This window comes from Leguminivora glycinivorella, chromosome 10, assembly GCF_023078275.1.
Source record: "Leguminivora glycinivorella isolate SPB_JAAS2020 chromosome 10, LegGlyc_1.1, whole genome shotgun sequence".
In the NCBI taxonomy this organism is placed as follows: Eukaryota; Metazoa; Arthropoda; class Insecta; order Lepidoptera; family Tortricidae; genus Leguminivora; species Leguminivora glycinivorella.
In genome coordinates this window covers 15463899-15535987 of record NC_062980.1, presented here as the reverse complement: position 1 = coordinate 15535987, position 72089 = coordinate 15463899, and the positions used below count along the sequence as shown (strand labels likewise).

The 72089-nt window shown below is 36.1% G+C and overlaps 5 protein-coding genes across 5 annotated transcripts; 1 reads left to right on the top strand and 4 right to left on the bottom strand.

Moving 5' to 3' along the window:
- Window positions 1-11475: 11475 nt before the first annotated feature.
- On the bottom strand, window positions 11476-12723 carry LOC125230401 (lipase 1-like). Its single transcript, XM_048135539.1, has one exon. The coding sequence runs from the start codon at window positions 12721-12723 to the stop codon at window positions 11476-11478; it is 1248 nt and encodes a 415-aa protein (XP_047991496.1).
- Window positions 12724-16730: 4007 nt separating this feature from the next.
- LOC125230305 (lysosomal acid lipase/cholesteryl ester hydrolase-like) lies at window positions 16731-18595 on the bottom strand. The gene has a single exon (XM_048135436.1). The coding sequence runs from the start codon at window positions 18478-18480 to the stop codon at window positions 17167-17169; it is 1314 nt and encodes a 437-aa protein (XP_047991393.1). The 5' UTR covers window positions 18481-18595; the 3' UTR covers window positions 16731-17166.
- A 9251-nt stretch (window positions 18596-27846) lies between these two features.
- Window positions 27847-34805, bottom strand: LOC125230400 (degenerin-like protein asic-1). Its single transcript, XM_048135538.1, has 11 exons — window positions 34649-34805; window positions 34176-34286; window positions 32961-33092; window positions 32333-32480; window positions 31986-32047; window positions 31710-31848; window positions 31116-31264; window positions 30357-30484; window positions 29769-29922; window positions 29317-29412; window positions 27847-28065 (listed from the first exon to the last, which is right to left on the bottom strand). The coding sequence occupies exons 1-11, from the start codon at window positions 34667-34669 to the stop codon at window positions 27847-27849; spliced, it is 1359 nt and encodes a 452-aa protein (XP_047991495.1). The 5' UTR covers window positions 34670-34805.
- Window positions 34806-38592: 3787 nt separating this feature from the next.
- On the bottom strand, window positions 38593-62034 carry LOC125230287 (protein yellow). Its single transcript, XM_048135405.1, has 3 exons — window positions 61877-62034; window positions 43828-44095; window positions 38593-41015 (listed from the first exon to the last, which is right to left on the bottom strand). Exons 2-3 carry the CDS (start codon window positions 44084-44086, stop codon window positions 39904-39906), a joined length of 1371 nt encoding a protein of 456 aa, XP_047991362.1. The 5' UTR covers window positions 44087-44095; window positions 61877-62034; the 3' UTR covers window positions 38593-39903.
- A 2195-nt stretch (window positions 62035-64229) lies between these two features.
- On the top strand, window positions 64230-71270 carry LOC125230442 (phosphatidylinositol-glycan biosynthesis class X protein). Its single transcript, XM_048135578.1, has 5 exons — window positions 64230-64471; window positions 65129-65276; window positions 66421-66575; window positions 68066-68216; window positions 70007-71270. The coding sequence occupies exons 1-5, from the start codon at window positions 64305-64307 to the stop codon at window positions 70142-70144; spliced, it is 759 nt and encodes a 252-aa protein (XP_047991535.1). The 5' UTR covers window positions 64230-64304; the 3' UTR covers window positions 70145-71270.
- Window positions 71271-72089: the final 819 nt, after the last annotated feature.

Below are 72089 nucleotides of genomic sequence, written 5' to 3'. Positions count from 1 at the left end.
AAACCAATAAAGTTGTTAAAATATGGATTAAGACGGTAATATTCCATGTAAAAAACAGTCGCCAAACGGTCACCAAACGGTCAACAAACGGTCGCAAAATGGTCGCAGCGTACACGCGTGACCGAAAGCAGAATGGCTTCTTGTATTCATTTTTTTCAGGTATCCTCAAACTTTATAAACAATTAAATATGCCGTCGTACTCAGTTGCCCTCACTAAAGAAGATTAAAAAAAAATTGTAACGTGCGTACCGAGCTGCTGGGTTGTAAAGGATCGGGGATCATATTATTATGGTCTTCTATAGAGCAACTAGTATTGTGCGGCATTTCACAATTGACACTTGTTGAAGTAGTCTTCATTAATATTACTATCAACATTCATTTCAGCGATCTGTACTTCTTTTGTCAAGATTTTTGTATAGATAAGTGTCTACAAATTTGTAATGTTAAAGAGACATAAATAAAACGTAGTAGAGTAAATAATGTGTTTTTTTTGTAACCCAAACAAAATACTTGTAGATACTAGTGCGGAAAAGAGGAAAATCGATACGAGTAGCAATAAATTAATACACGAACGAAGGGAGTGTTTTAAATCGACACGAGTTGTGAATGTCTTTTTCGCACGTGTGTCGTACGACGATTTTCAGTACCTAAATCTAAGCTAAGAGTTTCGACCAGACAAGAAATGAATCATTGCTTGATTTGCTCGCACTACTGCGTTAAAAAAAGCAGCATCTGTACTGAAAAAAACTATCATTGCGCAACAGAAATTCTATTAATATCACAGTAAATACTCTATTTCATTTGATTCCTACTTTTATTGTGTAAAGCAACACTACACTTCATTTTTATCAATAAGAATTAAAAAATATATATTTAATACATTAAGTAACTATAAAGTGCTTATCTATTTGTATTATCATTCTGCACTTTTCTTAACTTTCCCACATTTCTATAAAATGTCGAAGAGTGCTTAAATGGTCGTCGTCGTTTATTATTATTTAATTCGCTCATATTTAAATGATTCAAAGCAACCAGTCCACAACTTCACAAGACAGTTTGAGAAACCTTCGTATTTCAGATTGTCATTTGCGGATACAGTGGTTTAGGAGCAGTTCGGTAATCAGACCTACACATGTGTGTACAAATTCTGTCAATGTCACTGTCAGAAACCGTTCTGACAGTGACAATGACAGCCACAAATTCGTCCACATGTTGTTACCGTTATGTGTGCAAACGTCGACTAATAAAGTGTCGTGAAAAGTCATTCTGACAGTGACATTGACAGCCACAAATTCGTACACATTTTGTTACCGTAACGAGTGCACACGACGACTACATTTTGTTATTGTATCAATACGGTCGCATTGTTTGCACGCCGTTACCACGCGTTATGTCACATTTGACAGTTAGTTACTGATTTGAAGATTTTGCGACTGAAATGGTTGTATGGGAACTAACTAAAACCATTTACTGTAACCCGTAAATGTCCAGGTGATACTGAGAAACTTTTACTATGGGACCAACACCCAAAACGCGAAATAAAAATTTACTCTCCCATATACTGGGGACGCTATTGCTATGTCTTGTATGGGAACCCTGCATTTTATGATTAAGCACTGAGACTTGGCACAGTTGTTCATTGGTTGGCCCTGAGTAGATAAAGATCGGGAGGCATCGAGAGCCCCCCTTAATTTAGGAGGGAGGAGGGGGGGAAGGCTGGCGCCTCCGCGCTTCCTTTGAAACCATATTTCTCTAAAACTATACAAAATAGGGCATGCGATATATCATTTTCGGATAAATGAAGGACGAGGAATTCATTTTTGGAACAAAAAAAATGTATTTTAGAACAAAAATACAAAATAAAATGGGAAAATCTGAAAACGATATTTTTTTTTATACATATTATTGCACATTTTATGAAAACTGTAATGGTTTTTTCTAAATAAAAAATAGTATTTTATAGCTACATTTATCTAGTTTTAGAAAATGTATAATTTGTTATAGAAATATATTATACGACGAGTGATAAAAAATAATTTACATCGCCCGATAGGGTGATTTGAATGCTCATTTCAATAAGTTTTGTCAATGATTTCAGGTATAATCAGTATTTTTAACACACGAAAGCCGTAATCATTGTATTTCATGGCTATTTTAGTGATTAATGTACTTAAAATAAAAAAAATACAAAAATTAAAAAAAATATTAAATGTGATAACTTTTTTATAACATTATCCTATTTTGTTCTTTCTATACAATATATATCTAAAAGCAATAAATATGAATGAAAAGCCACATTTACGTAGTTTATAAAAATATATAGTTTGTTATATAAATATATTACGAAACGCGAGATAAAAAATAATGAAAATGAAAATTTTAATGTACGGGTCAGCTTGCATTATTCGATGAGGTGAGGTAAAGGTACTACCCGCTATGCAGTGGAGTTCGTCTAGTAATACAGAAATATACTTATTCTAATAACGTTTACACATGTAGGTATATCACGACCCAGTACAGAAAATTGTAAAAGTCCTATAATATAGTTTATTTTGATTGTAAAATGAAAGTGACGTGGCAGGGCGATCTTGATGTACGGTACGGGTCAGCTTGTATGATTCGATGAGGTGAGGTAAAGGTACTCAAAGCTCTCAAAAAGTGTAGTTATTTAGAGTACTTCAAATTAAACAACATACTCCTATATAGTCTGAATTTAACTATTTATATTACATGAAATGATCGATTGATATGATAGGTCAGATATATACATCTGATCCTAATACATCTTGTGAAATAGTAGTTATCTATATGATTTGCATAATTTATGGATAATTCTTACTTGGCATATTTATTATTCCAGATCTGAGTCCTGTACTTTGGTTAACGAGTGCCGAAAATAGTTATTAACCAAAAAAGACCACCAAATTTACAGCATTTCACCGACAAAAGCTGCCTTGCACCATTTTTGTAAGGGTTCCCAATTCAAAATTTGCCATTATTTGCTACTTGTGGCTGGACGAAAGTCTGTAACAATTGGGATTTGGGAGCCTACTTGCCCGCAACGTTGCCTGTTGCTGCAGAAACATGCCTCGAAATTGTCGGATGCAGGTGTAAAAAACAGTGCCGTGTAAGGTACAATCGTAAAAAAAGACTTTTTAAATTAAATGTTCGGAGCTGATGTGCTTATGCAGTGGATGTTGTGATATAAATATACATAATTAAATCCAGACTATTCATGTTGTTTTATTTGAATAACTCAAAATAGCTACACTTTTTGAGAGCCTTGAGTACTAGCCCCGATACACATGTTTTCGTCTAGTCAGACCATTTTTTGAGGTTCTCCTTTGTACAAAAGCAATGTCTTCGTTCAAAAATCATTAATGTTTAATGCTAATACGAATCTAGTTTATTTTTTATGGCACTATTGCGCAATAACTAACTATCATTGATACTGAAAGGAAGAATATGACGATAAAACCGGTAAAACCGATTTAAGGGGGCCCAAAGGAAGTAACTAAATTCTGCTAGTAAACTAAAAAATCTTCAAGCCTATGCATGCAGAACTGCTTTAGGAGAGGAGAACGTTATTAAGACATTTTTTTTGCAATATAAGTCACATGCAATTTTATTTTACAATCTAAATAAACTATATTATAGGACTTTTACACTTTTCTGTACTGGGTCGTGATATACCTACATGTGTAAACGTTATTAGAATAAGTATATTTCTGTATTACTAGACGAACTCCACTGCATAGCGGGTAGTACCTTTACCTCACCTCATCGAATAATGCAAGCTGACCCGTACATTAAAATTTTCATTTTCATTATTTTTTATCTCGCGTTTCGTAATATATTTATATAACAAACTATATATTTTTATAAACTACGTAAATGTGGCTTTTCATTCATATTTATTGCTTTTAGATATATATTGTATAGAAAGAACAAAATAGGATAATGTTATAAAAAAGTTATCACATTTAATATTTTTTTTAATTTTTGTATTTTTTTTTATTTTAAGTACATTAATCACTAAAATAGCCATGAAATACAATGATTACGGCTTTCGTGTGTTAAAAATAGTGATTATACCTGAAATCATTGACAAAACTTATTGAAATGAGCATTCAAATCACCCTATCGGGCGATGTAAATTAATTTTTATGACTCGTCGTATAATATATTTCTATAACAAATTATACATTTTCTAAAACTAGATAAATGTAGCTATAAAATAATATTTTTTATTTAGAAAAAACCATTACAGTTTTCATAAAATGTGCAATAATATGTATAAAAAAAAATCTCGTTTTCAGAATTTCCCATTTTATTTTGTATTTTTGTTTTAAAATACATTTTTTTTGTTCCAAAAATGAATTCCTCGTCCTTCATTTATCCGAAAATGATATATCGCATGCCCTATTTTGTATAGTTTTAGAGAAATATGGTTTCAAAGTGAGCGCGGCGGCGCCAGCCTTCCCCCCCTCTTCCCTCCTAAATTAAGGGGGGCTCTCAATGCCTCCCGATCTTTATCTACTCAGGACCACCCAAGGAACAACCTGTGCCAAGTCTCAGTGCTTAATCATAAAATGCAGGGTGTTGTGCAATAGCGTCCCCAGTAATAGGAAATACTTACTATAAAATAAAACTACCTATGAAACTGTCAGAAGATATTTTCGTGATTTCGGGGTTGATCCCATAGTAAAAGTTTCTCAGTATCACCTGGACATTTACGGGTTACAGTAAATGGTTTTCGTTAGTTTACATACTGTATTTTTTCAACGTATTCATAATATTTTTTTTTCATATTCAGGATTATATAAGTAAGTAACCAAAAGCACCCGTACAATCAAACACACGAAATAATAAATCTTTATTATTTTTACATTGCAATCAATTTCATGTTTTTTTTACTGCATGTATTTTTTTTACTTTACTGCGATAATTAAATTACAGTAGGCTAAAGTAACACTGGATTCTACTGTCCAACAAGGAGCAAGTCGAAAATAATCAACTCCCCCCCCCTTCCCTTCCTTCCTTAGCCCCTGTGCTGGAGCACAATGCTGAGCTTGAGCCTTTTTGCTGACACACAAACATGGTCGGTTTTTTATTTTGTTTTATTGTTTTTTTTTTCGAACTGTTTGATGTGTGTTTGCAAATAAAATATGTTTCTTTCTTTCTTTCTTTATTGACTTTGGCATAATTGCAGAGTTTTAACCGCATATCTAGTTTTTGCAACTCGTCAGGTCAGGGTGTTCAGAAACTCAAATTTGTTCCTCAACTCGCTGTTCTTGTCAAGTAGTGCCACTTTTAAACTCTTTACATCAACGATGTATTATAATTTTTATTAAATTTCATTCATTCGATATACTTACCCTTTAGGTACATTTTTGTACACATTACATTTTTATTCCTATAATTAGTCAAAAAACAAACACAATTTATATTATCATCACTCTTTCTCTGTCACTCTCGCAGCCAAAACCCCTATGTAGATATTCCTGTAGAGTATAAACTTAACGAACAAGTACCTCTAACAATCTCAAACTTGTGTCACATACTTATATCCTGTCGTGATTTGTCGTGCGTGTCGTGCTTTAATTTGGTTATTATCATTATAAAGTTTTAAGTATTTCAAAATCTTCGGAAACAATGCTCTACTTATATTTTTATTAATAACCATATCTAAATGATTCCAATGAGGATCTTCCATTATGACCATCTCTTTAACATTGGGCAGTTTGCTCACAAGCCACTCCGTGTCAGTGGCGGATATCAAGCCATCGTTTTTCCCAAGGAAAACATAAGTTGGCATTCTAACGGTTGACAAATTAAAATCAGGTGGATCTCCACCGTACAACTTCATATTCTTCTCTGGACCATAATCAAATTTACTAAATCTGTCAACGTTTACGCTTTGTCCGTAGCGAACGATGTTTTTGATCGAAGTTCCTGCCGGGAAATGCGTTAATGCAGCCTTCAGGGTTTCCTGAGTTAATGCTGAGGGATGTGGCGCATCTACAACAGATATTACAGTATAAAACGCCTCAGGTATATATTGACAAAGTAAATTTATCGGATCCATACTCCCCTTCCCCAGAAACTCTACCATGCCTATACCTTGTAAAATATGCTGGTGGTCCCGTATCATTGTAGAGACTGTTCTGAAAAGTATGTGTTTTGTGTGGGTAATTTTGGCCGCTGGCGCCAATCCTATCAACACTTTCACTTTATCACTGTACTCTGGTCGTTCAGAACACATCGCCAAAAAACTCCCTGCGCCTTGCGAAACACCAATATAGTTAAGTTGAGGCTCTCCAGTATGGTTTAGCACTAAATCGATGGTAGCTGGTACATCATATTTTGCAATTTCATCGAATGAGAAATCCCAGAAGGCCGTATCACTGTCAGGATCCAGGGTTATATGCCTCCTGCCATCATAAGTTCCCCGATCGTTGCCGACCCATATGTCATAGCAAGCGTCTGCAAGTAAGTACGGTAGTCCATTGTCAACTCCAGCGTCCAAGAAGCAGTCCGCACTAGCCAATATGCCATTTATAAGTAATACTGGTGTTTTTGTTTTTGCATTAACACATTTTGGGCTGTATGTAATCCTGTATAAGCTTAGCAGGTATCCGTCCTCCGTCTGCACCGTGTAGTTTTCACTAAGGTAACCGTGTTGTGCTACCAATTGTGTGAAATTCAAATCGTCATGTTTCGCAGTGAATCGAAACATGGCCCACAGAGTTGAGAACGTGATTAAACATCCTAAAATTAATATGAACACGAACGTCCAGATCATTGTGGTGTCAGACACATACTAATATGGATACATTTTCGATATACAACTATTGACAAATCATGAGAGTGGTCATGGCCATGGACCAAAGGGTCGTAGCGTGGTTTAGGTAATAGAAAAGGTGCGTTCACAGCTAGAGATTAAGAACACAATGCAATACTCTTTTCATCACACTCGCACACTGAATGCAATTTAGCACGCAGACGGAGCGGGAGTTACAGAAAAATCGTTCTCTGAAGGGAGTTATGAAATTTCTAGTACCGCATTTTAGTTACTTTTTATATCTTACATATTTTTAGGGTTCCGTACCTCAAAGAGGAAAAACGGAACCCTTATAGGATCACTCGCGTGTCTGTCTGTCCCTCTGTCACAGCCGATTTCTCCGAAACTACTGGACCGATTTACTTGAAATTTGGCACACGTATGTAAACCTGTGGCCCAAAGACGGACATGTAATTTAATTAAATGAAATTTAATCACAGGGGTCACTTTTGGGGGGTAAAATTGAAAATTAAAAATCAAAGTTATTAAAACTATATTGTGTTACATATCAAATGAAAGAGCATTTTATCAGCATCTGAAATATATTTTTTTTATATTTTTTGTTTTGGTAATTTAGAAGTAATTTAAGAAAATAAGCAAAAAATGACCATTCCCCCCCTTATCTCCGAAACTACTTAGCGTAAAATTTTCAAAAAAATACACGAGATAGCCCTCTCCATGTAGATTACAGGAAAACCTATTAGAAATCTACAGTCAAGCGTAAGTCGGACTTAAGAGAAAAAACTCAGATTACGAATTTCACTCACTGCCGCTGCAAGTAGTTACTAAACGTCTTAAAATTGTGTAATCGAGTTGGACAGGTATAAAGAAATTCATTTCTGTCTTTTTCTTTTTAGAACTTGTTCAATTTTTTTTTATATTTGGTTCGCGATACGAGTCATTTGTACAAAATGACTTAAGTTCCTACTAAAAAGGAGGCGCTTAAGACCGTTTATAAATTGACTGAGCAAAATTTTATTCAAATCGGTCCAAAAAAAGGTGTCTGTTGACGAAAACATAGAATTTGTGCCACCGAAAGCCCAAATCTGAAGTCCATTTTGCTCTATCTCTTATCGTTTCCGAGATATATACGTAAAGTCTTGAAAGTTCGAAACGTTAACTTTGCCATCATAGTCGTTCAGGCGCTCATGAGTTCTTTGTATGGAAAAGTCGAAAACCGACTCGCACTTGACCAATGTTCATAGAACGTTGTGGTTTTTTTTTTATTAGCAAAAATGACTTAAGCGCCTTCAGAAGTGTAGGTGCTTAAGACCGTTTGTAAGTTAAAGTTAGCTGTGATGGCTCAACGAAGAAAGAAGATTTCAGTATCCTACTTATCAGGGCGAGCGGTAGCGAAGCTCTCCTAGTCGACAAAGTTCCGAACCTTGTGGTACATTTTTTGAAAAAACTATCACGCCTATGAAGTTGTGCTTAAACATAGTAATTTATATTCATATCTAGATTTCATATCTGTAAAAAAATATTATTTTATTGTCATTTAAAAAAAATCAAATCTCAGTTTTGTGTTCAATATTGTACTACTAACGCCATCTGTTAGGATTCTAAGGAGTAAGAAAACATCGTTTACTATTTTGTATAACTAACGCCATCTGTTAGAAAACTAAAGAGGTAACGTTGTATTTTTGACGTCTGTCAACTATGACGATCAATCGAAACTTGGCACTGGAAATGGCGCGTAATTCAATTTTTCTATGGGAATCAAAACTTAGCCCCTACATTTTTAATATTATGTTATGGCTCGTCAAAGTTTAGGAAGCCAGCCAGATGCCAAGGGAAGAAAGGGAGGGAGAGAGAGGTTATCAACACGGTGTTTTCAGTCAAAAGAAAAAGTAAATTTTATTTATTTATTTATTGTTGAGAAACCCAATGTACATAGGATATGTTTAGGAAACTCAACGATAGAGTTGTTCGCTGTCGTTCGCTAGATGTCACTGTTACCCCCGCAAACTGGGCAATGACTTGTTTTCGTAAAATGTATAAGTATTTTTTGATGTCCACATTTTTCGTTAGATGTCGCTGTACCACCTGCAAACTAGCGAACGGCATTCTATGGTTCAATAACATATATTTAAATTGTATTAATTTCATCTTTTTTAGGGTTCTGTAGTCAACTAGGAACCCTTATAGTTTCGCCATGTCTGTCTGTCTGTCTGTCCGTCCGTCCGTCCGTCCGTCCGTCCGTCCGCGGATAATCTCAGTAACCGTTAGCACTAGAATGCTGAAATTTGGTACCAATATGTATATCAATCACGCCAACAAAGTGCAAAAATAAAAAATGAAAAAAATGTTTTATTAGGGTACCCCCTACATGTAAAGTGGGGGCTGATGTTTTTTTTTTCATTCCAACCCCAACATGTGATATATTGTTGGATAGGTATTTAAAAATGAATAAGGGTTTACTAAGATCGTTTTTTGATAATATTAATATTTTCGGAAATAATCGCTCCTAAAGGTAAAAAAAGTGCGTCCCCCCCCTCTAACTTTTGAACCATATGTTTAAAAAATATGAAAAAAAATCACAAAAGTAGAACTTTATAAAGACTTTCTAGGAAAATTGTTTTGAACTTGATAGGTTCAGTAGTTTTTGAGAAATATACGAAAAACTACGGAACCCTACACTGAGCGTGGCCCGACACGCTCTTGGCCGGTTTTTTATATTGCAAGTGTGATGAAAAACATTGTGTGTAACTCGGGAAGTATAGATATTGCAAACTCGAGTCTTTAAATCGCTCCGGCAAGCCGTAGCGATTTAACTTACCTACTCTCGTTAGTAATATTCAACTTCCTCCCCTTTTTGCACAATTTACTATTATTGCACACCTCACATAGTTTACAAGTATTGCACAAGAAACACAAAAACAATAAAACAGATGTAACAACAACAGGCAGACAGAATAGCTTTAGTAATAGTTATTTGTTATATAAGGGGGCAAAGTTGTATTTTAACGCCGAGTGTGGAATTGAAAAACGAGCAAGTGAAAGGGTTCTATAGTTGAACCACGAGCGACGCGAGTGGTTCGAGAATAGAATCCTGAACTTGCGAGTTTTTTAACACACGAGAAGTAAAATACATTTGCACCCGAGTGTTACACAAAACTTTTGCCCTCACTATAGCGAGGAAACTACAACGCAAAGAATGCGTTTATCACTGCTTCCAGTAGTTCCACAGGTGGTAAATCATCTTTAAGACTAGATTCACCTACGTTTATCAATTTTAAAGCAGTTAATTTGACTTTATGCAAGGTCAAATTACTTTACCCACTAGTGGATAAAATGCGTTTTTACCCGCTGGTATTAAAGGACAAAACACGTGTTTCCGAGCTAGTGAGGGGAAAAGTTAATTATGTTAAGACGTCTTCACTAGGAAATCACGCAGAGTAGCAGAACTACAGAAAAAGTTATTGTAATTATATTATTGGTTTAAAAATGGAAACTTTTTACAAAAAAATAAAACCGGCATTGTCCAACCGACGGACTGAACAATAAGTAAAATCGTAAAGGCCCTCTTGATTCTTCAGAAACAGATAGCAAAATTACATTTTATTCACAAAAGGGCAAAGTCATTTCATACAAATTTTAACTGGATGTTTTTTTTTTATATTACGTCGGTGGCAAACAAGCATATGGTCCGCCTAGTGGAAAGCGGTCACCGTAATCTATGGACGCCTGCAACTCAAGGAGTGTCACATGCGCCTTGCCAACCTAGAAACTTGTAGGTACATTCCTTTTTGCTATGTTTAGCTGGCTGATACTATGTTTACCTATAAAACATGATTTTAAATCAGACACAAAATAAAAATTAAACAAATCTTTATTACTTCCACTTTACAATCTGTTTTATCTATTTTGCTTTGCAAATATTTTTTTTAGTTTATTGTGATAAATCACGATCACATATTTTTAATTTATTAAGAATCATATTTAACATCAGATCGAAGGTCAAATAATTTACAAGATTTTTATAGTAGTTAAGAAGGACCGATAAGATTAATAATATTGTGTATGGCTATGAGCCAGTACTTACATTTTATTGTATTGTACTAAATTAATACACATAATAAAACGCTAATACACTTTGAAGCATGTAATTCAAAAACAGCTTGTGGTAACACTATGGATCCAATTGACTTTGGAATGATTATATGTTCATTTATTTAACTATGGAGTTTCTACAATTTAATCGTCAGGGCGCTTAGAAACACAAACTTGGCCCTAAACTTGTTATTCTTGATTTTTAGCCTTCGCATCGTGTCACTTTGAGACTATTTACACTGTACGTTGTTTAATTTTTTTATATATCAACTTTGTTATTTGAAACACTCGATAGTACAGCATTTTACAATTTTGTATATTTTAGGAATTAGTATGGTATTCCTAAAAGCTCTTTAATAATATTTAAAAATTGTGCCTACCTAAATAATTCAATAAACTTAAAAAAAACTATTTACAATTATTATTACTCTCTCTCAAATCACTCCCGCACCCAAAACCCGGATGTATTATACCTTTCAATATTCCTGCTCGGAATTCAATCTTTGGATTGGACGACTTATGTAAACCCCTAAAACAGGCTTGTGGTGTATAAACTTCACAAAGAACCTATAACCTTCTCAAACTTGTGTCACATACTTATATCCTATCGTACTTGTAACAACACTTTGGTTATTATCATTATAAAGTTTTAAGTATTTCAAAATCTTCGGAAACAACGCTTTACTTATATTTTTATTAATAACCATATCTAAATGATTCCAATGAGGATCTTCCATTAAGACCATCTCTTTAACATTGGGCAGTTTGCTCACAAGCCACTCCGTGTCAGTGGTGGATATCAAGCCATCGTTTTCCCCAAGGAGAACATAAGTTGGCATTCTAACGGTTGACAAGTTAAAATCAGGTGGATCTCCACCGTACAACTTCATATTCTTCTCTGGACCATAATCAAATTTACAAAACCTGTCAACGTTTACATTTTGTCCGTAGCGAACTATGTTCTTGGTCGAAGTTCCTGCCGGGAAATGCGTCAGTATTTCCTTTGTGGTTTCCGTCGATACTGATGATGGATGTGGCGCATCTATAATAGATATTAAACTGTATAACGCCTCAGGCATATATTGACAAAGTAAATTTACCGGATCCATAATTCCCTTCCACAGGAACTCTACCATGCCTATCCCTTGTAAAATATTGTGGTGGTCCCGTACCATTGTAGAAACTGTCCTGAAAAATACGGATTTTGCGCGGTTAAGTTTGGCCGCTGGCGCCAACCCGATCAACACTTTCACTTTATCACTGTACTCTGGTCGTTCAGAACACATCGCCAAAAAACTCCCAGCGCCTTGAGAAACACCAATATAGTTAAGTTGAGGCTCTCGAGTATGGTTTAGCACTAAATCAATGGTAGCTGGTACGTCATATTTTGCAATTTCATCGAAGGAGAAATCCCAGAAGACCGCATCACTGTCAGGATCCAGGGCTATATGCCTCCTGCCATCATAAGTGCCCCGAGCGTTGCCGACCCATACATCAAAGCAAGAGTCTGCAAGTAAGTACGGTAGTCCATTGTGAACTCCAGCGTCCAAGAAGCAGTCCGCACTAGCCAATAGGCCATTTACAAGTAGCACTGGTGTTTTAGTTTTTTCACTATCACATTTCGGACTGTAAGTAATCCTGTACAAGCTGAGCAGGTATCCATCCTCCGTCTGCACGGTGTAGTTTTCACTAAGGTAACCGTGTTGTGCTACCAATTGTGTAAAATTCAAATCGTCATGTTTCGCAGTGAATCGAAACATGACCCGCAGGCTCGAGAACGTGGTTAAACATCCTAAAATGAATATGAACACGAACGTCCAGATCATTGTGGTGTCAGACACATACTAATATGGATACATTTTCGATAAACGACTATTCACAAATTGCGAGAGTGGTCATGGTCATGGACCAAAGGCTCGTAGCGTGGTTTAACACAAAAGGTGCGTTCACAGCTAGAGAATAAGAATAAGTTTTGTGTATTGATTACAATGAGATGTTAAGACGTTTTCACTCAAAGTACAGAAAGAGTTATTGTAATTATATTATTGGTTTAAAAATAAAAAAGTTTTACAAAAAAGAAAACTGATTTTGACGACTCGACGGACCGAACAATTTTTTTTTTTCTATTAATTATCAATCACAATTTGCACTGTACGTAATCCTGTTAAGTTGAGACCCTAGTATTTTACTACCTAAGATGTTATCAATTTTAAGTATAACTTGTCCAGTATGAATATTTCCTTATCAAGAACGTCAACAACCGAACAGGTTTTAAAGTCGCGACTCTTGATTCCAAGGCCTACCTAACTAACTAAGCGTAACGGTCATAAAATGTCATAATTAATAATTTATGCTTATTAGGCTTCCCATTGGGTATTTGCGCCCTGAAATTTTAATATAAGTACATATAAAGATCATTAACCATAGATGTTAAATGTCAGTCATACTGCTGTGAAGCTGTGATCTACTCCGGCTACCTGTAGTTAGGCAATTTAGGCATTATTGCTTAATTTTGTCATATTATCTGCTTTTTATCTGTCTGTTCGTATGTAACTCGGAAACCTCTTTTTCTTAATCTTCGTTACTTATCTTCATTAGGTTAACTGGAAGAGATCCCTATCAGGGATAAGTTCGCCTTTGCAATTCCTCCTTCTTCTTTCTTTTATATTTGATGTCTTGTATATTTTATGTTGGTGTTGGTTGGTGGTATAATAAAGAGTTTACTTACTTACTTACCATAAATGATGATAGTTTTTAAATTAAAAAAAAAATCAATAAAAAGTGAGTCAGTTTTTTTACATTACACTTTCCGCCAAACAGTAGAACAGTAACACATTAACAGAACACAGTAACAGATTAACTAAATACTCAGAGATGTTAACTATTTGAAATAAAAGCATTTCAAATAGAAATACAAAATACAAAATACCTATTTTGTAAATTTGTATTTGGTATTTTAAATAAGTACTTTTATCGAAAACTATTTTGTATTTTATTTGAAATACTTTTTAGTGCAAGTATTTTGCATTTTCTACCACTTCAAAATACAAAATGCTTTTTGTCACTTTTTGACGTAAGATAGATGGTAGGTACCGAGCGCGTATTCTATTTTTTCTTTGTCTGCTTAAGTTAATGTAGGTGACCGGGACAACACGTTCGGAAGTGCATAATTTGATGTTTTACAAAAACACACTTATTTTCAGTGCTGCCAACATAGTGGTTCCTATAATAATTAAGGTTCAATAAATAGTAAGCGATTTTTACAAGATCCCAAAGCACCCTGACCGTGAACATCGAAAAATCGGGGAAAATTCGTATACCTAATTAATATTAAGTACTATTATTTTAGGATTTTTTTTTTCATATTTCATACATGCAATGTAACTCTTTCATTCGATTTTTATAATATGTATTAGGTAAAGACATGGAGACAGTCCATTTTGGCTTCACTTTTTATCGTGTTAATTTTATAGAGCCAGCCGGCGTATCATGCTTCTAATTTTATCACTTATCCACGTGGATAAGACGTCTGTCACGCTTTAGCAAGTATGTCAGTGTGAGAGTGACAGATGTCTTATCCACGTGGATAAGTGATAAAATTGGAAGCATGGTAGGCCGGCTGGAAGGAGCCAGCCGGCGTATTATGCTTCCAATTTTATCACTTATCCACGTGGATAAAGCATCTGTCACGCTTTGGCAAGTGTGTCAGTGTGAGAGTGACAGATGTCTTATCTACGTGGATAAGTGATAAAATTGGAAGCATGATACGCCGGCAGGTTTCTGGGCTCTCTGGTGATTCTGTGTTTTAAACACATCTTAAAAATAAAAGTTTTACCTTATGTCAAAAAAGTATTTTATTTGAATAAAGGTATTTTGAAAATACCTATTTTGCATTTTGTATTTCAAATACCTTTTTGTAAAGCTATTTTGTATTTTTATTTGAAATAGGTAAAAACCCAAAGTATTTGAATTTTGTATTTAAATACATTGCACTACCTATTTTTTAACATCTCTGTAAATACTATCCTACAATGTGTCCATTGCATGTTTCATGTGCGGTATGAATTTTTTTTTTACGGCTTTATAGTAGGTCAGTGGAAAATATCCAGAAACCAGGATTACCTCTGTCCTGGGTGGCTAGCCGAATGGCACAATCGCTCACGAAACGCTCACGAAACGAAGCGCTAGTAGATATCTATCTCTATCGCGCTTGCGTATTGGCGCGACAGAGCCAGCGGCGTATCGCTTTCGTTTGGCGTCGGAGAAATGCCATTCGGCTACGGGGCCTGTGTTTTTTATCCGAAAGTAGTGTATCGAATTTATAGGCTTAACCACACTAAGAGTTAAAATGAATATCACTGGCATATTTGACATGCGTAGACAAAATATCCTTCACTCCACCAAAATTGGTTGTTTAGAATTCAATAAAAACTAGTAATACAACTATAAGATGTAACACATTAGCATTCACATAACAGCTATCAAAATATCGGTTTAAATAAAACAAAAAAAGTCTTGTAAATTGTATCTTAAATGCGATTGTATGAAACATTAGATTAATAAAGTAATTACTAGTAATTTATTACCTAGTACCTACTAGTACGTTAATAAAAGTTAATAATAGGAATATCGACGAATTTTAAATCATTTTTAGGGTTCCGTAGTCAACTAGGAACCCTTATAGTTTCGCCATGTCTGTCTGTCCGTCCGTCCGTCCGTCCGCGGATAATCTCAGTAACCGTTAGGACTAGAAAGCTGAAATTTGGTACCAATATGTATATTAATCACGCCCTACATGTAAAGTGGGGGCTGATATTTTTTTTCATTCCAACCCCAACGTGTGATATATTGTTGTATAGGTATTTAAAAATGAATACGAGTTTACTAAGATCGTTTTTTGATAATATTAATATTTTCGGAAATAATCGCTAATAAAGGAAAAAAGTGCGTCCCCCCCCCCTCTAACTTTTGAACCATATGTTTAAAAAAATGACAAAAAATATGAAAAAAATGACAAAAGTAGAACTTTATAAAGACTTTCTAGAAAAATTGTTTTGAAATTGATAGGTTCAGTAGTTTTTGAGAAAAATACGGAAAACTACAGAACCCTACACTGAGCGTGGCCCGACACGCTCTTGGCCGGTTTTTATACACTGTTACGACTATAAGGTGAGCTGCGAAATTGCATGGAGAAACTATGAATGAATTAATTGATAAATTCGCCATGAAATTTTGCAGCTCAATGTACACGAAATAAAGCACTTGTCTATTATTGAAAAAACATAGACAATATAGTATTTTGTGCAACAGGCGTTTAAAGGAGGTCAAAAAAGACGAGTGGCGTGGGTAACAATTTGAGGCGAAGCCGAAAATTGTTAATAGAGACGCCTCGAGTATTTTTTGACTCAGTTAAACACCGTTGCATACAAAACTTTTTCTACGACGATGCACTTGCTTTTTAATAGTTTTCTAGAAGAACTTTCGTGAAATTCACACTGTTTCCTGTATTTTGACGCAAAGGTTTGCACTGTCAGCGCAGCTGCCCAAAGCCATCCCGCGCACGCGCGCAGTATCGTTATAACAATGCGCTGCCATGGTTACAGAGTCAAAAAATACGTTTTCAATTTTTTCGTTGACCGCATGCGAGAATGCTGGCTTTGGGGAATAGACTTTTATGTAGGGTTTTAAAGATCTATGCACGACCCTGTAAAACAGTTCGGGAGTAGAAAAAGCATTTTTTTAAACTTAGGGTAATTATATAATTAAAATCGGGTAAAATCTGACCGTGAACTCACCATCCATCAATTCGGTGGTTCTAAAAAAATCCGCCGCAAACCATTTCCTTGTTAATTTTATTCATACATCCCGTGATCCCGACACTTCAACGCTAAAGGATTATGTTGTATCATATAGAATACACACAAAGTTCGACAGCTTTTTTATGAAAGCACATATATGTTTCTCCTACATTTTAACAGCAAATATATAATGTGATTACCTATTTACTTACTTGCATATTTATCTTACATAAAATTAAGTTCATTAAAAATACACAAATTATTTACCTAAATAAACCAATGTCCCTGGTTTTGATCATATCATAATTTTTGTGCAAAAAGATGACTTAAGAACGAACTCCTAGCTACTTAAAAGCATATGTTAATTATTCACATTTTAATGCCAACAGCCTCCGTATTATGCTTAGGTAATAAGGTACATGTACGTCAAAAACTGACAAAATCTGTCATATTTGTTTATCACTATTGGCGTCACTTATTCGGCAATTTCGGAATTATGAATTTTATATTACCGTTCAATGTCTGAAGTCTTAATTTAGCATCACTAAAAGCAGTGTTGTTACCATATTTTATTTCGTTTATACTGTGTCCGTTATTATCGTGAAGTCTTAAGTATTTTAAAATCTTTGGAAACAACGCGCTACCAATGTTCTTATGAACCACCATATTTAAGTGATTCCAGAGAGGATCTTCCATGAACACAAATTCTTTAACATTAGGTAGTTTACTAACAAGCCATTCAACGTCTACAGTGTCCACAATCCAATCGTTCTTACCCTGGATAACATAAGTTGGAACTGTGACTGCTGACAAGTTAAATTCAGGTGGTTCTCCTCCATATATCTCGATGTTTTTTTCAGGGCCATAATCAAATTTACAATATCTATCAACGTTTACACTTTGCCCAAATCGAGCTAAGTTTTTAGTAGAAGTTCCTGCTGGGAAATGCGTGAATGTCAATCTCATGATTTCAATCGACATTGATTCAGGATTTGGTGCATCTAGTAGATATATTATATAGGACAGAATCTCAGGTTTATACTGGCTCAGCCAAATTAGCGGGCGGAAAAATCCCTTCCACAAAAACTCAGCTAAACCAACTTTTTGTAAAATAAATTGGTAGTCTCGCGCATTCGTCATCAGGATCCTAAATATAGGAGATTTTGTGTGTACATGTTTAGAGGAAGGCGCTAGTGCAATCAGAACCTTAACTTTATCACTATACTCAGGTCTTTCGGAACACATTACGAAAAAACTCCCTGCGCCTTGCGAAACACCAATATAGCTGAGCTGCGGTTCCCCAGTATGGTTTAACACAAAGTCGATGGTGGCTGGTAAATCATATTTTCCGATTTCGTCGATTGAGAAATCCCAGAATGCCGTGTCCTTGTCAGGGTCCAAGGTTATGTGTTTCCTTCCGTCATATGTGCCCCGAGCGTTGCCGACCCACACATCATAGCAAGAGTCTGCGAGTAGGTACGGTAGTCCATTGTCAACTCCAGCGTCCAGGAAGCAGTCCGCAGTAGCCAATAGGCCATTCATAAGTAGCACTGGTGTTTTTGTTTTTTCACTGTCACATTTTGGACTGCATGTAATCCTGTATAAGTTAAGTAGGTATCCGTCTTCTGTCTGCACAGTATATTGTTCACTAATGTAACCGTGTTTTTCGGCAATTTGTATGAAATTCAAATCGTCACGTTTCGCGGAGAGTTTATAAATCAGCCAGATAATTGAAAGCGTTGTTAAACACCCCAAAAGGAATACGAATACGGCCGTCCAGCACATTGTCAAGTCTGAAACATACTAATATGGATATTTGCGATATACGATCACTTACGAACGCGAGTGTGGTCATGGTCATGGACTTAAGGCTCAAAGTGTTTTGTCGAAGAATGAGGTATGTTACAACAAGTGAACAAGAATGAAGTGTATTGTTAGCAATCGAAGCAGGCACTACCTACTTTTTCACTTAAGTATAGGAAAAAAAACACCGACTCATTGACAATTTGAATAATTTGTCAATGAGTTATTTTTGAAGATAATTTTAAGATACGTCAAATATTAGCACAAGAACTGGAATGGATCGGATATGTATATACATTTTTTTTTTAATTAAATGGCTTCCGTCCATTATTAGGACTATTTCGCCAGTGTCAAGGTGATATGAGCTAAATTAATATTAATTAGTAATATTAATTTAGCTCATAAATACGACAGTGTACGGTGAGCACTTGTAAATTGATAGCTAGATTTTACAAGAGCACGTGGACTACCGGCCGTTGATGACAAAAAAGAGGCTAAACGCGTTTCGAGATTAATTCTTCATCAGCTTCTCACTACAACATTAGTTTACTGCATAATAAGCTATCGATATTACACTATAGACAACATTAATGAGCAAAAGAAAAATAAATTATTCACGACACGAGACCGCTAAGATGGCGCTCGAACCGGAAGTCCCTGTATGTATATCTACATTATTGTTTAAAGGCATATTTGACATTGACATATCCGAACCATATTGTATCGTGCTAATATTTGACATATCTAAAAGTAACATTCCCTTAAAGTTTCAACCGTCTTTTGTTTTTTTTTTTTTTTTTCAAGATAATAGATTTATTCAAGTATGTAACCAATATTGGTACCGTGTCTTTTGTCTCACTGAGTGCCTGTGAAGTTACATTTCTCACTGCTTTTAAGTATTAAGGTACCTGGTGCATTAGGGTAATTCCGAATGACAGAAATGCTCGGGTAATTCCGAAAGGGGAATCTTGATATGATGGAAATAATGGTGATTTTTATGCGACTTTCGGAATTACCCTAATGCACCTTACGTACTCTTGTTCTAGCTGCTGAAGTCAACAAATTAGTGCTTATTTTAGTTTCTGGATGCTAAATGCTAACATGGAAAATTGCCTTAATAAACAGCACTCAGATAACATAAGTTGATACGTAATGATAAAATTATACCTAAATGACGTTCCAATGTGACTTGCATTGATTATATAAAAGGAAACTTTATCGTGTATAACATAAAATTCATATTTTTAAAAGACATCGATGCATTATGTGAGGTGTGTGTCTATTCTTCTGTACTGATAAACGTCGTACAATACACATGCGAAAACGTAACTTGTGTCTATTATTTCCAAAGCGGACCCCAGGCTCTCATGAGCCGTAACAAAATGGCGTGGCCCTTGTCGTTAGCACTGTTGGTGAGAAATTGCATTTCAAAACCACTAAAACATGCTTCTTCAAATTATATTAACTCTAGTCATAAAAATAATAAGTGTGTACCTTCATACAATACAAAAAACTGCACAAACGGAACTGTTTGCACTGAAACATAATGATGAGGAATCATAGAACTTTTATGACCTATTGACAAAGATTACTAATACGAGTATATAATATCACAGGTAATCATTTATTTCATATCAAAAACATACAAACTATCATCCAAACCCTCAGCGCAGGCTTCGTCAAAACGAATAATTACTAATATTACCTTTGAAAAGTAAATTTTTTAATTTTATGAATAAATGCATATGAATACGACCTTCAATGCAACTGCGTGCAACATCCACTTTTTTGTCTTGGCTACTTCGCTGTCTTCAACTCGCCCACATTTTCGGCAAGCGACTGGAATTCCTCTGGCTGTCAGGTGGAATTATTTTCAGGTGTCGACTCAGTAGGGCCGGTCCTACGCTGATTCAGGGCTATTTGGAGGTGATGACGTCATCCGTTTTACTATTTATATGCCTTGATTAGTCGCTTCTTATTATTGACTGAAGGGCTGGTAAAATGTAAACACCTGCAGACCTAATTTTCCGAAGATCATACTACATTTAGGTCCAAATTATATTAATTATCCGGTTACTTAATGAATGATAATTATTTGTCACCAAAACAAGTTTGTTTTTGTGAAGTACACATGAACTAGGTGCGTTGAATATTTATATGTATAAAGTTTTCAACATTTTGAATTTTAATATTATATTACGGTGTATTGGCACAGAATATATAATAGTACAAGTACAGAAGGCCCACTGCTTTGATGTTCACGACATGCCGCCTTTTTAAATGCCTACAAAATTCTAACAAAGAAACGAGCCGCACGTGCGGCGTTCGGCGATAGGGTTGCCTATGGATTAAAACGAATTAATACTCAGATAAAATGTTATACTATTATATTCAGGTCTTGGGTACTTTCTAGGTATATGTAAAGTATTTATATATTTCTGTTTAAGTTCCAACATCACAAGCCTTATTGAACCTTTCCGGGGGACTTAAACAATAGTAGATCTGTGTAAAAATGTCCTAATTTATTCAAGATATTTATTTAAGTAAACATTATTAACCATTCCAAACGCGGACAACGCATATGACCTTAAAAAAAATTCGTGACGTAAAGTAACAATAGAAAGTGCGAACGTGCGTTCCGCGAGAACGCGCACCCTGATTAGGCCGCGAACTCGCGGCCGCCAGCATGTACTTGTAGCGCGGCGATAGAATCGCGGAGTGAGCCGCCCCTGGTATTGGATCCAAGCATTTTAAATTTTTGCAAATCAATAAAACTAGACAGACGAGTTATAAAACGTCATCAAATGGTGAACCTGTTTTATATGAATTAGATTCACAATATTATTCAAAGTAACGCTGGATCAGCGTTCAAAACCTGCATTGTTTTTATATTGACTTTGTAAGTTGGCTTAAAAGAACGTTTAAAATAAATGTTTTCACTATTAATTAGGTAAACTGTACCAAGCACACAGACCCAACTCTATACCGATTAACCTTATCCATTACATCTATTACTATATTTATTTTTAGTTGCTGGCCTTTTAGGGTACCTTTACACTAGAGATGCGCTACGTGATAGTGTTTCATATCCACCAATCATGTTCACTGTTCACAAAGCGTAGCGCTAGTGGGAACGGGTTCGACTAAGCTGATTGTGGATATCAGACGCATCCATAATACATATCTGGTGGAAAGGCACCCTTAACAGTCCTCAGCTAGCTCGCAGACTAAGGAGCGTCCGCGGGAGAAAAATCCTCCTATTGCGATAACCGTATTTACTCGTACCATAAACTTGTTCAATGTAAGTACATAAATTGTCGCATCCCAAACAAAAACTGTCCATAAAGCATTATATCGAACACGAGAGAAAACCAAAACCTAATAATCATTGGTTTTCTTAGTCATAAATCTGCGCATCCACACACCCTGGACCCGTATATGGTCGCACACTGCGGCTTCTTCTTCAATCTAGCGTTTTCCCGGCCTAGCGCCAGGGTCCGCTTTCCTGCCCAGTCTTCTCCACTTTACCCGGTCTTCAGCATTCTTAGACATGAGATTGTTCTCTTGCATGTCCGCTCCCACGACGTCCAGCCAGCGCTTCTTTGGGCTACCGGGGCCGCGTGACTTAGAGCCTTGGACAGCGAGATTAAGGCATCTGTTTTCGATGTAGGCTTAGGAGGATTTTTCTCCCGCGGACGCGCCTTATCTTGCGAGCTAGCTTAGGACTGTTAAGGGTGCCTTTCCACCAGATATGTATTATGGATGCGTCTGATATCCACAATCAGCTTAGTCGAACCCGTTCCTACTAGCGCTACGCTTTGTGAACAGTGAACATGATTGGTGGGTATCAAACACTATCACGTAGCGCATCTCTAGTGGAAAGGTACCCTAACGGGCCAGCAACGCGCATGTGGAGGCTCTAGAGTGGCAGGCGTCATAGGCTACCGTGACTGCTTATCACCAGGCGGATCGTACCCGTATTTACCATGGTGTGGTACCTATGAAAAAAATTACTTTGCTGAAATGTATGTACTATTAGTGCTGCTTCTGGCCAATTAGTGAGAAAGGTGTCTAAGTAGGTCGTCCTTCCATCTCCATCTGGGACTGTGATAAATTACTCATAAGGTAATTCCTGTGGGTGCCCTCTATTTCGCCTATCATTAATTCGCATAATTTGAATTCGCAGAACAGATTTGGCATAACATAATTGTTCATAATATTGAATAAGCATAATATTAAAATGCATAATTCTTATTTCGCATAACAATGAATCTGCATAATTTAAAATTGCATATATATACTTACTAACTGTATGGAGCAAGCGATTGGATCAATCAGGGGCTGATTTTCCAATTTCGAGCGCTCGATTTTGAGTGTTTAATTTTATACTGTCTCACTTATTAAGCATGAAAAAAATAGGGGTAAGTAAGGTACAGCGGGGCAAATCTCGAGTGGGGGGCAAATGTAACTGTGGTCAATCTTCCATGTTTTACAATGTTTGTATTATTTAAAAAAACTGTTTATTTTTAAGAAACATACATGTATTTATGAACTTATCTGCTAATCTTAAATTAAAAAGATTATTTGAGTTAAGGAGTCTTTATTTTATTTATACATTACTATTAAGTTTTTTCGTTTTTCAGAAGAGTTTTTCAGAGAATACATAGAGTGTCTACCAGTTATGTAGTAAGCGTGTTCAGTGGGTACATGTAATAATGGAATAATGGAAATAGTGTAATAATGGAAAAAATGGATTAGTTACAATTGCTTTTTAGTCTAGATTTGCCCCGCTGTACCTTACTAAAGAAATTGAAAATGGATAGTATTTAAATAATATTATTTCATCGTTCAGATTTTCGCAGATCGCACGTGCCAATACTGATACCCGAGTAAGCGGAAGATTCCAATATTGAACCGCGAACGTAGCGAGTGGTTCAAAAAGTGGAATCTTGAGCGTTGCGAGGGTTTCAAGGCACATTAACCTTCGTACGGCACGTTAAACATTGCCACCGAGTTTGAAACACAAAATTTTTCATCACCCCAACACGAACAAAATACTGACTATAAAACATCAAACTAAATCAAATCCATCGATTTCTTCAATATTTATGATTCAAAATCATCATTTATAGGTAAAATTCTATCAGCTAGCTTAAGATTTCAAGTTAAAATTTGTATGAAATTACTTTGCACTCTTGTGGATAAAATGCAATTTTGCTATTTGTTTCCGAACAGAAAAGTAAGCCGTTACCCGTTAGTGTGGTGAAAATATAATTTTCTTGTATGCCATTTAAACATTCTACGAAACAAAGTTATGCTTATTATACTTATACCAATTCATCGTTATAACAATTTACATTATGCGCATTAGCATTATACAAAATCTGTTATGCGAAATAATGATATGCGTATTAAACGTTATGCGTAATAAACGGTATGCCAATTCATATTAGGAGTATTCAGTTATGCGAATTAATATTTCCTGTGCCTCATTTCCTTCTTCCTAAAAGTATTTGCCTCAACCTTTTTACAAACTTGAGTATACCATTGGCGTAGCGTCTATACAACTCGATTCCCAACGGGTTCCCTAAAATTCTCTAGTATCTGTAGAAGTCCATACAAAACAGATCCCGAAAACCCCTCCGGCTTTACCAATAAAAATGTTCACGCCACGCCACTGGTAAGTATATACTTCTTAAGTTAAGAAAAAGCATAGCAATGTTCCACCGTCATACTACACGACTGCTCATGCAAAACTTTTAAATCAAAATGTGCCGTTCATCCCAAATCTTCGCCTTTATATACGTGTCGCGATCTATTATTGCTTTTAATTCTTCTTCATTCGTGCGTTTACTACCGTTCTTATACTCAAGTTACAAAGGTTCAATTTCAGGAGATCCCAGTGTGTTTGACGTGTGTAATTTGTATGTCAGAATCAGGAAGCGAGCCGAGCCAACTCGGACACGCGGTGAATCAGTAACTAGTCTATTCTCGTTAGGTTAAAACTTCTTTGGAAAAAGAGCATTTATACCTTGTAAATTCTTGAAAGTTACATCGTTTTATTACGAGGTATCGTCATGTTTTGGAAGTTAAACTTTAACGCATCACGGAATCTGTCAGTGGGTGTTTTGATCTGCCGATATTGTTTTACACTCAATTTTGCACAAGCGCGATTTTGTTGCTCTGAAACGGTGCGGAAGATTGCTTTAGTAGTAACGGGACTTAAAATAGGTATTTTTTTGAATAAATTATTTTTACCAAGGCATCTTACGCAAATAAAATTAGGTTCACAGGTGGTTAATAGCATGCCATGCAAAAATAAAGATGTGGCATTTATTCTGGAAAGAAATATACCTCGGTACCTACAACCAATAATTAAAAACATGTGTTACCGAGTTCAGGTCACGGCAAACGAGATACCTATTGTTTTATCAGAGAAGTCAACTCTTCAATAAGCTAACCTAACCACAAAATTAAAATTTTGAAAAAACCCCCGACCGCGACCTAGTGGACCGTATTTCATGAAACATGGCTAAGAACACTCCCGACTAACTCAGCTTTCAGACAAAAAAACTAAATCAAAATCGGTTCATCCGTTCGAGAGCTACGATGCCACAGACAGACACACACACAGACAGACAGACAGACAAACAGACAGACAGACATACACACAGACAGACACGTCAAACTTATAACACCCCTTCGTTTTTGCGTCGGGGGTTAAAAAAATAGACAAAGCAATTTAGGTAACAATAATTTTTTTGAACTTAATAATTTAAAGTGTGACGTGGGGTAAATAGAATATAATGTATAAATTCCAGGAATTGAAAGTTACCTTGACCTCGGAAATAAAGAAATAACTAACTATTAGTTGAATTTCTTGTTACCTACATCCTGTATAGTTATTATGCACTTTGGGAGTCTTCTTGAACTTACTAACAATTAAAATATTTGTACTCGTCATACTAAATAATGCCATTTCCGGGATTTCAACCCTGAAGCATGGGTTTTTGCATACGATGTCACAACCACTATCACTCCCATTTCCCATCACTAGACCGGTCGCCAAAAATGTATGTAGGTATGTATTGTACCTATCACAAAATCGAAACGTCTGTCTGTTCAGTTTCAAACTGCGTTAACCCTGCTCTAGTCATTCAACCCTAAACTAATATACTACATTACAAAACGAATATATTATCATCGTCGTGATTAGCCAAATGATAATAAAGTCTTTTAAAATAGAATATAAGCATTATCCCTACATTTCGTCAACACAAATGAAACTCTAGTAAGATAAGTACAAGGTGCAGAGTTGGTCGTTTTGAATTTGCAATTATGCCTTTCGGCTTTGAAAAAGCATCGTCAACTGACTGTACGAGATGATGGCCAGTCATCGTCCGAACGCCAATGTTCGATGTATCGTATATGAAGATGTGTTCACACAGAACTTACTTGGTTAATGCTATATTATTTTTGGTTAATGCTATCATGAAAACAGCAGATATGTTAAATAGAGTTCAACAAATGTCAATCCGTCGCTAATTATAAACATAAATCTAACCTAATTGCTAAGAATAATTGCACCAATTTGTACAACTATTCGGTCTCACTGAGCTAATTTTCATATAATAAATAAAACATATTAAGTAGTCGCCACCTTCGGATGTTTTAAATTAATAATGAACAATTTACCACTGCAATGTCACAATTTAGATTTCTTTCAACCCCTTTTTGCCAAGAGTGGCACTGAAACTTAGTAGTTCATGTGCTCTGCTTACCCCTTTATGGGATACAGGCGTGATTATATGTATGTATGTATGTACAATTTACCAGAATAAAATGGATTCCGATAGTGGACTACTCAGTTGGCCTCCCGAGCGTCATAATGGTCAACCAAAGTAATGCCAATTATTAGCTTGCTTGTAAACCACCTTATTTATAATCTGACCATTGCTGGATATCCTAGAAAGCGCGGTAGTTCAAAAAATGCAACTTCAACTAGACGCTTTTTAAAACTGATATGTTATACGAGTTGTTTAGGTGACATTTTTGGCATGGCGTTGATGACAATTTAATATTGACGAGTCAGCAAAAATAATAATGTAGGAACATTTTTCATGGCAACAGGTTTCATTGCTCTTTCTCATTTGTAAACACAAACACCTCGTGGACATGCCTTAAAGACAACCGCCGCCAAAGCCACAGCCAACCGCTCAATCAAGACACGACGGTTAAATAGGTTGTCGCTAATTTGGGTTATCGACACGGGAGTGACTAATGCAGCTAATTCTGTAGGGAGCGGATATACTGCTCATCATCATCATCATCATCATCATAATCATATCAGGCCCCGTAGCCGAATGGCATTTCTACGACGCGAAACGAAAACGAAACGCCGCGAAAGGTCTGTCGCACCACTACGAAAGAGCGATAGAGATGTATCTACGAGCGTTTCGTTTCGTGAGCGTTTCGTGAGCGTTTGTGCATTCGGCTACACATGCAGATCTTCATCGCCCAATACTGAACATAGGCCCACCCAATGTCGTACACCCAATGAGCTAAACATCCGAAAATCTGATCCGACTCTAACCTATTAAGTACATATCATGTCATGTTGCCTCTTTGTCATCCAATTCAGCGACATTTTCATGAACAGCTTGGTAAATCGATTAATGTTTAGTATAAGTTCGTTTATACGCCACTTTTTAGTACTTTTAAAAATACTTACATGAATTTTGCAATAAGCTCTTATCCATTTATCAATACGAGTATGTACGACCAAGCTCCAATGTGAAGCTGAAAGCCCACGCCATTAAAGGAACTGGTGAATAACTGATAGGATGATATCAACCCGCGAAGGTATGAACTGTGTGCTATTTGACCACAGTGACATTTACAATTCTGTGCCTATCTCTGGGTTGATAAGTAAGTGAAATAGGCCACTGGTAACCTGTGGACCTCTTAACCCGCATCCACACTATTATAAATAACCTTACACTTGGGTCTTCAAAAACGCTTCTCGCTCCGCTTAAGCATACTCTTATTATTCTGCTGTGGATGTGCGTCACCGAACTATTTGTGTGCCAAGAAATGCAACATTAAATGTTGCAGTTCAAATGACTGTCCATGCCCTTTATTCTTCTGTGAACTTTTGTTAAAAAATGTGAGCAAATACTTATTAAACGTAGCTTTTGACAAAGTAGAAGTCTTCTAATGTCTAACTAATGTGTTAATAAGTCTCACTAATTGACAGTGTCTACAATACCACAGGTCAAGGATGATGTCTTAAAATACTAAAATTAACACCATAAATTGCTGATAAAAATCATAAATATAATAAATTTCTCATTTGTCATTACAGTCGTTCTTCATATTCCATTCTTGACATTTCTTCAAATAGTCCAGGTCCATGGCCAGGTCTTTAGAGACGGTCTTCACATCAGCTGTGGCGGTGGACCCGGGACTGTTCGCGTCCCTGGGTTTGATTAAAGGTTGCACTGTAATGCCCCACAACTTGCCAAACATTGACATGAGGCCGATAACGGAGAGGCCTAGAAGGAATCCCTGCAACGAGAACATTTTTATGTAAATAAACATTACAATCGTGATGTTTTCAGAAAAAAAGATAAGGAATAATTTTACCAAGACTACACAGTAATATTTTTTATAGAACGGCGGACATGACCATAAGATAGTCTCGGATGGTCACGTAGAACGTTCTCTAGAAGTCTCGCTTTTTCTGTCCACTTAACGATCCATAGTGCCATTAGTGCCGCGTCAAAATGGTAAATGGAATGTTGTTACCCATTATTGGTGTGAAACCATGATGAGACTACATGAAATAGCTACGTAGAATGATTTTGATACACCTATTCTAAAAGAAGTGCTAAAGGTTTCGTTGAAACATTTCTACAGCTGCATTAAACACTACTCGTAGCGTTGTGTTCCTGCCGATGAGTAAGGTTCAAAGTTCAAGTACGGTGCGGAGTGTTAAGGTCGGCATTCGTGTCACACATCTGGGGTTCCTGGTGTCCATAGACTATGTAGGCAGCTTACCTCCAGACAGGCCATATGCTTGTTTGCCACCTACGTAGTATAAAAAAATAAAAGCTGGGTTTGGGTAGACCATGATCCATGTTGTAACGCCAAACTATACAAGTATACACCTCCTACTCATGTTTAAATCCTAGTTTAAATGCCTAGGCATCTGATAAAACAAACAATCGAATACTCATATGATATACGACGAGAGTGTTCTCTAATTCATCTTCGCGATAAATATTTCTATAGCAGAGCATTGATGAGCGAATATAATTTGGACGAGAGCCAAGATTTGATGAAGTGGCGTCCGATAGGTTGATTTCGAAGGTGTTGCTTCGAGAAATCTGGAAGCTTCGAAAGTACGTTATAATTACCTTAAGGGCATGGTTATTTAGATTAATATGATCCAAATTTCCTCTTTGAAGTTTTTGTTAAGTGCAGTGGGGTAATTTCGAATCACAAAAATGCTCGAGTAGTTTCAGGTAATCACATCAGAATGAGAATTTGATTCGACAGCATGTTTTGAATATAGACTTATATTGACCGGGATATAGACCGTGATTACCTTTTTGATTTTTGTCGAGCTCCCGATATTTCGACGCAGTTGCATGCAAAATGCTCGACAAAAATCAAAAAGGTAATCACGGTCTATATCCCGGTCAATATAAGTCTAATGAAAATAACCGTGAATCATTCAAAACTCTTATGTTTTGAATATGTCAATTACTTAAGTAATATTCCTATTTATCATTTTTAATGATTTTTAAAACTTACAATACTTCCACCGAGGTCGGACAGGAATAAGTTCCAGTCATAGTTGTATCGCTCTTCGTAGACGGACACCATCATAGTGTTAAAGTTGATGTACAGCTGAAATCAAATTCCTAGACCTTGATAAGAATGAGATAATAGGGTTCAAACCCCGCTCTTAGATGAAGGAAAACAATGTAAGGAAACCGAACTCATTCCAATAGGGTCTAAACTATCTGCGTTGAAAGGTCTGATGGCAGTCGCTTTCCTAAAAAAGCGCATGTCTACGTCACTACTTCGAATCAGTTGACAAAGTGGACCCCAGGGAACGGTGGCGAAAATGTCTGGATAATTCTAAAAATAATAAAATATAAATTGATTATGTTAATTAAGTAAAAAGCTACCGGGACGCATTGAAAATTTATATTCTGTGACCCATATTTTCACAATATAAACCGTCATATAAATTGACTTACATGAGTCTCCAAAGTGGCAAGACCTGAGTTTAGAGCCCACACCTTCTGCATAGAATCCCATGTGTAGTCGCTCCTCCGGAACGATACGTAGGCGTTGTAGAGGTATGAGCGACAGATCCGGGGGCAACAGGTGCAGCCGTGATCCTCATACGTGCTGGAAATGAGTTTTTGATTAGGACTGAGATATTCCTACTTATGAGAGACGATTTAGGGTACTAAAGTGTCTAAATGAACAAAAATTAGTGGGAATAGTGCAAAGATGTGATCATAACCACTAAAAAAATATTATAAAATAGAACAATAAAATTCAGATCCAAGAAGACAAAATAAGCTTTACATTTGAAAGTGGTATAATTACTGCCTTAGATGAGATTTGAACTAACTACATCTGGACCACTATTCTAGCGCTCTGCCAAGTTATCAAATAAGCCAGCAAGATTTCATCCTAATTATTCAATGGCTGTTCCTTAATTCAAGTATCGCCCAAAGCAGTAAATTTTCAATATTTCAATTTATATTGCTCAAGCTCAACAACATCTGAATGTAAAATTCGAATTGTTTGTTTCCCTCTTGTATTTTAGTTATTACTTTATATACTGCGTGATAAGTCTCTTCATGTCATTATAGTTGTCACACCGTGGAAGATCACTGATCATCCAAGGTCCGGAGCAGCCAACAGCCTCGCCTACCAAACGTGACACGTGCCTAGTGGTGCACTGCAATGAAAAATACTTATACTTATAAGAAAGTTTAGAAATACTTATACTTAATGATTATTTTATGTAGATTTTGAGAGTCATAAATCTGTGGTCAAAACAAACCTTTTTTTTTTTATTTCTTTGTCAAACAGTATGATACACTCGTAGGTATGCAAAATTCAATATAGGTTGAGCTTTGTAGTTTGAATTTGTAGTGGACATTTTGCCTAAGGAATCTTTATCTCAAAATAAAAGCTAAGTACTTTTAAAAACATTCATCCTTAAGAGGGTAAAGTATTTTAACTGGCTAGTACCTACCCACAAAATTAGATTTAGATAGAAGAAACGAGTTCATTTATTTGTATGGCGGCCGAGCGTGTCAGATTTTGTACTGAAGTTGTTACTTGCCTGTGATTTTAAATATGTCTCAGGCCCTTGAGTGTTGATAAGTTTTATGTTGTTGCAATTAAATATCATGTAACGAGGCATTTTTAATGTTTTTGTTGACTTCAACTTACAAAAATTGACGCCCGAAAGCTGCAAGCTGCGATTAAAGACGGACAACTCAGTGTATTTCACTGAGTTCATTTGACACGCTAAGTAGATACGTTTGCTTGATCTATGGTTTATATGACATCTGTGTGCCTACCTCATTTGTACTGTAATCCTCCCAGTTCACACAAGGATCGTGATCTCGACTGATCTTCTGATACTGGTCCACTGCTAGCTTCACGCTTATAGTCTCACCGGTGTTCACGTACAGATAGTCAACCAGACCACCGTTGTATACTGCCACTTCTGTTTAATATTATAAAAAAAATATGTATAACTTTTGAGCTCCGGAATCAAGTCAGTGCTATTTGGTGCTATCGAAAATTTGAAAATGGTATCTTCGAACTACCCGTCAGCAGCATCAACTTTATAAATAAATAAATATTATAGTACATTCTTACACGGATAGACTGAGGCCCACGGTAAGCTCAAGAAGGCTTGTGTTGTGGGTACTCAGACAACGATATATATAATATATAATATTTATAAATACTTTCTATATACGTAGAAAACATCCATGACTCAGGAACAAGTATCTGTGTTCATCACACAAATAAATGCCCTGACCGGGATTCGAACCCGGGACCGCGGCGTAGCAGGTAGGGTCACTACCGACTGCGTCCGACCGGTCGTTTATATGTTGAACAGCTGAGCAGTCCTGCTCGAATGCATTGTTATTTTCCTTACTTACCAGTAAAAGGTTCCTTTGAATAATGGACGTAGACATGATAACCCGGCGGGGTAGTGCTGATGGAGTTAGCGATGTCCCTGGCGTTGTGGCGAAGGGTCAAGGAGTACCCCACGCTTTTGGATGCTTTAGAGCTCAGCACCTATTCATAATTTATGACATGAAACATCGTAACGTAATTACACCCAAAAGACATGTATATATAGAATTCTTCACATTTTCTGAATAGTGCATAGATATTAGCAAAATAGTGGTAATAGAATAAGTAATTTTATTTACCCGTGGTGTAAGAGTGTAACACCGGCCCATCACGAAGCCCAGACTTGATGTCACTTCCACATCTGTATAAAGGCCAAATGTATTAGTAGACTAATCAAAGAATTTACTATAGATGTTTGGACGTATAGGTATATTATTCCCTAAGGGTCCACAGATAGATATCGGATCGGACAGTGTTGTGATGACATCTCTCGCTATTCCAAGAGAAATGAAAGAGCACGAAAGTTCTCCGAAAACGTGTATTGAAGGAATGAAGGAATATGTGGGAGCAGCTTAAGCGCATAAGAGTACCTGACCCTACATACGATGAAAGATGAAAGTACAAACATTAAAAATCTTCTACTTACTTTCTGTGAGCCCATCGAAACCATACTGTACGAAGAACTCGTCACTGCTGTAGGTGATATCTTCCCACAAGTGATCCAGGCTCACGTGGGAGAAGTTGAAGTTACGCCAGACGGAGGTGTACCGAGGGTGCGAATACAGGCCATATTCCTGTCGAAAGATTTACAATTTTAAATCGCATTTCAAACATTGGTTGGAAATTCCAAAGCAGGAAGGATGATTAAAGACAAAAGGATGTTTAGAAAACCCACCTGATCGTCATTAAACCTAGAAAAGTCATGTTCTACCAGCTATTTTATTAAGCATACAAAGCAAACCATGGAACATTTTAATTTTCATTCTACAAATCCATACAGAGCATTGAAGTTCCATCTCAGAATATATAATAGGTTCCATCTTCACATACTTATATATTTTTTCCGGTTTGGACAAAACACGAGTCTCAGTCGTCTTATTCGCCGGAGGTTCTAAGTTGAGTTGGCAGGTTGGCAGTGTTGGCACGCTTGACGTGGCAAACGAAACGCAGTCTGGCTCTGTCGCACCACTACATTTGCAGTCGAAGTGTATATAGATTCTATTGTATTGTGATTGGGAGGCAGTTCAACCATGCTCTACTAATATCAAATTTACCTCCATCTTGTCGAACTTGTACGGTGGTTCCCGACAGAATGTAAGGCTGGGGTACATGAGCGTTTCATTGAAGTCGAAGTGTGTGTGCGTCGTGATCGGGATGTTGATCAGTTTCCGCACACATGCTGATATCTAAAAGGATGAAAATGTTGGGTTGTAAGTATATATTTTGCTTTGTTCCAACGGAGATGCTTGCCTGCCTATTTGTAATACTATACCTACTATACGATTAAGAGATCCCTTTAAATGTTTTAGTATGTATCACATCTATTTTACCAGCCACATCACATTTCTGTAGAAATGAGTGACAAATTATCTCTACAGCAATAAGTAGTAACTTAATATATTGAAACTGATGAGAATGGGATGCTGCTGTGCGACAAAGATGTTTGGAGTGCGGTTGATTTTAATTTATTATAATTTTTACCAGTTCTGTGGTTTAAACAATTAACACTACAGAGTCAACATTTCAGACAAAAACAAGAAACAAACAAAAAAGAGGTGTTAAAGACAACTTATTAATAGCTAATACGTATGTTAAAAATGTGTATTTCAAGGTTAGGTAAATTACCACTCATTTCATGTTCATTGACAGTGAAACAAAGCAAAATATTTAGGTATAAAAACCTTCCGTGTCCGTATAATGTGCGTAAAACCTGACAACTTTTTACTTGGCCTTGGGCAACTTGCTTACTGTTACGTAACATTGAAATACTGCTACGAAAATACATAATTATTTCATCTTCCTGATTAGCAAGCTTCAGGAAGTGTATTTCCTCGTTTCAATGCCTTCTTACTCTTTTCAGTCGCCTCCTCGTGGTTGAGGATAGTGACCAAATAGTGATGTCTCTCCATTTGACGTGGTCTAGGGCAGTATGAATTGCCTTCTTCATGGATCCACGTACTTTCTTTATGGTGTCAGCCCACCTTATGATTATTGCCAATGCTCCAGTGGCATTCGAATTTGCTCAGTATGACCACCACCGACATACCTACATGTTATTTTATTTAACTGCATTTAATATAGTTCTACTGAGAAAAGGCCGGCTGAAAGGCCGGTATTGATGGATCGATGAGGTTCAGAAAGACCTGTGTGATCTTCGAGTGACTGAATGGCGTCAGATCGCACAGGATAGGAGCGAATGGCGGAATCTAGTGTCGGAGGTCAAGATCCACTTCGGGTCGCTGAGCCAGCGCAGAAAGTAAGTAATATACCTGTTGTATGACCACGCAGCTGCACACCAGCACAACAAGTGTCTTGATGAGGTTGGGTCCCTTCAGGCACTGGTAGCATTTCTTCTTGAACGTCTCGGACGGGGCTTCCGACTTGAGTTGATAACATAAAACAAATTTAATATTATAGTTTTATAACTTGGAAAATTATCTTCCTCCAAGATATATCTAAAAGATATATTAAAAGAGATTTAGTATCTTGAATATTTGAGTTTCTCTTCATTGGAATTCTATAATCTGTTTTAAATGGTTTGGAAGAATGATACTCAAAGCTTTTCTAGAATAACTGTTCTGGTTTTACGGAAGTTTTTGAATCTCTAGCGATGAATTAAAACGAATCGAACATGAAATTAAATACTTATTAGATTTCTGGAAAATCGCCTCAAGTATAGTAATAAGTATTGTAAATAACATAAATATTTTAACAGGTAACCTTCAATCAAAGTTCTATTTACCTCTGCATAAAGTTTCGACATTTTCCTCAATCGTCCTCCAATGTGAAAATGCGTCCAAACGGCTGAATTTAACCGCAGTTACTCCAGACAACTACCACTAAGAGATATAATATGTTATAGGCGTTTATAGCAATCGTAAATAACGATTAGGGTGATATTGAAATTGTTCTGAATTTATTTTCGCGATTAGATCAGCAAGGGCAGGGCAAGGTTTTCGTGGTATCGACTAGTCCCCGTAGCCGAATGGCATTTCTGCGACGCGAGACGCCACCGAAACGCAGAAATGTAGGTAATCTGGCTCTGTCGCGCCAATAAGCAAAAGCGATAGAGATAGATAGCTACAAAAGAGATATTATCGTGAGCGTTTCGTGAGCTTTTGTGCATTCGGCTACGCACACAGGAGTGGTTTTGCACTACGTCTTATCCGAATCTTACTTTACGCACTACATTTGATCTCCGTCATCTGATTTCTTTCCGTCATTCGGATCTAGTGCCTAAACTACCATACAAATAGTTCTATCTACGGCTATGACGGATTTTATTTTCACGGTTTTGATTCGGATTCGGATCAGAAGTACTGTGAAACCGCTCTGAGTGACATTGACAGGTGGACTTCGGACCACCCCAGCATTTTTAACATTTCTTCAATTTCTGTAAGAACTGCAAGCAAGCATTATGTCCCAAATAAAAGCTAAAATTTTCCTTTATAATTTCTTATGATTTTTTAAAGTTTCCGAGCAATACTTTTAGTTTTTAGGGCTTCGAACGTGGCTTCCCTAAAAATGCGTACTAAATCTCTCTCAGTTGTTGTTGTTGTTGTTGTAGTCCTAAGGCACCCCAGAGGTGCAAAGGGCCTTCACAAGCTCGCGCCACGCCTTTCTATCTTCAGCGACCCTCGTGGCCTCGCTCCAGCTCAGACCAGCCGCTCGTAGCTCATTTTCGACGGACCGCTTCCATGAGTCTCTCTCAGTAGGACCCTATAAATATTGCAAAAAGTGACTTAATAATTAAGTGCAAATTATTTGCAAGAGCTGGTGACTTCCTCCCACAAGGTACTATCAGCTACAAAAGTGAATGGCGAATTTGAATTTAATGAATTCATTCACAATTTCTACATGCACTTTTGCAGCTGATAGTACCTAACATCTTTGCTATATACAGCGAGGAGTTGTCGCCAGCATCTTGGTACAATGCCTTAAGTCCCTCAAAGTCTTTAACCTAGTAACTTAGTAACCTAAAAAGAGACATCTTTTATTTTTTTGTAAGAAAAATTACACATTACACAAATTACACATTGTGTGAAATTAAAAAAATCAATGGATGAAAATTAAAGGTAATGTTTTTAAAAATAAATTCTGACTCGTCCGGGGAAAAAATGCTATTTACGCCAAATGTCCGGGTTTTTTGTATCTTTGTCCGGGTTTGGCGAAATTCGAGATGGCAGCCCTACTCAAAGACCTATTTAAGATGTTAGCTATCTATTACGTTTTATGCTTAGTCTCAGTATCTATAATATGTAAATGCTTATGAAAATAAATGGTTTTCATTTACATTCTGTATGTGTACATAATACTTAGTCCGGCAATCTAATTATCAAGTAGCGGCACATCAAACAGGCAAAATATTGGTTTCACCAAATTCGATAAAGGATGAGTGGGTGGTAAATCTGCCATAACTTTATGTTCGCAGAATATTTAGAACCTACTTCAGTTATGATGTTATGACCATAGAAATAGAATGACAAAGAACAACTTTCGAATATCAAAAGTGAGACCAAAACTGGACCAATGTCAAGTGTGTGTCAATTATCTATGAAACGTGAATAATGTGCTTTTCTAACTGTTTAATCCAAGCGGAAATCACTCACTGTATCCTCTAAATACAACTTTTTGTACTGAAAAGTACGATTAATTAATCCGTTAACTTAAATTGAGTAGGCTGCCTGTCATCAAAAATGGTCACGTTTTTTTTATTTGTATAGTCTGCCTCTTTTGCACTCATAGGATGATCATATACGTGAAAACTTCTCTATTGCACACTTTAAGCAGTCTTTAAGCGAAAGCGAAAAGCGGTCTGTGGTTATGACAATAATTTATCAAAATAGTATAAGAATCGCCTGGCATCCATTGGCTCGTTGGGTCGACGACATCCGGAATTGCGGGTCACAGCAATAACTGGATGACACTAGCTCAGGACCAGGAGAAATGGCGTAGGTACTTGAAAAAAAAAATTCAGTCAAATTGAGAACCTCCTCCTTTTTTGAAGTCGGTTAAAAAGAGGCCTGATGCTCATCAGAGGCATAAAGGGTTGATAATGATGATGATGAATTTGATGTTATCAATCCGATTTTCATACGAACTGTCTACATATTATTATATCATATTTTCTCAATAAGTTTATACATTTGGATCACATTTTAGATGATAATAAAAATTGTTATGCTTATTGAGTAAATAATGCAGAGCAAGATCTACCAGGCTTCTCACGGCCGTTTCTAAACGTCGCAGGAAGTTTGTATGAAACTTACTTTTTTAGGGTTCCGTAGTCAACTAGGAACCCTTATAGTTTCGCCATGTCTGTCTGTCCGTCCGTCCGTCCGTCCGTCCGTCCGTCCGTCCGTCCGTCCGTCCGTCCGTCCGCGGATAATCTCAGTAACCGTTAGCACTAGAAAGCTGAAATTTGGTACCAATATGTATATCAATCACGCCAACAAAGTGCAAAAATAAAAAATGGAAAAAATGTTTTATTAGGGTACCCCCCCTACACGTAAAGTGGGGGCTGATATTTTTTTCATTCCAACCCCAACGTGTGATATATTGTTGGATAGGTATTTAAAAATGAATAAGGGTTTACTAAGATCGTTTTTTGATAATATTAATATTTTTGGAAATAATCGCTCCCAAAGGAAAAAAAAGTGCGTCCCCCCCCCTCTAACTTCTGAACCATATGTTTAAAAAATATGAAAAAAATCACAAAAGTAGAACTTTATACAGACTTTCTAGGAAAATTGTTTTGAACTTGATAGGTTCAGTAGTTTTTGAGAAAAATACGAAAAAATACGGAACCCTACACTGAGCGTGGCCCGACACGCTCTTGGCCGGTTTTTTTATAACCAATTTTCGTCAATATCGAAGACGTGATTCAAATGTACACAATTTTTGAGGATTGTTACTTACTCATCTTTCAAAGTCTACTACCTACTTGCTATCAAAATATCGTAACCACAAATTGGTTGGTAGCGCCATCTAGGAACAAACAGTATAACGATATCCAGTACACCACAACTACTTAAGCAACCGCGAGCCACATTGATTGCAGTGCATTGTTTTTGGAAAATCCCGAAAGATGGCGCTAATTTCAAAGGCTATTTCGGCTGGTGGCTGTTATTAACGTAAGATTTTCCGATATTTGATTCGTATGTGATAACCATCTAATTGAAAATGGCATGTACCTAATATTTACAGTAAAATATAATATTTAGTGGTATTTCGGCACTGTAAATCAGTAAATACGGTACAGCGGGCATCGGGCAATTTATGACTGGGCAATTTTCGATTACTTATTTTTTTTTTTTTTTTTTTTTTATTATAAATGGGCTTACTCTTGACCACAGACTAGCCAAAGGCAAAGACGTGGCCTACGATGGAGTGAGCTCGCCCAGAAGATGCCTGTTCACTCTTGATTTGAAGGTTGCCGGGTTATATGAGCTCGGAAATATAGCCGTGTTTAAATTTTCCATGTTTTACAATTTTTTTCCCAGTGTTAGGTATGTAATTGCTCCGCTGTACTCGAACCTTAAATCTTTTCAAATCCTAGATTTTATATTTAAATTCAACTATCTTGCATTCATGACGACAATTTTTGCTTCTATCGTCTCCTCTCCGACTGGACAAGAAATACCTACCGTATAATACCTACAGGTGATAATGAAATGAAAACAAAAATAAGCTTATGGCATTTATTTACAGCTTTAAAATATTTACAACACTTGTAAAACAAAATAACCTAATACATAATACAATATATCACGATTTAAGGCACATAAATACGTTGGAGGTAAGTACTCGTACTGTAAACCAAGTACTTGATTTACCAAATATTGATTTGCCTCTTTTTGTACCATATCTAAAGAAAGAGACAAAATATAAACAGCAATCATACAACCATAACCGTCATACTGTTAAACTGTGTAACAAAATTTGTAGTGATTTTAAACAAGTGATTATTACCGCAGCGATACTACCGCTATTCGAAATTTCTACCGCTCGGTTTTTAATAATAGACTTTCAACTTTATCCTACCATTCTACGCTTTACACCGTAACGTAAGTCGAATGGCGATATCGTGGGGTCGTAATTCAAAAATAGACCCTCAGATCCTCACTACCTATATTTGTTAAAAGAAAAATTGAGACATGGAAGGAAAGTGCCTTAGCATCTTACGTTAGCCATTTTAATTACCCGAAGGCACCATCATTTTACTTTTAGAAAGCTTAAGTACGGTACCAATTTTTGCTTTAGGTATTAGCAGAGGAATAGAATCCACTAAATATGTATTATAGTTTCCACAGAACTAGGTAGTTTACTTTTAGTGAATAAAAATGTTTCGTATAAGTATTTACTTAAGGTTAGCTAACTTAAAATTTAAGACACTTTCCATCCAGGGTCCATTATTTTTTCTACACTGTATCTATATTTTTATAAACGTTATATAAATATTACTGCGACCAGACGATCATCAATAGTGCTAGCACTCCAAAGAATTTGATATAAATACACTGAAAAGCAATGAAAAAGCGTCATCTCATATGGAAATTTGGAACGAAGTGACCCGATTTCATTGCTACCTACGTACATCTACTTACGATTATTCTCGTACATTTTAAATTATGTAATAAATAATGCGGTAACCATTTCAATGACCCATCTGCAAAATATGGCGTCGTGGCGACAAAATATCTGTTTCACCAAATTGTAATCCGATTCGTAATATATTTTAGGGTTACCATATAGCAATAAATATGTGGTCCAAAATACCACATAATTATAGTTGTTGTTACATTAAATTATGTTCTTATTAGCGAGTCAGATCAACTGACATAAACGTATTTCTCAATTGATAAATTGACATTATCAAGTTTTATTGATAATTCATTATACATTGCTAGATTGAAAGTAATTTATAACGAATTATCAACTATTCCTAGTAAATTAATTAAGGCTGGGCTTTCTATAACAGTTATATAGACTAGTTTCTTAATATTCGGTAGAAGATATGAACAAACTTATCATTACTAACGCAACGAATGACATAGGTGCAAACGAAGCGCCTGAATTTGGCTTTATCTTAGAAGCAATCTTTGCTGTAGCATTCTTCACGTTACCCAAAAACTTATCAAGAATATCTGACCTCGCCGTGACGTCACATGTTGTGTGGCTAATCGCTTCTAATACAGGAGCTGTGAATACCCTAAAGTTGACATCAGCAGGGTTCATTTGTCCGTACATCCAGAACGGAAGCCTGTTAGAGAGAACCCATAAGTTCTGATTACTGTCCACCTTAATGTCAGTAGGATAGATCATGGTGGTATCGTTCATAGAGATTCTACCCTGGTTCTTCATTGTGTATTCCTTGTTCGATGTTCGCCAGCAAGCCACAGCGTTAAGGTTCACTAAAGAGTAGAAAAGAACTCCCGTCTTGGGATCCACGAAGGACACACTCGATTGAGCATTTGGACCTCTGCTGCCGAGAAGTTTAAAGGAATTGAAGCTAGCTTCGGCTAAAGTCTTATTTCTAAGAATCTCAGTGGAGACCGAGAATTCATTAAAACTGGCCATTGGATGGAAGTAGAGAGTGCTGTAATTGTCAGAGTTAGGTGCCGACAATCCCATGCCGAAGATGGCGTCGTCCCAAGTGAAGTTCAACCCTTTAATGTTGAAATCGCAAGCCAAAGGATCTTGGTTGAAGTAGTGATGGCTGATTCTCCACGATTCGTTCTTCTCCCACGAGTAGACGACGATTCCCGCCTTGCCAACGTCTCCGGCGTATGCGAAAGTTTTATCGCAATCGAAGTCTTCCACAGCAATGTTGGCAAATCCAGAATCTTGTTTGACTTGGTCAGCAGGGAACGTGTACTTTCGTAGAAGGTTATCGGTCTTTAAGTCGTAGACTATGATGGAAGGCGAGAATCTGGTAAAGTTAGTTTCGAGGCTGCCCACCTTTCCACTGTCGAGAACCCAGAGACGACCGCACTTGTCAGCTCGGACCCGGTACGGTGAGATGATTTCTGGAGGTTTTCCATCGCTGCCGATAGAGTGCGATGCCCAACTCGGGTAAGGGATTAAGTTCGGTGACTTTGTGCTATTATCTGAAATTGAAAAAATATGCCGGTTTATTCAATTCTGGTTAAATATTACTTTATGAACTTACACAATAGACGCATTTATAACATCGATTTAACAAAAGATCCAACCATTGAAATATTAATGGACGAATGTATGTCAACATCCATTATTACAGCGAAAGTTATTTCAAATAGCTCACTGATGTACCCTATCAATGTTTGTTTTCAGAATGGAATTGAAAAGGAAAAGTTATTGAATTGAATGTACTATTATCAACTCTTATTGTAAGCTTTTACTATAAATACTATTGAATACTGGGTAGGTATTATCTACCTGCTCCATATATTTGTGTTACAGGTCACAAAGAACTGGAAAACACGCATGACTCAGAGTTGTAAAGGCACTTGGTAGAAAACCCAAAGGTGTTTTCAATATCCAGGAACTTCATTGATCAAAAAAGTCAATGGTGAGTCATTTGCGGCAAAAGTCCTTTAATATTCTTGACGCAAGTAAAGCAATGATTGGTGATTAAGGAAAAGGCTTATTTGACAATTGAAATGGATTCTATTTTAATGGGTAAAGTATTAAGACGGTGTTTAACCTAATGTGGTTTTAGATTGTAACAACACTAATTGTCATAGGAAGTCAGTGACACCGTCAAATAACGTATTTGTTTCCGGTCATTTTAAATTGGGGAATAACTGTTTTCATTAATTAACAATATTAATTCATTTAGCTAGTTTGTGATACGTTTGTAAAGTAGAAAAATAAGTATTTAGCAAGCAAACAAATAATTTCTGTATTCTTATGCTAACTTGTCACAAATGTATATCAGAGGTTTAGAGTTGGAAGCTGGAGCAGGAAGTTAGTCAAACCCGAAACAGCGAACTATCTACCACTCGTCGTACCTAAATGTTTATCTAATGGATTTACCTTGGAAGTAAGCTCTGTCTATTTTTATTAGTAGCTAAGTATTTGTCTTTTATGCGTTCTTTATTTGATAATTATCTATTAGTAAGTGTTTATGTGTCAATTACATATGCTTAAATAATGAATCATTAGTACATTACGCCTCACACGCCCCCACCGCCTTCCCGTGGGTGTCGTAGAAGTCGACTGTGGGATATGGGTTAAATTGTGGCGTAGGCGAAGGCTGGCAACCTGTCACTGCAATGTCACAATTTCGTTTTATTTCAACCCCTTTTTGCCAAGAGTGGCACTGAAACTTGAGTAGTTCATGTGCTCTGCCTACCCCTTTATGGGATACAGGCGTGATTGTATGTATGTATGTATGTAGTACATTACGATACAAGTGCGGAAAAAAGGAAGTTCGAAACGAGTGGCGATAAATTAAAACACGACCGAAGGGAGTGTTTTAAATCGACACGAGTTACGAATTTCCTTTTCGCACGTGTGTCGTACGACGTTTTTCAGTACAGATGAGCCTCCGAAGTTTTGACCTGGCATATAATGAACCACTTCTCGCACTAGTGCGTAAAAAAAACGCCATCTGTACTGAAAAATAATATTCATAATCAAGTAATGAGATATTGGCATTGATAAACAATTTTGATAATAAGCTACTCAACAACTCAACCCACGACGTCTACACTTCTGTCTCGTCTCCTATCGCCTACCATACAAAAAATAGCATTATAAATTATGTTAACTGTGTTCAAATTGATAATTGTTGAATTGTAGTATTTGCAGGTAATACAGGTAGGATATATTATTTGTATAGGTAGGTAGGTCTTACGAGGCAATGAATAACTACAAGAATCCAAATTTCTTTTAGTTTCATTATATGTACAAGACCTTCCTAAAATAAACAATACAGGTTAGACTGCTTACTTCTATGTTGACACTTTCTTATGTTTATGTAACTTTATCTATTTTATTTTTGGTTCGATTTAAAACAACAGATTTTGTATAATTCTGAACCATCATTATTGATTGATCGTATTTACCTACTATATTGATTGTTTGCGTAGAAATTTTACCATCCTCAATCCAATTGTAAAATGAAAACGTATGAGTCAGTCGCGCCGATGGATCGAAGTTTCTTATTACATTGACTGATGGTCCAAACTTGTCCCACATTTCACAGACAAACATTATATCTGAGTAAATAAGTACATATCGTTCGCGTGCTAGTAAACCCTCGTGTCATCGGACGGACTATTTCAGAAGCATATACTTACTCATAGTCATAATACTCGTACAAAGGCTTAGTTCATTTGCCTGTCTGTATTATTTAAAAAGCCATTTCGTTTTGTTATCATTGTATTTGTAAAGTACCTAGCATACGTCTAGACGAACACAAAAAGACATGAGTCGTAAAGGTACCTATAAACTTTGTCTCTCTCAAAGGGCTAGCTTTGAGAGAGACAAAGTTTATAGGTAACTTTTAGACTCATATTGCAAAATTACATAATAATGTAAAATATAGTGTACAACTAAGCAAAACAATAAGCATTTTGACAATATTAACCTCTCTTATTAACTCACACAACTATAAATTCTGCCACTCTATCTGACACAGTTTCAATACTTAGTAAAGGACTCGGAAGATCAATGATTGATTGTCTCCGAAAATATGCATAGGACCAAACATGTAAACACATGTAAGCTGCAGGGTTAAGTGATCTCCTTAAACCTCCACTCCCATCGGTATATTATTCTCTGGGATGAATGCTTTAGAGTCAATGGCCTGCTGTCTGGCCTCAGGAGTTGCGTACTGGTAAGTCAATCTGACTCCGTTTGAAGACCGGGTGAAGCTTGTCCGCTTAGGGATCACTTTACTGTGTTACTACTGTACCTTTAACAATCCCTCACCTTTCAAATTGACGTAATTCAGCGTCGACGGCACTCCATGCTTCCACCTTGGCACCGTCACAAACAGCCTATCCTCATACACCTCCACACCCATCGGTATATTGTTCTCCGGGATGAATGCCTTGGAGTCAATGGCCTGCTGTCTGGCCTCAGGAGTGGCGTACTGGTAGTCTAGCTGGCTCCATTCGAAGACCAGGTGGAGCTTGTCGCTGGTGGCGAGGCAGGCGAAGGAGAGGAGGAGAAGGGAGCGCAGCCCCATGGTTGGTTGCTGGAATAGAGAAAATATATGGTTAGTTACAGTTACATAATTCAGTGTAGTTAAATGTTTCTAGTAGTACCGAAAGACTTCAGAAGTAGGTGAGTCAACTTGGCGAAAACCAAGCGAGTGCAGCGTACGAGTACCTATTACTGATCTTGAGCCATTTTGCAGCAACTCACACACATCAAACCTTTATATTTTTTCTGGTGCTCTTGTTTGTAATTTTTTTAGAAAACGGGTGGAAAACTAAAAGAAGCCCTAAAAGACCTGTCCGCTTTCAGTGTGGCCAACTGGCGTGAAGTGGCTCAGGATAGGGTAGAGTGGCTCCTGTGTTGGAGGCCAAGATCCTTTTTGAGTCACTGAGCCAGTGGATTAAGTATTTTATAAAACAGTGGATAATATTCCATAGTTTTTTATAAACATCTATTTAAAAGAGAAAACTAACGATTATTTGAGTGTGCGCTTTCAATTTAAACACCTGTACCTACCATTCTTTCTACTCTCTCTTCGATATTTACAATCTCTATTCGATAACCTTTACAAATAGTGCTATAAGTATCGACACAATGTTTGCGAATGACATAACGAGAGCTTACGATCGCGCACAATCAATCAGCGCAGGGTGAGTGACCTTGCGCGGTTTAGAGGTCAGCTGCGCAGGCGACCATTGTCGAGCCGCATTCTACTGCGGAACTTTTAGTTATACGGCCAGAGTTAAAAATAAATTTGGATGAGAAACTTAAAGAAAAAAAAGTCAAAATACCTTGTAGTTGACATTTTACCAGCTGGTAGAATAAAATTCTCCGGCTGATAAAAATTCAACAATGGCCTTTAAGTGTTTATTATATTATTTTTATGTTGTTTATAAATAAATGAAAAATTACAATGGCCTACACTACACGTATTACATATTATTTCAAAAGTATTATCCTAAATAAAAAAATGTAATGCTTTAAGTACTGAACTTAAAGTCGTAATCTAATTAAATGATTTATTTATAAGTTTATATTAATTAATTAAGTATTATAAGTAAATTGATTTATTCATTGTTATCAAATGTTTATTTTATTTTATACTGTCCCAATCAAACCGTAGTTATTTAAAAGAAATAATTATTAAATTACTTACTTAAAACATGATATTTTATTAAGGGATCTAGTATGGAGCCTTGGGGAACACCACAGGTTTATTCCTAATGATGAAACAAACAAACAAATCTTCATACTCAGAACATTCAGAATTCAAGTTTGCTTTTAAATTGGATAACGATTTTTTAACCTCGTGGGAAAAGCAAAATCCCACAAACTCAACAAACAAAGCCATGCAGGTAATAAAAGAATCATGTATTTTTCCACTGATGCACTTCGTACATTTCCCTGTAACAGTATCAGTGACAGGCATATCCGCCGGAAGCGACAAGGCCAAAGGTCCGGATAGCCTCGGTAAGTTCTCGTGAACTTTGGAATGTTCTTAACCTTTGGAAAACTCGAACAAAATGATTGATAACTAAAATGAGTCCCATATCAGAGCCACCAAATTAAGAAAAAGTTTCCTTGATTTTCCGGACACTCGAGAGTTTAATAATATGCGCTCTAGGCAATCGGTTTATCTACTGTAGTATTTCCCCTGTAGGTCTGCCACTGTTCGGGTGCATTTTCACTACCAGTATTAAGTATGAGATACAGAGATTAAAACACATGCGCTACAATAGCATTATTATGAACCACATCAATATACGTTTCTTTACGAGTAGGTAAGATTTTATTGTTTCCTTGATGTACTGGTTTTACTATGATTTTGCTTAAAATGTAAGTACGCTAATCACATTGGGTTTTCTTTGGCTTGTTTTCGTTCAAGTGCCAGTATTGTCATTATTTTAATCGTCTTCGTTATTTTTTTCTTTATTTTGTTGATATATTTTTGACAGCTACCTTCATCTTCAGATACGTTCGCTTCATGATTTTGGTTAATCTAAATTATTACAACAAGGTTATCACTATTCTTAAAATTTGTTACACTTACTTTCAAAGAATTTACAGGTTAAAAACTCACAAGCAACAGTTCTTACACAAACAACATACCCAGTTAAACCGCGAACAAAAAAAGACATAAACGTTACATAAACATAGTATATGTTACTTCCTTTTGCTATGAAAGTAAAAGCCTTAGGAATTTAATGAACATTAAAATTCAACGCAATACGCGACCATTGTTACTCCATTCAGGGTAAAATGGGCTGTAAAACTATAAAGCAAGAGTCCTAAAGGCGTGAACTATGATATGGACTAACCGATTTGTTCCACGCTTTATCGTAGTGCCACTTTTATGATAGCCTAGGAACTGTACAAGAAAATTTAGTTAGTATTAAAACCTAGAATATATTGTTTGCGATTCATTTAATTTTTGGTACTAGATTTGATGACGATAATAATATGAAACGCAAAGAAAGTTTAGAAATTCAATTTAACATAGTCGCTTAACCAATTGAATGACAAAAATGTTTGTGATAACTGCACAGGATAACTGTGATTTTGGGAAATATTAGATGTGCATCATGTGCACTATGCTAACGTGGAAATGATGCATTATACATGTCAGTGTTGGCAAGATAGCGTAACTTGTATAATGAAGTTCTATGATTTTTTAAGGCCTATATAAAAATCCACACACGAGATCATGTTACGAAGTTTTGAGCTTACTTTTCCAGAGTCAATTATATTTAAAAAAAAGCTAACTTTATGTAAAATCTCTTTTTGTATACAAATTCGTCAGTTAATATTTATTTATAACAGACAGAAGCGGCATGCTCAATTTGAGATAGATAATACGCCCTACACAACCCGTAAATATAACAATTAAATATTCAAGTATACGTAGATCAGATTCTTATTAACGAATTCTGCTCGGTGTCTCTCATTTGTCTAAGAAACCTCTTCATACATTCGTGTAACAATACACTATGGTTGTATTGCGGCATTAAGTACCCTTGTAGTATCTAATGTCGTCACATTTTTCGTAATAATCACGTAAGCTTCATTTTTTTTCTCCATGGGAAATGCCCACATTATTTCTCACGAGTCGCCCGTGGCCCCAAACTTACCCGTATTTCCGAGCCGTAGATGACCTCATCGCATGCCAACGAAAAGATGTACCCTTGGCCACCCTTGCAGACCGGTTGGAAGTCGGAATTTGCATAACAAATGTAAGCAAATTAGATGCAGTGTTTCTTCATGCCGTGACAGGCTTATGCATTTCGCGTTACCGTGTCCTTGGCTTTTGGAAATGTAGGAAAAGAAAATAAGTATATGTGTTTGATGTTATCTGCAGTGTCAGATATACTTAAAGTAACTGAAATTTAAAGGTCCGTTTTTCTAGTAAACTTTATAGGTCATTGCAGCGAAACTATAGCGAACTAGCTTTAAAGATAATCTTACAGACGTACACTAGCAAAAGTATATCCTGACATAAGAAAGTGCTTGTATAGTACCTACTAAAAACATTTCCCCAAAAAAATCTGTAACTGTGACAAAACAATTCAATTCACAAGGAAACAAAACAACCGGGGGTAAATACAACCGGTGATACCAAAGATAAACGACCCCATTTGTAATGTTCTAATTAGTGATTCCCATTATGGATACACCCATTATCACTTTAATTGCCAAAAAATATGATTCAAGATCCACGCAGATTAATGAGGTGTTTAAGAGGGTTAAGATAATACCTTAACGCACATGCTTATATTAAGATTCAAACGATACCCCGAATATAAAAAAGCCTTTGAACAACTACCTATTACAAAATTTAATGAACCAAGACACTAAACGGCATTGACAACATATACGCATGCTGCATCCTGATTGTTATCAACAACTTTGCTTACCCAAACTCTTATCTCACTCACATCTTCAAAACCCACTCTTTCTTCATCACATAAAGTGCAAAATACAAGCCAATGTAAATACGAGAATGGATGAATAAAACTAAACGGCATTAGAGAAATTAAGACAATTTGAACCGAGGCCCATTGCGACATAGATTAGAGGTCACATGTGCTATGCCAAATTAAACGAATCTAGGCTTTAATTACAGGTGATACGGGTCATGCAGTGGTTAAAGTTAAATAGTTTAAATATCGACAGTTTTGAAGGATAAACTAACAGGTGTAGCAAACAGTCGCTATCAAATATATTGGAGCAGTCAAAGCTCTCGCAACTATTAGAACACGCCTATGTTGTCAAGAAGTTAGATGACGTTAGTGCGTTTTCACATTATCCGATCCTATAATATATCGGATGCAGGACCGATATCTTTGATTTTTGCCTTTGAAATCCTTCCTACTTCCGATATCGGATCAGATAATGTGAAAATGAAAGCTTTAGCAGCTTCGATATATGTATCTGATAGAGACTGTGCCATTTAGATTGAATTGGCGTCGGTCACATTACATATTGTTTTGATTAAGGCATGCATAACTGCTTAAAATTCACACGCTCCATTGCCAAGTACAAAATGCTAATTTGTTTTTTCAGCCCGGCTATTATGCTAAGAATTTTATCACTTATGTACGTGGATAAAGCATCCGTCACGTTCTGGCAAGTATGTCAGTGTGAGAGTGACATATGTCTTATCCACGTGGATAAGTGATAAAATTGGAGGCCCGGCAGCACTACTGAAGATTTTTTTAAATTCGGACAACATTAAAATCGGTATAATACCTAGTTCAGCGGCAAGCAAGCAATGATGAGATGACGGGCGATTAAAATAAAAAGGAAGACATGTTGGGCAGACACCAAAATATGACGATTGAAAGGTACGTGTGTCATATATTTTAAGAAGCTAATGCTTAAAAGTTTGTTTTTGCAATGCGAATAAGAATGAATGAAATAATGTTATGGTATGGTGGTAGTTAGGCACTACCTAGGTACTAGTAGTAGTAGTAGTAGTAGTAATCACTTTATTGTGTACAACAGTTTATATACAATTTGTAGGAATACAAAGGCAACGTACGTACGTACTTAAAGGTAAGGTACTACAGTATAACGCAGCTATATCATTTGAAACTAATTGATTAGTTCCGTAGTTTTTTCGCTCAATTTATTTTCAGCAATGAATCAACGAAAATATGTATATTGCGCAAACGAAATGTTAAAATAAAACATTTAATTTTAACTCCTTTCTATGGCCTTCCTGATAACAATAATTCACGAAAATGCACACTAAATAATACTGTACGACCTTTGTTCACAGTCTATTTCAGATCACATTCAAAATATTTAAATGCAGTTACTCAATTCAGTCAGTTGAACGAAATAAATCAGGATTAGACATGGACAATGAATTGTAATTGGTATACGATTAACGATTATTTGCAAATGATTTAAAATACCTACTTTATCGTCAAAGTTAAGTAAGACATATGGCGGACACGACACAATACAGAAATTGCTATGTAAATTATTAAAGAGACTTCTTCTTCTTCTAACTTAAGAGCTGTACTCTTGTCAGTGGAGCAAACTCCAACTCATTCGGTCCTCTGCCAACTCCTTCACCTTTTGGTACGAGACGACCTGAACCTTTTCTTTAATTTGGGTGAAATCGTTTCTCCTAGGTCTTCCTCTTCCCCTCTTTCCTTCTACTTTTCCTTCTACGATGACGTAGCAGATGTCCAACTAGTACGCCTCTTCTGTTTTCTATTGTATTTAATATATAATATATCTTTTTTCTTTAATCCTATCTAGAACTCTAACATTTTATATTTTGTCTGTCCAACTAATCCCTTCCAACGTTAAAGAGTACACATATGAAATAAGTACCTAAGACGCTGCAGGGCTAGCATATGGTGGGGCGTATTAATGATGTAAAGACGGAATATTGTAATCCTTCATTTACTAAACAGAAAAAAAAAACGAAAGTTCATACACTTAGAAACTAGGCAATGACATATCGCCAATCATGTGCTAGCTCTGCTGATGCAGTCATGAAGAAAGAAAAAGATAGTAGACGCTTGAAAGTCTTGAAACTGATTTTAAACACCCATACTGGTAAGGTAAGTGCAATGTACATTCTACTTCATGTTGCTAATCGAACTAAAAGTTTGTCAATCTACCAACCGTTTGAGGCAGAGAAGAACGTCTGGGTTTTTATATTAAATCTGTACTCGTATTCTCATTATTTCTCATCAATTGAGGCTCATAAGGACAGAAAAGGGTTTATGAAGCTATGTTTATAAACTGATTGTGTTTAACAATGTTACACAAGAGCATTCCTGAGTAACAGTCTTCAGTTGAATCCTGTTCATAACAATTATAATTATGACAGATGTCACGATAACCTATTGTCTACCTGTAATTATTGTAAACGCAATACTAGAATACTGATTGTGTCTGAAACAAACGGAAGATAGCTAAATTGCTATTTTATTGGATAATTATGAGCATTGCTTGATGAATTTTGCAATAGGTACTTATCCGTGTATTGACATACATGAATTAAGAAACGCTTATTCTAAGGTGTAATTAATGTTCAACACTTGAAGGCCAAATTTTTGCACATAAGCTTTCTACATCGACATATTATATTATTTAAAAAAATGTAATAGTAATTTAGTTGTGAGTTTTCTAAGATATCATCAATATTATTAAGCCCACAACAACGTCAGCATATATAAATAAAGCATAATGGTGAAACAAAACAACATCTACCTAAATATCTATATGCGATTTTGACCCACGCTATGCCAAAAATGGCGGCTCAAGGTGAACAGGTAAATTGGATTATTTTTTATTTTTACCGGGTCAAACTGCCAGTACCGGAACTTGGTGTTATAAATTGCGACACTGGTTTACACTATATTTACTTCGAGCTTTAAGTTCAATAATTTTTACAGCTGAATATTTATTAAACTTTTCAAAAAGCAAAGATAAAAAAGTCTGTGAAGTTTGACTACACTTAATACACAATATAATAAAAACCAAAACTAATTACTGAAAATACATATTTATCAAAAAAGTCAATATTATTACATACTTACAGTCAATTAAATATAAGAACCTTCGTAAACGGGTTTGGCGTGGCACAAGGAAGTATATTGGGAGCGAAGTTATTGGTCAATGACTGGCCAATATCATTACTGTTTAGAAGGTTGCTATTTATATTGCAACCAACAAAACTATGTAGTTTGTGGTTCGGTTCAAAAATAGTTTATGAATGAATGAAAGAGCCCCCTACCTATTAGTATTGAAAATATTTTTTCCGCTTTTTCTTCTCTCTCTCTCTCTCTCTCTCTGTAATTATAAAACGTCTTTTTGCAATACTTTTCTTACTTTAAGATAGGTACAGTAAATATTATCAAAACTTTGAATTCCATATTTGTGTAAGCAAAGACGACTCAAATAAGGAAACTAAATTAAAATTTTGCTAAAATATTTTTTATTAGGGACACTTAACGAAAATTAAAAATCGTATTACGCGTATTATTCCATATTTGAGAGTAAGTATATTTACTGTAATTTTTTATAATAAAATGTGTAATTTAGTTGAAAACGGATTTGGGTAAATCCATTCAGTAAATATCTATTAATTTTTCCTCAACTACCAACTCGTTTAATGAAACTCAGCAATTAAAGACAAATCCTTCGTCAATTAAGGAAAATCAATAGAAAACATATTTCTTATTCACCACAGAATCCTTCGCTTAGGTAGGTGTTACAAAGTACCGTACGGTGTCGGTACTTAGTTATTGATACTTTTGATACTAATGATCACGTAATAAGGACTGGCGAGTATTAAAAGTAGGTAAATGATACGGTGAGGTGAGACAGACTCGTAGATTTGTCTCTATAACTAATGTATTAATAACTAAGATGATTAGTTGATTACATAATATTCTAGTAGATACATATTCATGTATTTTGGAATCTACTGGGTGTTCTAACATGCATTTATTGTGGGATAACTATATAGCTTTTCTGTGATACAAATATGCTTGTTTAGTTAAATATTGGCTAAAATTAATACTTAAACGGCATGCTTAAATAGGCATGTAATTCGGAGGGATTAAAGCAATATTATAAAACGAGTGGTAAATAGTGTACGAAGGTGGATGGAGACAATGGTAGTGGAAGCCTTAAGAAAAGATGGATGGAATGTGTTAACAATGATATGAGAGTGGAATGTGTTAACAATGATATGATAGTGAAAGGTGTTAGTATGGAAATGACGGATGATAATGAGGAATGGAGGAGGAAGATCTGCTGCACCGACCCCAAGTAATGGGAAGAGGGCAAGAGAATGATGATGAAATTGAACTGTAATTGGTTTTAATTCAGAGTAATGTTAAAACTCGTTTGAGCAGAATTATGATCCCCTTGTTGAAAACAATTGCCTTCATATAAAATGTCATGTAAATTCTATTCATTGAAAAAAAGTATTAAACGTTCAAAGTATTAAATGCACTTCATTAAAAAATACAATAATTTATTAATAATTAATATACATGAAATAGTCAATTAACTAAATAGGATAGCCACATAAAGCACGGTAGAGACTAGCCAATAATTGGCAATTTAAAACGAATTCATTAACTTACAAGTATAACAAATTGCCTTTTGTATTGCAGCCTTGGTGAAAGATAAACATGACTGTTAAGTGAGTGGCAATGACAAATATACATACATATTTGCTAAATACTAGTACATTTCATAGCCATTTCAGATAAAGAAACTGCGAAGAATCAAAAGCAATATGTAACTCACGCCTGTATTCCCAAACGGGGTTGGTAGTGCACCTGGAAACTGCCAGTGCCACTCTTCAAGGGTACAAAGAAAACTAATATACTCGTACATACATATTTCAGTGACAGGTTACCAGCCCATCGCCCATACCACAATGGAATCCATATACCGCGGGAGGAAATGGGGTGGTGGAATGAAACTCTTTACTCGTCACCGCACGGGGTCAAAAGCAATATATTTTACTAGCTTTTGCCCACGACTTCGCTCGCGATAAATTCTAAAATTGCGGAATGCTTCATAGTGTCCACCCCCATTTTAGGGAAGTGGGGGGTTAGAAAGAGACAACAATAGCCTATGTCACTTTCCATCCCTTCAACTAAGTACCTCCACTTTAAAAATCACGTCAATTCGTTGCTCCGTTTTGCCGTGAAAGACGGACAAACAGACTCACACACTTTCCCGTTCATAATATTAATATGGATGAAATCACATACAATATACCTAAGTAGAAATAGTAGGGACTACGACACCGGTATATTGACTAGGGTGTGTGTAATTTCCGGGTGCGTATCGATCGATATAACCTTTTTTGATATATTTTTATATTATAACGATCATTTGAAATAATTATTGAATCATATAACAACAAATAATATACTAACAAATTGTATAATTCTTATTTAATATAATGATCATTTCTTCGAATAACATTTACTATAACATACTTTGAGTATAATGCTTATTTCCGATAATAAATAAATTGTATAACACAGATTCTTTCTAAAGCACAGTTAGAATAAAAAAAATTGTACAATAAATTAGATCCATCATTTACCAGAAAAGTAGATTGGGTTAGAACTGTGATCCCTACACACAACGCGCTGCTACCAGAAAAATAGGTTAGGTTAGGTTAGAACTGTGACCCTTAAACATACGTACTGCTATCAAAAAAGTAGGTTAGGTTAGGTTAGAACAAGAATTTTATATATATCTCTGGATAGTGCGTGCCGACCAATGAGTTGAAGCCAGGTTCATTCACCTTTACTCCTATGTTCTATCTCATTCCAACACTGTGATGTATTGCCAGATAAGTTAATAAAAAAAAACGTATAAAACATTCTTCAATCAAATTGACTTACTTTTCTTTGTATTATACAAAAAAAAACTCAATCAAAAACCTTATTTCTCCGGTATTTACCTCCTGCGTACTATGGGAACACTAATAATAAAAAAATATGCCCGATATGTCAGAATTGTCAAAATTCATTCACCGATTCAGAGATTTATTTTGCAAAATAAACGTTTTTCGACGATTTACTTAAGTTCTGAGCTATGTATTGCATAGTGAACCATTGTGGAAGTAAATGGAAACCGAAATCCGACGTAAAATTTCACAAGTAAGTACTTATTTTACCAAAATGTTCATAAACCTCACTGGCAATAAATTTTCTTCTATTTTGCTTGTAATCTTGGTTAGTTCTTATCATTATATTGTTTTCATTGTCTCAAATTATATCAAAATTCCCACGAATAGGTTTAGAACGATAAATATGACCTTTAAAGAAAAATAATGCTATGTGTGGTTTTACGACTAGGGTGACCAATCTTTTTTCTTGCATGGTATTTACTCTTATTGAATGGAGCTAAATCTATCAACTTGGTACGGTTTCTATGTTCATAGTTCATATCACAGTATAATAATACCAACCTTATATAATTTATGTCTTTACAATTAACATGAATAATATTAAACTTTTCAGTGTTCCAAAAGATGAAGGAAGGAGGCAGCATTGGCTGTTGGCTGTCGATTGTACCGATAAAAGGAAATGTTTCAGAGCGTTCGACAATTTGCAGATTTGCACTTTAAGCCTGAAGATTATGACACAGAAAGAAATTTTAAAAATCAGTCCAGTAACGACGGATATATCGTGGCATAAACATTAAATTGAGATACATATATACATGCGAAGAGAATTGAAATACGTACGAATTGAGAACCACCTTCCTTGAGATTTGGGGCGGCGCTTAAAAATAAAGATACTGTTTTAAAACGTCCTAGTATTTCATTATTTCCCCATTGACAAATACTTCCCTTATATTTTTGTGGCTATTCCCACATTTCCCACTAGTTACCACCAAGTTTTTACCTGTCCTAACTACTGGGATTTCCCCCACATTGTTAATTACCACACCGGGGTTAATAGCTACTGGGATTAGTTTTCCCAGTAGTTACTACCAAAATATTATTGTGATGGTTTAAAGTGACCAAAACACTAAAATATATATTCCATTGCATGCTTTAATAAACACACTGTCAGTTAGTAAAAGACAAATACTTATGTAACTCCGTATAGACAGATAAAGTCTAAGAAAAAAACGTACCTCAAAACCATACAGAAAAAGGTACGGTGAGCTAGATGGCGATACACCTTTGGGGTAGGTACGCTCAGATAGATGGCGCTAATATTAATATTTGACATTTTAACACATATCAATATCATATCAAGCTGAGAATATTGTCAAAACGGAGGTTCAAAGGTTTTAAGCCTGTGTCGAGAGATGTAATACGTCAAATTCCGCGGGATATCCCTAATGTATGCTTAATCATGGACACCCTAAAGAAAGAGATGCAAGACCGGCGTGACGTAATTCAAGGTCAAATTTTCTGGCTTCAACTCATTGGTCGGCACGCACTATCCAGAGATATATATAAAATTCTTGGGTTAGAACTACGATCCCCTCAAAAAAGAATAAAATTACTTCATGAAATGTTTTATACTGTTTGCTAGTTATATTATACTAGTCGTATATCAATAGATAGTTATACCATGTAACGGTTATTATAAATAACTGTTATAGGAAATAATGATTATACAAAATAAAAGTAGATATTTTGTTGTTATACCAAATGTTAATTATGTCAAATGAGTGATTATATCCATTAAATATATACCAAACGTTGTTATATCAAATGTTACTATACCAAAAATAGTTATACCAATCATTACACACCCGTAATTTCCACGCGAGCCAGATGTGAGAAAGAAATAACGTTACTCAGATGAAACCGTAAATGTTGATACTGACAGTAACTCATAACGTTCCATCTAGGTATATCTGCATTAGTTAAAAAACAGCCTTATTAATATACTTATAGCAATGCCGATCCCAATCATAACTCAAAATGAACATAACGAATTTGTCATTGCTTCTTAATTAACCTCATCCTCGTTTTCCTTTTTATCTGCAGCAACTGTTTAAAGTGGGGCAATAATTATATTTTAAAATTGTTTCTTCACGACTGTGATAATTAATTTTCATGAAAGTTAGAAGGCCAAGTGCTAATGAAGTAGGAGTACCTTTAAATGGTAAAAGAAGTTAATAATAGTTATTTATGTGAGTCCATAATGAGACACATTAAATACGAGTGTAGTTTTATGAAACAAGCCGAAAATCTTATGATATGGATGCAGATAAAAACAATTTTGTTCTCACAACCGAAAAGGCCTAGATAGGAAATCTATACAAAGTTCAAAGTTCGTGGTTGCCCACTGATTCTAAAATTAAGTTTGCGCAAAATCTATGAATATTTGCAAAAAAAAGTGGACGCTTATTAGGCAAACGATTTAGTCCAACTGATCTTAAAGAGATCTCAACTGACGATCACCACCGATCACTGTCATAAATAGAAATTGACAGCACCTAACAACTAAAGTAGGACCAGCTTAAGAAGATTCTGATAGGACCCAGCAAATAAAGTATCTTAAACCGGAAATCGTATTAAACGGGAAAATAAAGTGGCCTTAAATTGCAGGGACCGGCGTACAATGTCGCAGTATGCGGGAAATCGTATCTCAACGGCATCAGGCGAACTGATCGTCCAATTGAAGTAAGTCCGAGCATTCGGAGTACAAACTGAAAACCAGTAACGACCGGCATCAGTAGAATTCAAAATTCGAACGCGACATTTCCTTCCTCGAAGCTCACCGCGCACGCGCGGCCGGAATGCCCTGACCTACAAATTTGACGCTAGTACCTTTTACTTGGACTAGTACTACTAGTAGTTGATTGATACCACATATGGGTTCTGTGGTTTTGCATCAGTATTTAAAAGGTCCATTTTCTGTTTATATAATGTGGGGAGCGACAAGATTATAGTGGGGCCACTGAATAGATGTTCGCCGGACCATAAAGGCCGATCAGTTTGCAGTCCGATTTGCAAAAAAATCTTAAAGATTATTTTTCTATGGTCAGCAGCACAATGCAATAAGTACTATTATTATCGTACCATCGACCTAATGTGATGATGGAAACGGGAATAACTATACTATACGAGGTAATTTGCTATACGTATTTTAAGATGAAGCAACGCAAGACACAGTTTCCTGGAGAAAACCATTATCATTCATTGGTAAACATTTGTATTCATTATTTATTTTTCACCAATAACTACTTAATAGATGAATGATAGATGAATGAAGATTTTGGCTTGATAAAAGCTGTAATAACTTCATCTTCCAAATATTACCTACGACACGACAGTCTTCTCAGTTCATTATTCTTCAATTACAACCCAAACATTGAAAACATCTGCACATGAACGAATACTGAAAAGTAGTCCTCATAACAATGATAAACTGAATTTAATTCAAGTTTAATGTATTTAAGAATAATACAATCTGCTAATAAATCAATAAAGACTGATCGTGAATCACCTTATTATAACAAATTGTACAAGTATTTATCATACGAGTATTATTCATAATTTATGTCATGTAAGTAAATAATGTATTTTTTTTGTTTACTCCAATCGTGCAACATTTAATTCAGTCTACCTAACTTGGCTCTCAGATGGTCTAATGATTGGTTGGTAAATTAATTTACTATATTCAAGATAGCCATTATTTTATAAATTGTAATTTTTCCAGATTGACTATTGTTTTGACCGAACGCACTATTGACCATTGACTATTGTTTTTGTACCTATTTGGGCTTTAGTGTCGCGTTTTTTTTTAGGCAAAAACTATTTCGTACGAGTATACTTCTATTACTCCTATGTCCGGATGTTCATTCCTGCAGATCGCATTTCACAACAAATTCTTGTGAAATTGTGTAAGTTGTTTTTGTACCTATTTGGGCTAAAGTTTAGTGTCGCGTCGTTTTTTTTTAATGTTAAATCGGCATAAAGGACTCGTCTACTTAATGGCCTAGTAACTTGCAGAATCCATTACGATTTACGACCATCTTAATCTTCCTACCCTTTCTTCATGTTTGACCTTTCTGAGACCCAAACTCCCACCGCACAGTACTGTACGATGGAAGAATGATGAAGGATCTAATCTAATATGTCCGGTGACATACATACTGTTTCATAATTGCAACACCAAACATTTGCAGATAGGAAAACATCTATTCATCTGTTTGTTAAGGTCACCACATCGTATGTCTGTATTTGAAAGGACTAAGATCTAAAGTAGAGGTGTGAACGCTAAAGCATGTAAGTATTACGTCGTGGTATTCCGTAACTCTCGTAAGACCAGTCACTGCGCATGCAAAGTGGAATCATATGATTGATTATACAACTTTATCAATTTATCACTAAAGAAAATAAGGACTTATTTAAAAATAAAAGTAAGTAGGTATGTTGTACGATTTGTAAGGACTTTGCGAGGCGCGGAAAATTTCCCACTGGATAAAGTAGACCCAATAGCACTTCCATAAACTATGGTTTGCGAAATAATATTTAGTGGGCCCTACTATCCTTAGGAAGATTCCTTAGATGATCGAACGACATTAAATAAATAAGTAAATATTATAAGACATTCTTACACAGATGAATGTGCCGCCAATATAACGAGTTAGCTTCTAATCATATTCATTTTGACATTTTTGACCCCAACATTGCTAGATTTAAGAGGCGCTTGGCTGGCGTCCTCTTCACCTCCTCCTCATCCTCATCTTCATCTTCTTCTGTCACTGACTGCTAAATTTTCCTTCTACCGTTTAAATATGTTTAAGTTTGTCTCACTCGTATAGTTTAAATGCGCATACCCTTAGCTTAAGTTAATTACTCCCTTATTTGGTATTAGCTAAATTGTTACCTAATAGTTCTCTGATGTTTGCTATTGTAGTTTTACTTACTAGATAGTGCTAAAATATGTATTGTTTCCGCTGAATTGTAAAACATGCTGAGTACACTTGTTTTGGATCTCGTGCTAGTTTTAAGCCACTTAGCATAAGTTTTAATTGTTATCAAGATTTTGTACGAAATCTGTTTGGTGTACCTAATAAAGTAAAATAAAATAAAATAGATTGACTGAGTCCCACGGTAAGCTCATGAGGGCTTGTGTTGCAGGTATTCAGACAACTATAATATAATATACAAATACTTATAAGTATACATAGAAAACATCCATGACTCAGGAACAAATATTTGTGCTCATCACACAAATACATGCCCTTACCGGGATTCGAAACCGGGACCGCGGCGTAGCCGGCAGGGTCACTACGCGCTATGCCAGACCGGTCGTCAACAAAATTAAATTGAATGCTTTTTTTAGGACGGCCAAAGATAACTTTTTATGTCCTTTGGCAGTTTACATTATGTGGGTCGGAGCTCAGTCACCTTTGGAAACCACAGACCGATATAAAAGCCAGAAGGGGTACAAAAGAGGCAAGTAATTTTCCTCAAATCCTCGATCCTAAACTAAAAACCGGTTTGTAGTCAAGATATTCGGATCGCAATGCCCTAAGTTCCCCGAATTGGGCCTAAGATGTGGGCGTCTACAGTCAAGGGTCTTTTATTTTGCATTCTCGAACGAAGTTTCACACATCTTTTGAACTCTATACTTGTTTAAGGGCGTAAATTTTAAACTGTACGCACTTTGTATAGAAATATGTTTCAATATACATAGTATCATTGTGACTAGTGACATCTCTATTTGGTATTAGTACCTTGAATAACTCGACTCATTTTCACGAAACTCAGATTGGTTTTAAACTAACTCTTATTAGATATCTTAAGTATCTTATAGAACTTGTGAGTCTTATGACTAAATCCCGATTTGAGTTCAGGGTTTTTAAACGCAACTCCAAATCCGGAAAAACCCATAAACTAATTTGAAGGTTTTACCTAATTAATAATAAACTGGATGTGTCATTGGCCATTTGTATCGGTATTCCTCTATATTTGTTGTTGAAATGTTTTGTGTTGTTTCAAACCGTGTCTGGATCAACACTGTTTCAATCTACCCAAGAAGACTAGGTACTATAGGTACAATCTATAGGCGTCAAAACATTACGTATTCACTTACTAACCTACATAATGAGACTAGGTGTTATGCTTTTTATGGATCTGCTATTGCACATACAACATACGAGTGTTATTGCAAATCCATACATTCGCAAGAAGTATGTATTTGCAATACTTATAGTCGTCCAAAAGGCGGGTCTCAATTCAGGTTTCAAGTTGCCTATCCTCCCATTGTTTTAGAAGCTTATTAATATTAAATAAATATATATATTAATATATATTAATATATTGTCTTACTTATATGTTCTACCCAATTAAGTCAACATAATGTATACTTAATGTACCTTAGTATCATATAGGTATTCATTCATTATAATTGTCTTGTTTCTTACTTCGAGTTACTTAATACCACTTAGGTTATCCAATGTACTAGGTATCTCGATCACATGTGCATGTGTATTGTGTATCATAATTTAAATTACTGTGTAAAAACTATCCATCCAGTCTCTATTTGTGAGTTCCTATAATTGGCTCTGTATTGCTATTCTAAATGTATATTGTATCATTCATAGCTGTTGGAATTCCTTGTATAAATAAATAAATAAATAAATAAATAAATAAATAAATATTGTATAATATACTTTAGGCCAGTTTATTTCAAACACCTAAGTCCGTTTTCACATTATCAGATCCGATATCGGATGTCGGAAGGATTTCAATGGAAAAAATCCAAGATGGCGCTTGTAATGTATGGAATATCGGTCCGACATCCGATATCGGATCGGATAATGTGAAAACGCACTAAGGGTCCCCCCACATCTGCCGTCTCGCGAGCGTAGCGTCAGGCCAACTGTATGAAAAAAGACGCAGCGTCAGGCTTTAATTGCCATACAGTTGGCCCGACGCTACGCTCGCGAGACGCTAGATGGGGGCCATCTAATTCATGGAGGGACGTCGCGAGATTATGGTCATTATTATTATATTGTACCTCTTCTTGAGTTGAGGGTTTTAAAAACTTCTTACTTTATCCAAACTGGGATCCTACATACTACGTAGTACCCAGGATCCTGAATGTTCCCAGTTAGTGTAACCAATCAGGAAACTTAAGCCGAATACAAAAAAAATATATATATACAAAAGGGGTAGACAGAGCACATAAAACTGTTCAAGTTTCAGTGCCACTTTTAGCAATTAAGGGGTTGAAAGAAAACAAAAATGTGATCGGTCATAATCATATTACAGAGACAGATTTCCGGCCTATCAACCCATATCCCACAGTCGCATAGAAAACATAGGTAGGAAATAGTTTTTTTTTTACCAATTAATTATTTATATCGAATAGATTCGATTAATTGGGTAATTTAACCTACGGTAGGCAAGAAACCTACGAACGGTGTAAAATATAGAAGGGTTTCTTTTAAGGTCATATTCGGTGTTGTGATCTGATTACGAATAATATCGAACACAAGTTATTAATTTATTAACAAACGTGTGTTGCAACGCTAAGCTAGCAATCACGACAGTGCACATAGGATCACGTAGGGTACCTTGAGAATAACTTAGTAAATTAAACCTGTACAGACTTAAATTAAAAATATTTCGATAAACCTTCAAAGATAACTCGAAGTCACACTAAAATGTTATAACAGTAAAAAGAACAGATCTATTAACTCTCAGAAACTAAGTAAAACTTTTCAAACTTCAACTTTCCTTCCTTTGCCATTCCTTGTTCCATTTCGAAAAAAAATATCCAAAAAGGATTGCCAGCTTAAAATTTGCGTAAATTAATATAAATTGACTAACCTTTCTGGTTTGTCCGGGTTGAAATCACGTAATACTTATTGGACACGCTTGTTAACGGTACTGACACTGGAGGCCACGTATTGAGAGGCCGGTTGCTCGGCTGAGACTGAGGTAGCCATACCTGCATGCCTGCTTCGAGCCGGGTGGCAATGCTTTTCTGTATGTTAGAGACAGTTTTTGCACGGCTGCATTTTTAATACGTACGTTCTATAGTTATTTTGTTGTACAAGGGTGCAAAGTTGTATGTTAACGCCGAGTGTGGAATTGAAAAACGAGCAAGGTAAAGGATTATATAGTTAAATCACGAGCGAAGCGAGTGGTTCGAGAATAGAATCCTGAACTTGGTGAGTTTTTCAACACATGAGAAGTAGAGTACATTCGCACCCGTGTGTAACACAAAACTTTTCCCTTCACTATAGCGAGGAAAGTACCTACAACGCAAAAAAACGCGTTTATCACTGCATCCAGTACTAGTTTCACAGGTGGTAAATCATCTTCATTACTAGATTCGCCCACTTTTATCCATTTTAAAGCAGACAATTTTACTATATTCAATTTCAAATTACTTTATCCACTAGTGGATAAAATGCGATTTTACCCGCTATATTAAAGGATAAAACACTCGTTTCCTAGCTAGCGAGGGGAAAAACGATTTTATCATTTTGTATCTCAGAAATGAAGGAGATAAAAATAAGCTTCTATGTGGAAAATTAGGCAATTAATGTCTATCATTAACAATATTACGGAAAAAGACGTATTTTCAACTTCATGATTAATTATTCAAATAAATCAAAGAACAATTACAAATAACCGTCCTATAAAATATAATTAATTCAATAAAATTAGATGCCAAGTACTTTGACGGTTATCTAAAATACTCAAATAAAAGCGTGGTCACTGCAGCTCGCTAACTTCTTAGATACTCAAAGCTATAGACTCGTGACTCCAGTCCACCGCCCAATTCATCTAATTGGGGTTTGGCTACTTTGTAAATTAATTAAAGGTAGACTTGCGCTGCGAGCGTTGGTACTGTTTGACATTATTCAAAAAGTAGGTATTTGTCAAAGGACTAAGACAACCGTCACCTATCGAGCAGTTTATTATAAACATGACGCGGCGATTGATGTTCTCTACCTGACAGTGCTCCCTGTTTCTCGTAGCATACCTACATTAGGTATTTAATGTAATGCTTTTGAGAATAGATGACTTTTACATCTGGAATGACCATCACCAATATCAAACTGAAACTCGTTCTCTAACGCCGTGTCTTGCGTGGGCGACGGTCACACGACCGTCGCCGTCGCGTCTCATACTTCCATATCGATAAGGTTTGATTTCGTATGCATCGCATCGCCGTCGCGCGACCATCGCGCGACCGTCGCCCACGCAAGCCACGGCGTAAGTCTTTATTATTCCCAAATTTTCTAGTTTCGCTGTGTTTTGCTATTTTTCGCTGCTGTGGTCAGAAAGGAGTGTACAGGTCTGTAAATAAAAGGGTTGGTTATGCGCAAGTAACACCTCTAGATTGCAGGATCTAGTTGCAGGCGTCCGTAAGCTATGGTGACTACTTACTATGGTTATTATCAGCAAAGGGAATTGACGTCACATCCACATCATTCAGTGTTTGTTAGGGTTTTTTTTTAAATCATCATCTTTACAAAAAGGTATTTTTTTTTTCTCCTCTAGAAAGATTCAAAGTACCTAACACTTTTCTGTAGGTACTAGGATTTTCTGTTTTAATATCATGTTATCATGGAAATTAACCTCATAAGTACCAAAAATAAAAAAAAAGCTTGCTCTTTTCGGGATTTTATCATACAATACTTCGCTTCGTTCATGATTCAATAATCATCCACATCATAAATGCTTATAAATAAGTAGGTAATATGTGAGTGTGTTTAGTAAAACGTCCCACTTTGTCGGTTACCATTAAGGCGAGATTTACTTGTATCTTTATATGAATAAACCGACAAAGCGGCTTTATAGCAATTGACAAAGTGGGACGTTTTCCCGTGCACACTCACATAATTCATTTTGTTAGCTTGTACCACAGACTTGATCAGCTAAACTAAAAGACACTGTGCTCTCGGCTCAAACAAAAATGCCGAGTAACAATTCATAAAATAATACTTTCTACAGTTTTATTTTTTGTTACATTACACCTTTATAACCATTATTTTGCAGTTTCTAAGAAACATTGTTTTTGAAAATTCCATAAAAGTCTTTTAAACTGAGTCATTTTTTCTTCACCAGCAACATCGATAATAATATGTCACTGCTGTCATCCTTATGTCAATGTCACACTGACTTGACAGTGACACTGACATTCAAACATAGCCTACAGGCATAACTGTTTACCGATAGTTTACTGTGTGTAAATAATATTTTTTATCATTATCCCTAAATAAATTTATAAATTCGACGTTCCATGACGTATACCTGTAATTATAAAAGAGTATACGCGCCATTATTTGATGAAAAAATGTTAAAAAGTATTATTTTTGTGTTATCATATCTTGTTGTTCTTTCATACGCAAAAACTTGTGATTTTAACGTGAAACTGACTCAAACTCTTCGTAATGAAGGATTTCACAGGTATGTATGATAAATTTATACTTACAATGTGTAAATAAATATTCTTAATTTATTTCTTCCTAAAAGAGATGAAATTTACTGTCTTGAGTGCGAAACTGCTAACATTTTATATGTAACGAAGATTTTTTTTGAGATACAAGTCTATTTATAAATGTGGACTTGATTTCTAGAAAATATCTGTAAAATGTCTTACTTTATAAAATATTGCCAACAAAATTCAGTATGTATGTATGTAAACACTTTATTGTACATAAGACAAGTACACACACAGCACAGTTATTTTATATTTTAGCCCTATCCTCGTCCTGCCCACCATGTACAGTTTGAGCCATTGAATTTTAAACCAAATTTAATAAATAGGGTAGATTTTCCTTTGTATCACAATTTAGGTAAAACAAAAAAAAAATTGGTAGTTTTTGCCTATTCGGGCTTCTAATTTACAAGTTCCAGAAAATGGAATATGTCCTTTATAAATCACATTGGGCAGGATGAGGCTATGTACAAAAAGAACCTAACCTTCAATTTTAAAATTAGATAAGCTATTTTCACTTACATGTAAAAAATTTTTTTTTATATACACAGATATGTCAACCAAACATGTTAAAAGTAATTGTTACATAAGATTTACTACAATACATATTTACAATATTATTTCAGGAATATAACCTATGAAGTAATATTCAATGCCGATGAAGATAAGCCTCGCCGGGAACTGCGAGACTGTTCTGTGGGTCTGGATCAAAAGCTGCCGCCAGGAGTGTACGCTAACCCGGATGAGCTGGGGGATTTGAAAAGGACGAAAAAGGTAAGACATTTGAAAGAAGGCTTGAGCCTTTGCAAAATGGCATACAGAATAGAGATGGGCCGAATATTCGGTTAATATTCGGTATTCGGCATATATGGCAAGTTTTTCAATGTTCGTATTCGGCCGAATAATTCGGTTGCATTGCCGAATATTTACCGAATAAACAAAGTAAATAACTAATGAAGATCTTACGTATTCCATTGGATAATAAGCTCCTATTTTAGTAGCTTTCTAAGGAACTACTAAAAAGAGATAATTACCTATGCGTCAAAATATAAATACAATTGTTTTGTAAAAAAGTTAGAACACCGTAGAAGAGTTCAAACTTCAGAGTTGTTTTAACTAAGTTTTAGTTATCCACTAAATCATAAGAACATAGTTGTAGTAACATATGTAACCATTATAAATCATTTAATAGTTTTAATGAACATCCTCTTTAAAAATATGGCGTAACCGAATATTCGGCCGAATGTTCGGTTCGGTAAGAGCTGAACCGAATGTTCGGCCGAATATTCGTATTCGGCAAAGTCCATATTCGGCCCATCTCTAATACAGATCAAACTAATGTTCACTGAAATTGTGCTTCTTAACTTCAAACTCGGGTAAATCCATTCTGCTATAAGGTTGATTATTTTTCAGATTATATATATTTTGTATACATAATCAACCTTAAAGCAGAATGGATTTACTCGAGTTTGAAGGTAAGTGACACAATTGTAAAGTATATTTAAATATTTAGATAATTTATATACAATTGTAATCTTTTCAATAAGTAGTACTTTTGTGAAATTAATATGAGGCTCATTATTTATATATATTAATTTGTTTGAAAGAGGATGGTTAGGGTAGACTAGGGTAATTTGGATTACAGGGTGACTCAGATCAGACTTAATATTCAGTTGATATTTAAAATATTTCTTACAAGAATAACAGGAAAGTTATACTTGCTGTGAAATTTTTGTTTACTGATGTAACTAAATTTGAAATCTTAACAAACTTTTCTTGGTGATCGAATTCACCCTGTAATCTGATTTGCCTCAGTTTATACTCTAGTTTCTATCCAACTCTAGTTTTCAGTCAGTTTTGCATAATATCTATAAATATCTACTCTCAAACATAAACTCTACCCTATTTATCTTTGCAGATATATGTGTTACCAAAGAACCGAATCAACATAGAACTGCCGGCTGAGCAGTCAAGCGAAAGCAGCATATATGTGATGGGAGTAGTCACTGATGACCGGGCAGACTTGTGGGTACCGGTGCATGCTCGGTACCATCAGGCTACTTTTGGAGGAGGGTAGGTGTAATCATAAAAATTTTGGTATTTTAACATAAAAGTATACAGTTTATACAAGTACAGTGTCCCACAAAACAGTTTGTCTGTGCTTATGCTAAACAATTTCTATACGCAATATTAGTAACTATGCAGCTTTTTACCAAATGTAACTTTGTTGGCTTCCTGTCTGATGTCAGAGGGCAGGCTGTTGATGTGTAATCATAAATGTACCATTCTCAAGCAAAAGGTATAAGTTGTTGTTGTATGTCCTAAGGCACCCCATAGGTGCTTGGGGCCTCCACAAGATCCTTCCACGCCTTTCTATCTATAAGTAATTGTAATTAAGTATAAGTAATTGATGTAAATCGTATCTTATACTTTTAAACGAGCAATTCTTGTATATTTATTTATTTATATATACCGACGATATCGGAAACCGCTCTAACGATTTCGCTGAAATTTGTTATGTGGGGGTTTTCGGGGGTAAAAAATCGATCTAGCGTAGCCTTAGATCCCGGGAAACGCGAATTTTCGAGTTTTCATGAGTTTTTCTTTCGCGTTAGTAAACGTAAAATATGGTCGTTAATTTCGCCGCGCGCGCATCGATTCCGCTTATCTCAGTCGTACGAGATCGGTCTAATGTACGCAGATAGATCGTAGGTGTCGGGTTTCGAATCCCGGCCAGAAATTAAGTTTTTGTTTTTTGTCTTTTTTTTTGTTTTTATTATTATTATTATTATTATTTAATAAGCAGGCAGGCAGTTAAAGAACTGATATAGCCTGTATCCAGTGATCATTGTGACAGTAATCATAGCAGAGTTGTAGATGTGATGTGCTTGTCTAGTCTATTTTTAAACTGATTCACATTTTGTGCTGAGACCACGCATTTTGTGTTTTGTATTTATAAAAGTTTTTTTTTATCTAAAGACGTTATATATTAAAATAGAACCGAGCGAAGCTCGGTCGCCCAGATATTAATTGTATATACCCTGTATACTTCTATTTGCATGTACTTGTACATGTACCTATTTTATGCAAATAAACAATCTGAATCTGATACCATATTGTTAGCTAAGAATAAGAATGTAAAAGGCAATTTGTTTAAAAAACAAACGTGTGGTGACGGGTTAAGAATCTCACCACCCCCTTTCTTCCCGTGGGTGTCGTAGAAGTCGACTGTGGGATATGGATTAAATTGTGGCGAAGGCGAGAGGCTAGCAACCTGTCACTGCAATGTCACAATTTGGATTTCTTTCAACCCTTTTTTTCCAAGAGTGGCACTGAAACTTGGTACCTAGTTCATGTGCTCTGCCGACCCTTTTATGGGATACAGGCGTGACTATATATATGTATGTTTAAAAAAGTAAGAAAATTTGTGATATATGTTTTTAAACTTTTTTTACTATCTATGGCTGGGCCATAATAAATAACTACTACTAGTATACAGTATCCATCCATCTATCCATCATTAAATTAATCATTGGTACATAATCTCCATTTTTTTTTTTCAGAATGGCTAGAAACGAGATCCACCCTCCCCGTCTGTTCCTGTACTGCCCTGACGTTCTGCGCTGCGACGGACCGACGATGCCTTTACTCTACACTTGTGAGGACAGCCCTAAAGACTGCTGGAACACCTACGAGGAGATCCCATACACTGTGGTAAGGCCTTGGTAACATTAAAAGAATTAGTGAGATTTTCAAGGCCATAGACTAGACGTGAGCCAGGCGCGGATCCAGCTTCGTGCCCAGGGGGGTCACGTGGTAAAGGCCCATGCCCCAGGGGGGGTCAATGGCCAACCTAGGCTCCAGGGGGAGGGGGGGGGCTCCTGGATCTGCGCATGACGTGAGCTTCTCAAGACACTTTTACTATTGGGTCGTATTTGAACTCCAACTTCCCCGCCCGCCAGCGCATCTTCTTGTGTGACGCTTCGCGGGCTTTCGGTCCTATGCGGAGCTCGGCCTTCAGCCATCGCTGTGTCTTGAAGCTCACCGTCGATCCTTCGGTCTGCTGTCTCTGAAAACTTTAGTAAAACATGAATTTAAAAGATGTTTAATTTACGTTTACGTTTACATTATACAGGGTGGAAAAATCGAATGCCACATGGATGGCAACTACCTTAAATATTGTAAATAGCAAATTTTGTGTCAGGGAGACTTTCCTTTGTTTTTAAAAACAATAAATTCTGCATTTAAGGATTTATGAAAAATCGCTTGCCTCAGTCGGGACTCGAACCGGTCAAATGTGACAAAAAATAACGTGCCAAATAATGTGCCAAATTTTCATGGCCTTCCGTTATTCTGATTGTATTTGTTATTTAGAGAAAAATGAACCTTATCAGTAACCCTTTCTTTCTTGTCATTAATCTGCATCATAAAATACGGCACGTTATTTTTTGTCACATTTGACCGGTTCGAGTCCCGATTGAGGCAAGCGATTTTTCATAAATCCTTAAATTCAGAATTTATTGTTTTCAAAAACAAAGGAAAGTCTCCCTTACACAAAATGTGCTATTTACAATATTTAAGGTAGTTGCCATCCATGTGGCATTTGATTTTTCCTCCCTGTATAACGAAGAGAGTTGCTAGACTTGTTTTACGAAGAAAATATGTTTCTATTTTTAAAATACTTATTACCTGCCTGCAGCAAGCTGCAAAATGTATGTTAAGAGAAAACAAAACTGTGATGATAATTAATAGCAAAAATATTCAAAGTAATATTTTCTTATAGTTTGAAATTTTGTGTTAATGATTTCTGCTTTAATAAATCATACACCCTGCCTATTCCCGTATCAAGATACTGGAGAACTGCATAACCATAGAACTGCCAACCGAGTAAAAGCAGAAACCAATTTCACGTATTTATAGATACAACTTTTTGCGTTACTCAAAATGTATGATATTTTAGATAGGAAATATTTTAAATAAATCATAATTAATTACTATGAATGCAGTATTACAAGAAACCCGCATGTGTATTAGTTATTGCATTATGTATCCAAATTTTAAAAAGCAAAAATATCGGAGCATTACTTTATGAAATATGACTATTTTTTAGTTTATAACTTTAACGTCGTTTTTCTCAAAATAACATTTTCGAAGATACGTGAGCTTGGCTTAACACGGCAGACTTGCGAAGACAGCCCTAAAGACTGCTGGAACACCTACGAGGAGATCCCATACACTGTCTGTGAGAGGTCGTCGCTTTTCGGTGAAGGAAAACATCGTGAGGAAACCGGACTAATTCCAATAAGGCCTAGTTAAGTTTGGAAGATCAAATGGTAGTTGCTTTCGTAAAAACTAGTGCCTACGCCAAATCTTGGGATTAGTTGTCAAAGCGGACTCCAGGCTCCCATGAGTCGTGGCAAATGCCGGGATTACGCAAGGAGGATGAGGATGATCTTGTATGTGTTTTAATAAAAAAAGATTCTATTGTAAATCTTTGGTTCCAGCTCACAGACACCTTGATATGGGAGGTGCCAGTCGGCAACACGCAACATTATCTGGCGGTCGCCGGCGCCACGGCGCTGGTTATAGTCGCTGGCAGCCTGTACTTACTCAAGTCCATACATCAGTACAAGCGGCACTGAGGTACCTAACTGTTGCAGTTTTACCCTACATATATATCTACTTAATGGCGCAGCGAACCAAAATCATTATTGGCCAAGTTTACGCCAGTTGTCTCAATCCTGTGCGATGGCTGCGCCCAATAATATTGTCAAGACAAAAGGGCCGGTTGCGTCAAACCGTCTGTCACCGTTAAAGCGTTCGTAAAATTGTATTGTATGGGAAGTTCCATAGACATCTGCTGCGTGACGATGATGTGTCTGTCAAATGTGGTTGATGGAACTGGCCCTAAGAATGTATTTGGATTTGGCTGGGTGTAGGCCCATCGGACGTCCCAGGTATCTAGGGCTGTTTTACCAAATCGTTAAAACCTGGCACCCTAATACATCAGTTCAAGCAGCACTGAGATACCTAACTGTTCCAGTTGTACCCTATATTCTACCTGTATGATTAATGATAATGGCACAGCGACCCAAAATCATCCTTGGCCAAGTTTACGCCAGTTGTCTCTATCGCCGAAATACGTCCAATATTATTGACAAGACGCTGCTTGAAGGTCACGTATTGAGAATAGACTAGGCATACCTGCAGGGTTAACACATGATTGCCGCGAGAGTATGTCGCCGCGAGATAGACTACCCGTCCTTATGTCATTAATACTGTTAGAAGAAGACGTGTCATCTATCTCGCGGCGACATACTCTCGCGGCAATCATGTGCTAGGCCTACTGGGACGCTTAGCAACGGGAAAGCCGTCGGACGTCCCAGGCTATGTAGCCGAATGGCACAAACGCTCACGAAACGAAACGCGGGTAGATATCTATCTCTATCGCTCTTGCGTATTGGCGTGACAGAGCCAGACTACCTTTCGCGGCGTTTTGTTTTCGTTTCGCGTCGCAAAAATGCCATTCGGTCTACGGCACCAGATATCGCTGAACCTAAGTTTCACTCAACCATACATAGACATGAAATAGATGGCGCTGTATACAAATAACTCTAATAGTATTGTATCTTCAATTGCGACCTTAATACAGTGCCATAATGTTGTCAGTGTGTAAAACTTAGATTAATTAGTTTAAATAATTGTGATCTAGTCTGCGTAAACAATATGCATTCCTAAAAGTATTTCAATTGTACCAAATAAGTAATTTTGTAATAAATTATTATGTTAGATCAGTTGTTTGTTGTAATTTTTCCACACTCCTCACTTCACTATAAACAATTTTACTATTTTTTTCACCTACTTTTATCAATTTTAAAGCATTTTTGAGTACTTTTTAGTTTTCAAAACTTGTATTTTTTTTTTACATTTTGAGTACTTAATTATCAAATTAGTCTAGCTACCTACTAAAACTTCGTAAATCTTTATTTAATAAATTATAAACAAAAAATGCAGAACAATCACGCCTTGTATGCACGCCATCTATCTGTTTAGCTCGACACCACGAACTAACCTACATAGCTAAGTAGCTAATTCTGTCGCCAGCACCTCTAGAATTAGTTTTCATCTTACGTCCTAGATGGCAGCACCGCTCTTACTATTGATCCCGGCTTTCCTACAGGTTCCCAAAGGCTGAATGAAGACTAGTAAACGTAGGTATTATACTGGGGTTTATTTCTTTTGTCGTTTTGGAATACTTTTGACGGTCACGACAAGGTTATTTAGATACCTACTAGGATCTACAACTTTTACAGGTGATGTGATGAGGATAAATTGAATCCTTCTCTAAAGTTAACAATATAGTCATTGGGTATTAATTTATGTACTTCCAAATTTGATATTGGCTTTGTACACCTACCTACTGCCTACATGACATACGAATACCACGCACGAAATAAAATAAAGCATCAGATAAATATAAGAAAAACATGGATAGAATATACAATCACGCCTGTATCCCATAAAGCGGTAGGCAGAGCACATGAAACTACTAAAGCTTCAGTGCCACTCTTGGCAAGTAAGGGGTTG

Excerpts from the sequence above, each read along its gene's own strand:
- LOC125230401 (XM_048135539.1), bottom strand. The coding sequence starts at position 12,723 with ATGATCTGGACGTTCGTGTTCATATTCATTTTAGGATGTTTAACCACG.
- LOC125230305 (XM_048135436.1), bottom strand. The coding sequence starts at position 18,480 with ATGTGCTGGACGGCCGTATTCGTATTCCTTTTGGGGTGTTTAACAACG.
- LOC125230400 (XM_048135538.1), bottom strand. The coding sequence starts at position 34,669 with ATGTCGAAACTTTATGCAGAG. Across the intron at positions 30,485-31,115 it reads AGGATTACAGTACAAATGAG|TGCACCACTAGGCACGTGTC; the intron begins GTAGGCACACAG and ends TTTTCATTGCAG. Across the intron at positions 28,066-29,316 it reads CCGACCTCGGTGGAAGTATT|GGATTCCTTCTAGGCCTCTC; the intron begins GTAAGTTTTAAA and ends TTCTCGTTGCAG.
- LOC125230287 (XM_048135405.1), bottom strand. The coding sequence starts at position 44,086 with ATGGGGCTGCGCTCCCTTCTCCTCCTCTCCTTCGCCTGCCTCGCCACC. Across the intron at positions 41,016-43,827 it reads GAATTACGTCAATTTGAAAG|ATAATAGCACAAAGTCACCG; the intron begins GTGAGGGATTGT and ends TTTCAATTTCAG.
- LOC125230442 (XM_048135578.1), top strand. The coding sequence starts at position 64,305 with ATGACGTATACCTGTAATTATAAAAGAGTATACGCGCCATTATTTGAT. Across the intron at positions 64,472-65,128 it reads CGTAATGAAGGATTTCACAG|GAATATAACCTATGAAGTAA; the intron begins GTATGTATGATA and ends ATATTATTTCAG. Across the intron at positions 65,277-66,420 it reads ATTTGAAAAGGACGAAAAAG|ATATATGTGTTACCAAAGAA; the intron begins GTAAGACATTTG and ends TTATCTTTGCAG.